The sequence below is a fragment of the Aptenodytes patagonicus genome, chromosome 9 (assembly GCF_965638725.1).
Source record: "Aptenodytes patagonicus chromosome 9, bAptPat1.pri.cur, whole genome shotgun sequence".
Lineage (NCBI taxonomy): Eukaryota > Metazoa > Chordata > Aves > Sphenisciformes > Spheniscidae > Aptenodytes > Aptenodytes patagonicus.
The window spans coordinates 3058993-3126712 of NC_134957.1; the positions used below are offsets into that span (position 1 = coordinate 3058993).

Genomic DNA, 67720 nt, shown 5'->3' on the forward strand with positions numbered 1-67720 from the left:
GTATGTTTTGATTTTCAGACGTGCTGGCACTGCTTGGATTTAGATCTCTAAAGAGATGTACATGCGTGTTTAAATGTTTGAAAATGTTGCCCAGTACCTTCAAATGGAATGTGGAAACAAGAAAAGCTGAAATTCCCACCCCTAATGGATATCCATGTGTACAATAAAGGTTTCAGATTACCTCTCCTGCAAAAAACCAGACCAATAGCAGATAAAATCCTACCATCTTCGGAGGCTGCGATTAAGTTCACCCTTTAGTCATACTTTGCTGTGAATACAGCAGGAGGTAAACTGCATTTCATAACATCGCAAGAGAGACTTAACTTTCCTCTCCTACTGAAGAGGGGCTTTCTTTCAACAAATGTGTTTGAATCGGTAACTTGCCTGCTCAATCGAATCCCAGTTTCGGTTTTGAATGCCTTTTTCTGCATCATTCAAGTACAGTTTTTTTGATGATTGCTAATACAGTAAAATACTAACCTGTACCGATGACAGAGAAGTAAAAAAACTGTAATGGAGCAATGTCTTAGAGCTGGTACGTACGATAGCAGATACAAAAGGTTCTTTCATTCTGTGAATAACTCCCACACAGCAATTAATGGAAAAAGATGACTATTTCAATGTACAGTAGCTACAGCCAGCCTACTTGAAATTAGACAGATCACCTTCAGTTCCTTGGCTTTCTGGGAGAAACATTAGCATTAAGAACATGCAAACAAGTTTCACCTCATACCCACTTGTTTGTAACTTGAAATTGCTTTCAATGAGAAAGAAATTTAATATAAAATACAGTTCGATATGTTGGATCCTTGAACTATCATTCTCTGCTTGTATTCTTTATTTTCATTAGTTAAACTCTTTGTTCCACAATCTGCTGCTGAATATAGGTTTTCCCTGCTTTGCAATGAGAAGCAGGACATGCTCTGCCATAGTGCTGCGTGCTAAAGCCGTGCCTGACTCCCCTTGCACCCCTAACCTGGCTGCTTCACACCCCAGGAGGGTCCTGTGAGGGTAAGGAAGGAGGCTGCGGAGGTCTTCGGAGGAACTGGAGCTTTAGTCCTCCCCTGAGTCCCTTTTACACCAGTTTGTCCCTGCCATGATATGGGTAAGTCTAGGTGGATGGATAGTCTGGCCCTGTTTCCTTCTCTACCACCCTTTGATCCTCACTGTCCTCCTTTGTGCAGTAATTCTTTCTGCATACACTATAGGTAATGGGCTTAAATTTAGACTAGACATTAGGTAACAATTTCTAATTTTAAGGAATAAGTGGTCTAGAGTGCACATGGAATTGCCATCATTGCAGGTCTTAAAAAACACTCATAGTGATAAGACAAATATCTGCCAGAATTGGTATAAGTAAAGTTGATTTTGCCTTAGGGCAAAGGAAAGACTGGAACACCTGTTGAAAGTCCTCCCAACTCGATTTTCTTTTACTCTAATTTAAAATAAAAAGGCAGCAAAAGAGGATCAATATGAGAACAACATGAGACTGGCCTTGACTCCTGTGTACCGTAATTGTTCTATTTCATTCCTGATAAAAGACGAAATGTATCTTGATTTTCTAAAGTTTTTGCTAAATGCCCTCATAGCATTATTAAATGAATAGGAGCAGCAAAGATTTGGATAAAAGCTGGACAAGCAGTGAGAAAAGTGCTGGAATACGTAAGACTTCTCAGGCTGCTGAGAAATGGCTGGAAATGCCATTTCTTGGGCAGATCCGTCAGCGTGTTTCCTGCTTTGGAGGTGTAACAGTGGGAAGAAGAGCAAGCTGCGCGGCGTGGAGCGATGTCAGTTCTCCATTCTTGCTATTGATTTTTTTTTTTTTTTCCTATTTGAGAGGCAAAATCTGGAAGTAAAATTTTAAAAACCTGTCAACTTGCTTATGTGAAATGCAAAGCGCTATTTGTTCTGGGAAGGCGGTTAGCTCGCTTCCACTCTCCATGATATGCCTAATGGCTTTTCCAGCTAAACAGTGTATCATTTATGTTTCAAGCGTGGCATTGTTTAGGTTGTCAGCCGGAATGAAGATGTGTAATTTTCTTTGGGCTGAAATAATATCTTCCGCGCCGGCACCATTACGTTTGCTCTTCTCCACCGTATCTACGCTGACATTCTGTCACAGAATCGTGCGTTCATGGTTTTCACAGGGAGAGGACATGCACAAAGACAAATCTAATAAAAAATTGCTATGCGCTTGTGATTCACATCCTAATAATTTTAAGTGATGGGAACAGCTTCCGCAGCTCTGGCTTGAACGTGACCTGCGGGGCAGCGCTGCGTTGCCCGTACAAACGCACCCTCCGCCCCGCGGTTTTGACTGTCTCAGTTGACTCTGCTCGCTCTCTGAGAAAGCAGCCAGCCAAAAGCTCCTTCGATTTCTAAGTCATTCTCATTTACTCCTAGACCGCTTATTTTTAGTGATACATACACCGGGAAATGCGTGCTCTATTTTAAACCAATGAAAGAAGGATTTCTGAAAGTACATTTATCTATGAAGACAATTACTTGATGTCAGATCACAGTGGGTTGTTAACAATAGGTTAGACGATGCAAAAGAAATAAAAAATGATAGTAAAATCACTGCAGCAGCTGTGGTGACTCGGGCAAAACCCTCCCCACTCCCATCGTGCTATTTAGACCGGCACAAAACTCCACCACCCTTGGTACCAACTAAGTCTGGATGCAGATCCACGGTCTAGGCAGCTCACTCAGGGGTCCCTGGAGGCTTTTTATGTCTCCGCATGGACTAGTGGCTAAAGCTGCCTCTAGCTCAATGTATGTAGATCACTTTGATAACCACGTGATAGAAAATATTACATTGGATGACAGTTAAAGGTCAGTACAGCTTGTTTAAGTTTTCTTCTGACAACTTCTGTATCTACAGTAGTGGTTAGCAATATAGGCATATATTAACAGCCAAGATGTAGAATTCTTTCTAAATTTAGCAGGCAGTTATTATTGGGACAACGAAAGAACTGTCATTATGGGAAACGATTTGAGATTAAAAATCAAAACACTGGGAAGATAATTACCTATTGTGTAAGATGATTGTTAAGTCTTAATGCACAATACTCTGTGCTTTTAAGGTATCAGAAAGTATTTAGCATGTAATGGCACTCTAATGGTTCTAAATTAAATGTATCATTGAGAGTTTCAAGGATGCCCAAAAGAATTATGCTTGCTTTATTATTTCATTGCCTGATTGCTTCTGTAACGGAAGAAATTCAAGGATACATTCCAGTGTTTATTTTTCTCTCTTTTCTGAGAAATGACACCAGTATTTCACCGGCCATTCCCACACTGAAACTGGCTGAGGAAACTCTTGGAAAAGGAGGCTGGAAGGGAAAACAAGAAAAAATGGAGAAACAAGATAAAAGGTATTTGGAGCCACTGATTAATGGGAGCATTTGAGATCCCGTCACAGGCGGACTGAGCCCTACTAACTCCACTGAATAGTCTGCATTTAGACATTGTAACAAAACCAGGAGCTGTTTTCTTAGACTTTAACCAAGAAGATACCCGTCTTGTTGCTGTATCACTGAATGCTGCTCCTGACAGCGCATCCGAACTGACTTTCCATCTCACCTTTGTAACACCGAGGGCTGGGACGGCATTATTTTTGCTCCTAGACATGCTGGTAAGTCTTGTGGTATTTGAAAGTGTAACTAGATAGCTCATCTTCAGTTCCAGAAAACAGGGACGCAGTTCCAATCAAACATTGCTGCAGGATTTGATGCCCTGAGCGCACAGCTCCCTCTGCCCTTGGTGTAGAATCAGCTCCACACAGGTGACAGGGAGATACACCCAGTAATAACCCAGTGTATTTTTCTCCTAAACGGTTAGTCTTCAACAATGAATAGTTACACTCTGCTATGAACGTGACACAGCCAAGTAAATTGTCACTCAAGTGTCCTAAAAAGATATTTTCCTTTTTAATAGCTCAGTAGTTGTTTTGTCTCCAAGTGCTGAGGACACTGGGGAATGGTCAAAAATCAAAATACAGGATAGAGAAGATGTTCCCATTTAGTGGTGAAAATCATCAGACTGACAGACACTGAAACCAAGCTCTTGTGCTCACAAGTGAAGAAATCCAGCATGGGCAGTGCCTTACGCAACTTCCCTCCCCACTGCCCGACACTGGCAGCTCCGAACTGGGTGCCTGGCGAGATGGGGAGGTGATGTTCTCTCTGCTTAGGGAGGGACTCAGATGTAGTGCACGGAAATGACTCATTCCCGTTCTTGCAGTAGGACAGAGAACTGGAAACAGCCCCAGGTGTGTCAGTAATTTGCTCTAAACATGGACCGCCGTCTCTGACATCGATGCTCACTCTGGGTGCGCATACAGGCTTTCCCATTTAATACTTGCCTGGCTGAACACTAGAAAATGGATTGGGAACAGTCACACAAGTCATACAGCCCATCAAATGACTGTCAGATAAAAACTTCATCTTACTATTGATGCGAGTTATGATACTCTTTGTCCCCTCATCTTGCCATTATTTGTCATGCTATTGGCAATTTCAATTTAAAGAGAAAACACTGAAGCTGCAACACAGATGCAAGTCAGAAATAAGGCAATTACGCGTGCCCATCCCTGAGAGACTGCTGTCTCTACAGCAGGGGCTCCTCTTCCCAAAACAAAGGTGGCAAAGCCAGTTCGTAAAACACTAGGAAGAAAAAGATATTTCAGCTAACATAATTCTAGTTATAACTGCAGAACCTAGCTTGTAAGCTCGAGTTGTTAAAGGGCGCCAGGTTAGGACTTCTTGATGGAGGAGCAAAAAGCCTTCCTTCACCTTTATGTCAAAAGAAGACGACCTAAAAGAAAAGCTATTGAGATTTGCTGGAAGGGAACGATTTACGTTGATAGGGGCAGACTGCTAGACTTCAAATCAGTTTTCTGCCTCCAGGGAGGAGTGAGAGGAATGTGCCTGTGGTGACCCAACGGCAGAGTCCTGCTCTGTGCCGAAGAGCCTGGGCACGCGGACAGCACTCAGGCTCATGTGTAGGAGGGATCTTAATCTGAGAAAAGCCTTTTATAAGAGAGGATGCCACAACAGAGTCTACCAAAATTCAGGACCAGGATAGACAAGCTGTTCGGTATCTCTCTGCCGTTAACACCCGAAGAACATAAACGTCAGTTCGCTCAGCGGAGAGACAGAGAGATACATCAGCCAGCAATAAACAGATGGCGAAATTGCTAGGAGAGGCAATTAAAGCAAGGGTCGAAAATTAGTTTGAGACATAAAAGAAGAATTAAGACAACTAAACAGTTCTATGCAGAAATGATACAAATAATGACCTAAGAAAGTGAGTTACAATCATCCTAAAAAAAAACAAGCCAGCTAATATAGCTGTAGTTCACTGTGTATCAGTTTTGTGTTCCTAGCACTCTAGCTACAAAGGATTTTGGCGTATTTGTATAAATAAATATCAACTTTGCATGACCAATGTATACTAAAATAGTAAAAATGCACTACGCAAAATAACTACAATTTTGGAAAATCAGTTTCTTTAATGGGAGTTAAGATTTTGGCTGTTTTCTCCATATTTTGGCTTGGTGCAGAGCAAATGGTTCTGAAAGAGATTTTTCTGAGTGGGTGACACTACGCAGCACATGGAAATGACTGAAGTCAGCAGTCACACTGCATTAAAACAGAAAATTTGCATTAAAAATACAGCTAAATGATATACTCTTGAGTATTTTATTTGGGTTTTTTTTTCAGCATGGAGTTCAAAAGGAAGATTCATTTTCTGCAAATGTTTTGTGTGTTTTCTGGTATTTTAAACAATAGCCAGAATTACCCAAATTGCTTTTCTCTTCACCAGAAGACAGAGCTCTAAAATAATGCCTTAGAGTTGTTTACTATTTGGAATAATGAAGCCATTCTCTTCCTTTTCTGCTGGATTTGCACAACTGAAAGCTATCAGAATCTGTGTTAAAAACGTGGTGTGTTTTCTCCTGCCCGGTTTCTACCAGTGACACCAATGAAGGGCACACAAAACTGATGAACAGAAACACTGAAATTCTACCATCATAAACAAATTGCGCATTTGATGTTTACGATCTGTCCTTCAGCCTTCTTGAATTTCCTTGGGTCTAGAGAATGTTATTTTGTGTGCTTTTTCAAGATAATATTTTTCGTCTCCTAATGATCAACCAAGACAGTATCTTACGCTCTATAAGGAGAGAACCTGGCCGACTAGCTGAAACCTGCAGTAATACAAGGACAGTAGGAAGAATTGTAGGAAACGAAGGAGTTTCCTTCTGCCAGATTCCCCCAAGGAGGCAGAAAGCTGGGAAAAATACAATCTCTCAGTAGAAAGAGAAAACCAAGTAGAATTTAATGTTGCTGTGAGCTGGGTTAGACAAATACACTGTGGCCTATTAGAGAGAGAGCAGGAAAAATGCGTCTGTTTCCAGGTAATGCGAGCTTCTAAAGTGTGAAGCATCAGACTGAGCATTCAGGTTCAGATATATGAATTCAGGTCCAGTTTGGAATAAACAGCACATGAAGTACCAGGAGTCAACAGAATTTTAAGCCCTTGCTGCTTTCCAGGGTTGCTTTCATCTGTGGCACATGTTGGTGTCCTCAAGAGGTTTAAATATGGGTTGGGAGGTCTGTCACCTTTCCCTTCATACCTGAATCATCCCCCAAACCAACTGCTGGGAGCATCTCATGGCTCAGAAGTCTCCAGTCCTCTGGATCATCTCTTACACAGAGGGATATCAGTTCAGGTCTTCTATCCTGCCGTACAAAATGATCGAGTGACAGAATAAACCGAGCCTCAGATTTCACATTGTCAGCCCTAATCTCTCGGATGGCTCTGAAAGCTCTGGGACTGTAAGAGGTTGGGATCTAGGCTGCTAGCTGAACTTCGGTGCATCAACCAACCTCTAGTGCAATTCAAGGCAAGTAACAAGTTTCTTTCAGCTAAATTCCAGTTTCAGCTAAACACCTGACGTTTCATTCAGATGCCGCCCTTGAGTATTCAACACTTGGTGGAGAGCAATTAGTTCCCAATGTTTGGTGATGCCTTACCTCTCCTGTACAGGAAATCTAAACATTTTATGTAACTACCTGACATTAAGATGTCACAATCTGCTACAGTTGCCGAACTCTATATTAGCTATAATGCACAGTACAACGCCAGTGTGGGTGGACAACATAATCGGGCATCCTCAAAGGCACCTAAATCTGTGAGCAACCTACATACTGTGCCTGCATAAAAGGATATATTATGGCTGATCGTGACAAGAACTCTTCTAAAAGCACTTTCAAAAAACGTAATTGGGATTTTTAACCCATGCATCCTTTTTGTATCAGTGACTCCTTCTTCCACCTGGCCACAGCACTGGTCTTCCATCTGATCTACCATCTACCATCTGGTCTATCACCACCTGATACCTATGGCATAGTTGTGTTTGCAAGGATTGGGATTGGGAGAGGGACAATTAGACTTTTCATGCGTAGTACTTAGAGGAGTTTTTCTGAGTAAATGAAACAACCTTGATTTTGTGTGTCTGTGTGTGTGCAGGTAAAGATAAAGGGACTTGGCTATAAGACTGCTTTTGTGATTTGAGCAGGGTACCTTCTCCACTCGAACGTCACAGCTGAAGAACAATCTGGAGGCAAAAATACTCCAGCTACTGATCTCCATTTTCAAGGCATAAAGCTCAGTCCTTTGATATCTTTTCCACTTCCACTATTTAATTAGTGGAATTAATTAGCCAAGATTTCAATTAGAAATTAGATCGTGGCTTTCTTAATTTCAGGAGATTTAACTCCATAGGTCACATTCCTTGTACCTTAGTTTACATTAAAGTTAATCAGGAGTTCATCACAGAGCAAAGTTAAAGATTTGTCTGTTGACTAATCTAAAGATAAGAAAACTCATAGTTCTGACATGTTTGATTGAGATAGCATCATGAAAAGTTATTTTTCTCCCAGAAGATCTGAATTATCAGTTGTACCATCCAAAGCAAATAAATACATGGATTATTGCAAGATAATGGGCTTCCGTACAGCAACAATCTATAAGCCTGTTCGAACTTCAGCGTAAATTGTGGTTTTGATGGCAATGGGACTGCTTCAAGGGACAAACCCAAGCTTTGATGCAAGTGTTAGTAGGATTATGGCCATAAATTTCGATTTTATATTGCCTTTTGGAAGGTCACTGCATTTCTGTGATAGAAAGACTAATCAGAGGATAGACAAGCACAGGCTGTCTCTGTGGCTTTTACAGCAAATGCTATCTATATTCTGAGATATTTTATCTGCCGTTAAGGCATACTGTAGAGTTTTGTGTTAAATTAGCATATTCTATGCTTATCTGTACTGTTGAGAAAACTGTTCCAGGTTTTCATTTTATTTCCTTTTTAGAATATTTTGAAAAAATATTAACAAACATTTGCTAGGTAATATGCAAACCCTAATGCTACAGGAATTACAATACAATATTTACTTGGCAGATACCTCCAAGAAAAAAACCATCATTTCAGCTATTATCTTTAAAGAAACCCCTTTTCTCTTTTTTCCTCCTCCCTCTCTGCTCCACTAGCTGAAAAGCCAATAAAAAAATTCTCCACCTCCTACACAGTTCAGAACAAGATCCGTGTGCATTTCTCCTAGGCATGTTTTGAGACCCAGAAGGGGATGAAAGTAGTTAATGTGCAACGGGAATCTTAATTTCAGAGACACATCTGTACCTTTCTATTGACCTTGCTGATATGCTGCAAGCTAAATATTAAACCATTTTTTGATCAATTTAAGTTCAGCCTGGGGAGAAGAAACGGTTAAAGAAATGTCTCAAGTATACTTGCATCCAGCTAATCAGACTTTGTGCGCATCTACAAATGGTACAGAACTGAAATCAATCATTGATAATGAAACCACAAACGAAAAGTGGACCGAAGACTCCTTTCCAGGATTAGAAATACTGTGCACAATTTATGTTACATATGCTGTGATCATTTCAGTGGGTCTCCTTGGAAATGCTATACTCATCAAAGTCTTTTTCAAGATTAAATCAATGCAGACGGTTCCAAACATCTTCATCACCAGCCTGGCATTTGGAGACCTACTGCTTTTATTAACTTGCGTGCCTGTAGATGCAACACGTTACATTGTGGATACCTGGCTCTTCGGAAGAATTGGGTGCAAGCTGCTGTCTTTTATCCAGTTAACCTCAGTTGGAGTATCAGTGTTTACCCTGACTGTTCTCAGTGCTGACAGGTGGGTCTGATGTGACTGATTTGCCAGGAGATACCGCAGGTGTGGTTAGAAATGAATAAAAGAGCAGAAATGATCATTTTGCACAATATTAAATGGCACATTGTAATAGACTAAAAAAAAAACCCCAACCAACCACTCTCCCGTCTAATTTTAAAATGTGTGTTAGAAAAATTGGAGTAGTTCTTTTTAATGGGGTGAAGTGAGAAAGACTCTTTAAGTCTTTTGACCTTTTATTCGCTTGATGTACAGTACAGGGGTTTTTTATCAGTTGCCCAGAAAAGGGAAATTGCTTAAGGCAGGGAAAAGACAGTATATTGGTGCTATCTAGTGGTGCACTAAAGTAGTCAGGGAAGATGAAAAAGAAAACTGTGAAAAAGACTGAGTGGAAATCCTTTGTCCTATGCACTCAGTGAGGCTCTAAAATCCTAGAACGTAAAAGATTGGCATGTGGGGTAAAAAGCCGAAAGAAAACACAGAACAGACTGGGGGACAAATGACTGACTCATGATTTGATGGTTACTGCAATACTATCGTAATTTTCAGCTTGGTAAGTGCTTAGTGTGACATGACACAATTTGACTATTTCCTCTTAGAGTTCTTCTATCTTTTCCAGAAATACTTTAGCCCAGAGGTCCTGCAATTAAACTCAGGTTCTGACGACAGCACTGTCAGCAGGGATCAGTGCTCCCATCTGACTGCTGTCAGGAGTTGCTGAACGATCAGTTTTCCAGGCACCTCTTTCCCAAACGAACAAAACCAAGATGAGATTTCAGTTCAATCAGCCTGAGCATGTCAAGGAGCAGAAAAACCCAAAATGAATTTTAGTATTAAGAGAGAAAAAGATTTTCATCTTGTATGCCAGCAATTGTGGATTGTATGTAAGAGCAAGTAGTTCATGCGTCCAGAATTTAAGCAATGCTACTGCTACTGTACTCCAGAAAAAATCAGCCAACACAGGAACGGCCACACGGGGTCAGATCCAGGGTCCATGTAGGCCAATAACAGCCTCCAGCAGTGGTAGTATAAGGACAAGAAAAGACACATAGGAAGAATAAAAACCACTATCCAACACTACACTTATACCCTAAGCCTTCAGATGACCTCCTGAGCAGATGTGGCTTCTGTCTATTTAATAACCTCAATGGATTTCTCTTCCAGATCCTTGTTCAGCCTCTTGAACTTGTTTAGCAATGACTTTTACTGCCTGTTCCGTAAACAACAACTTTTTTTTGCTTTGCGCATGGCTTCATTTGATGGCCCTGGCTCTTGTGCCAGAAGAGAGAGTGATTCCTATCCATCTCTCCAGGCTATTCATGTGATATTCCATCCTTAGTATGCTTTTTTTTTTTTTAGTTAGGACGTGCAGAGCAGCACATGGTGTTCAAGAGTTGCATGAACCAGAAGTACAGATAATTGCACAATAGCCTCTTTTGCTCTCCATTGTTTTCCTAATAATTCCTAACATTTTGCTTTTTTGTTGTTTTTTTAGGGTTTGGTGTGGGTTTTTTACTACTGCTGAATATTAAGCTGGTGTTTTCACTGAACTATCTATCATAGCTCCAAGGTCTTGGTCCTTTACGACGTCAATTCAGAATCCAACATGGACTAGCTGACCTTTAAAGGTCCCTTCCAACCCCAACTGTTCTATGATTCTATGATTTAGACACTTGCTTCTGTATTTAATTCTGCATGGTAGCTGTTAGGTAAATACTCCATGCTACATTTTCACAAGGTAACTATATGGTAAACTTACTGAGAAAGCTCAGAACATCAGTCATGTGCGCAATGCCAGACTATCATGTTCCAGTATGCTAGAAGAGCTCGAAGTCAGTAAAAATGGTATTTGTTTGATAAATAGCAGTCCAGCTTGCAGTTTTCTATTTAAATTTGCCTAGAGGAGAAAAAGACCAGATCTCAGGTTGTGCAAAATGGTGTAACTAAGCTGTCTTATCCTCCGGATCCTTTTTCACTGCCTTTCCTTTCATGCCAGTCTTGTGCCCCCCTGGAGGGGTCTCTTCTTTCTGCATCATCAAGAGTCCCTGATACTTTGGGAGCAGGGTATATTGTTTCCTGTGCTTCATCCACCTTCGTGACAGTTGGTCTTTTTTCCATGTCCCATTTCCACACAGATTTTCACGCATCTATAGATTTACCCAGATTTTTCTCGTATGTCTGACTCAGTCCACATGCTGCAGAATCACCGCCATGAATCAACAGCAGTGTTAGCTCCTGGTTTGTAAATATGAATGAATACTGGAGCGTTATTTTGAGTCAGATCACTGCACTCAGCTGGGATCTTAAGAACATGGAAGAAAGGAGGGGTGTACATGCTTGGTTTCATGTAGTTATAAAATAGTTAACCTGTTTCATACCGTTACCGGTTTTGCATACTAATTCCCTCATTTACCTTTCTAGGCAGCGCCATAAAAATAGGAGAGATGATTGCCCTTACTGATCCTAATCCAAACAGTAGAAGTCATCTTTACTTAGGAAGGCTTTAATGACAAGTCCTGCCAGCCAATTCAATAAAATACATGCTTAAAATTAACTTTTACATTTCCATCTTAATTACAAAAAGCTAGTATCCGTTTTCATTCCCAAGATGATTCTACCACCCTTAGTTTAGCGAGAACAGAGACGGCTTTATCCTCAGGAAGTCTGCATTGCCAGTGCTTGCATTATTTCTGTATTTGTTCTGACAATGATGTTGGTTGGTTTTAGGTACAGAGCCATCGTTAAACCCTTGGAACTGCAGACTTCGGATGCGCTCCTGAAGACCTGCTGTAAAGCTGGCTGTGTTTGGATCGTCTCCATGATATTTGCTATCCCAGAGGCTGTTTTTTCAGATTTGTATTCTTTCAGCAATCCTGAGAAAAATGTAACTTTTGAGGCATGTGCCCCCTATCCTGTATCTGAGAAGATCCTGCAGGAAGCTCACTCCCTCGTTTGCTTCTTAGTGTTCTATATTGTACCCTTAGCTGTCATTTCTGTCTACTATTTTCTTATTGCCAGAACTTTATATAAAAGTACATCCAACATGCCAGCAGAAGAACATGGTCATGCCCGTAAGCAGGTAAGCTGTGATCAAGCACTACAGTGTCCAATTTTCCAAAACCTATCATGCTGATTAAGTCTGAATTCTTGAGTGCAAAACCTTTACCTGATAATAGAGTCAAAGGCTCCATAAACTCAGCCCATTATCGGCAATCCAAATTCAGCTACGCACTTAAGCACATGCTCGCGACTCATTAACTTAATTGTGAGTGTGCATGCTTTCCTAAAGAGGGATGGGGTTTGTTTTGCTTTATTATGACCCTGTTAAACTCAGGAGTTAAAACGTTGAATTGAAACACTGAGACCTCATCCACGTGAGTTGACACATTAACTACTGTACTTTTAAATCCTAGTCTAGATGAGATTGCCACGTGATTTGTAATGGAAAGGGAATGTGCTCTGCACTGGAATTACTTTGTTAAAAAAATCATGAAATAGATTTATTTTTCTGTTGATTTCTTGGGGTTTTTTTTTCCATTTTGCTTTTTTGGTCACTAATGCATTTAGACTTTTAGACCCCTTTGAAAATCAGCACCAACTACATAAACGTGTTCCTCATTGCTATTAATACCAGATATGCATTATTTTCTCGTAGATTGAATCCCGCAAGAGAGTTGCCAAAACAGTGCTGGTGCTTGTTGCTTTGTTTGCCTTTTGCTGGCTGCCTAACCACATCCTCTACCTATACCGCTCTTTTACATACCATGCTTCTGTAGATGCTTCCACCTTTCATCTGATAGCTACTATTTTTTCCCGTGCCTTGGCCTTCAGCAATTCCTGCGTCAATCCTTTTGCTCTTTATTGGCTGAGTAAAAGTTTCCGGCAACATTTTAAAAAGCAAGTCTCGTGCTGCAAGGCAAAATTTCGTACGAAGCCTCCCAGTGCTACCCACAGTAACACACCTACCAGAGCCCTGTCAGTCACAGGCAGCACGCACGGCTCAGAAATCAGTGTTACACTGCTCACAGATTATAGTATCACAAAAGAAGAGGAAAGCGTTTAGTCCATCTGGGATGAAGGAGGACAGAAACTGAGCCTTTGCAATCAAGTCGCTACTACTGGGATCCCGGAAAGAGGTGCCATGCCTTGCCCTGTCTGTGAAAGCGTTTTCTTCAGGAGTTCCTCATTTTTTTTCAAATATACAATAAAGAAATCAAACTGTGTGGGAGAAGAAGCTGCAACGGCTGAACTTTCCAGCGTAAGCTCAAAGGGATTGTTCATGTTCCCAAGCACAAACACGGATCCCTAGCTGGAATTCCTGGGCTGGGCAGGACAGGAGTCAGCGGAGTTGGAGTGAGAATTGGCTCTGAGGATGGTTTTGTTCTTGGTGACTTGTTCTTTGACTTGTGACTGAGAGCTCCCTCTGTCAAGTACTTGCATCTACAGCAAGCAAGCAAAACCACGTATTTTCACAACATGATCAACCAGGCAGATTTTTGATTTCTTTCTTTTCTTGTCCCGAATGTTAAAAATTGGTAAACACATCAGAAAGCATGCTAAAAGGAAAGAAAGCTAAGGTTTGTAGTACAGTGTAGTGAAAAAAGAAAAAGCATTATGGGCCAGATCCACACTAGCCTTTGCTCTGTCAGTGACTTTGAAACTCTGGGTAAGAGCTGACTGGCTGTGTAAAAAGATGCCCTTCTCAGTTCCTAAGGAAGTCAAGGGAACCAGCAGGCGATCATCTCTCTTAAAAAGCTATAATGATCTTTAACCACACTTGTAAAATTCTTTGCCATCTATAGGTAAAACATCCCAACAGTGCAGAGTTCTCTACTGTTATAGTGATTTAACATCAAGAAATTGGGGTGGATCTGTATTAGAGCTCTAGTTTGGATTTACAGTGCACTTTTGAAGGGAACTGCTCAGACATCCCCTCCTGCCTTAATTTGCTCTGTCTCCCAGAGTGGTCTTGAGTGCACGACCTGGATTTCTCTCAGATGAAACTGTGCGTCCAGTCCACGGAACCAGACTAGAGCGAGTTTGAAGTAAAGCCCCCAAAAGTGTATGGCATGGGGGGGTCAGACTCACCATTTACCCCCGCAGATCCACTCCTGCTGCAGTGTACGTGGTCATATCCAAGTGGTCTGCACATTTTCGAGCATGCTGGGAGAGCCGGATTTTTCTATTGTACTAATTTCTATTCTTCAAGTTATTGAAGTAGTATCCCTTTATAATAATTAGGATAGATGGTCTTTATGAGATAGGCCTTCTAATCTCAAATCCACTGATTTTATGACTCTGCACGCAGAGGCAAGTCAGTGACAGCCTATCATGGGCAGCCTGTGCATCCCTAAAAAGCTCAGCAGCACTGCTGGCAGGGACTGCCTTTCCATCAGGAAATGCAGAAGGCAAGTCTTCCTACCCCATGTTACAAAAATGTTGAACAATACTTATTTTTATGAATTTTGTGAACCAAAACTTTGTTCTGTGGGAGTTGGTGATAGAAAACACAATAGACTTCCCATTGCTTAAACTAAGGGACTTCTATCTCAAAAAAGAATTTGTGCATTGAAGTGTAGAAGAGAGATTGCAACATATGAACTAAACGAAATAGTGCTGGCAGTCACAGGAGTTTCAATTTTAACTATCCCTTGAAGACATAACACCCCTCCAGCTGCACAGAGCCCCTAACAACACGTGGTTGGAAACCCATCCATCCATGCACCATTATTTGAGTTCATTATAAGATGAGAAAATCTATTTGCAGCCTCTCTCTGTTGACCGCCCTAATCAGAATAATAAAACCAAACTATAAATCCCAAGGGCATTGGAATACAACTTCTGTTGTCATCTTAAACCAGTTTAATGACAGTCCATTTTAATCCCATCAGGCCTGGCCTTATTTTACCACACTCTTCATGGTACAAGCTGCAAGGCTATAAGCACTAATTTTCAAATGGATTCTCCCTTTTATTGTACCAATTGTACACCAGGATAGCACCACTGAAATAAATGGAAATATAACAGCACAGAGATACAATTTATGGCAACGCAGTCTCCAGACACCTTATTTTACTCTCTTTGTCTTAATGTAACACATTCCCTGGTAGTGAGCTGTGTACAAATAGAACAAACATATTGCACCGATATTTTCCCCTTCTCTTTTTTCTTAATGGAGCTGCAGGGTGAGACTGAAATAAGTAAATAAGCCTACACATTTACGAGCCTGCTTTTATCATCCTGGATCTTACTACAGGGAATTCTAAACAAAAGAAAAATCAATGAACATTACCGTTCCTTACATCATTCTTTATTCTAGCTTATTAAAGCCTTTGGAAAACAAATCTGCCACATGTTTCTGGACTTCACTGTCTGTCTCTGTTGGAGACCAAGTTTCCCACTGCAAAATCCTTGGCTACACCTCACAGAGGTTCACTCTTGAACACCACAGTTTCCTAATTCACCATTTTCCTTGCTTTGCATGCAGCTCCTTTTTGCTTGTGTAACTACTCCTCTAACTGGATGGTCTATCTATTGCTAATGTATCCTGTTACAAAATTGACGTTTTTGCTATATGTTGCACATGTTTTGGTTAAAGACTGGCAATATTTCAAGCCATAATTTAACTATTCTGTATACTTTATGCTTTTATAATTCTGTACTTTCAAATCTTCATGACGTTGTATTGGAGTGATATATTGGTCAACATTTATTTTTATCTAAACAATCTGGTATTATTCATTCCATCTATTCCCCCAATATAATTATCCATAACATGTCTCCACGTTACCATAATTGGAATTAGGGGAAAAGGGTTGTTTCCTTTGCAATCTTTTCTCACTGTTCCAAAAACCAGTTCTTTCACCCCCAGTAATACAAGTGTAATTCTATAAGAGCATATGGGAATAATTCTATTTACAAAAATATTGAGTGCTATTTAGCAAAGAACTGGCATGAATAATTAGGATTTTACTATTTATATCCACAGTGAAAGAATAGGTAGAAAAAAGGCACAAAATACTGAAAGGCAAGACTCCATCAAAGGTCTTGTTCATGTGGAGTCTTATTGAGTAAGTAAATACGATTTCTAGGATGTACCTTTTTTATAGTTTGTTTTGTGAATGAGATGTACACATTAACAGCTTTAATACATAGAAATGGAACAATTAATGTTCGCATTAGCAACAGGTTTAGTATCAGTACCCTAATTTGTGCGGTCACTACGAGATGCTGGTTTAGTTTAAAAAACCAAAAATTGCACAAAAATGAACAAAACCATGTCAAAACATGGATATAGTGTAACAGACCACACCTCCAGCAAATGGCACTGAATATTAAAGTCAGTTATGAAATTATAGCCATTTTAAAGCTCACCCTCCTGTTTTCATAGAAAGTATTGTTTTATTTTACATAGTTAAATATGGGCTGCCCGCTGACACTCATGTGCTTCTGCGAAGAATATTACAATTAAAGAATAAGCTAAAGTTACACACAGCTACAGCACTTACACATTTCAATCAGTGGTACCTGTAATTAAAAAAAAAACAACCCAGGCTCTAATCAGCGTTTAGTTATGGGCTCTGCCACAGATGGTGCCCTCAGTGCAAGGTGAACAGTTCTGTGGCATTTCCTTTGTCAGCATAGGAAAAGGTATTGAATTTTTAGCACATCTGGATCTGGTCCTGTCATTTTTCGCACCGTGAAGACTCCTCTTCGCTCTCACTGGTCTCTCTAACAGCTACAGGCTCCAGCCCCATGGAAAGCCCAAAGAGGAGTAACCTCTCTGTGCTTAATCACTAGTTACTGCCTCCTTGATTTAACATAACAAAGCATCTTAAGAAAAGAGTGTTAACTCCTTACCTAGTTAAGTATTAGCTAGTGAATTGCTGGTTCCCCTCTATTACAAAACCAAGATTTTGGTACTGTTAGTAGATGGTATCTCTAGACCAACAATCAGCTCTGATGAACCAAGATTGCCTTTTATCACACAGAATAGTCAGACACAGATACAAAATCATCATGCTAATGCCTCCTTTTAATATTTACTTTGAGACATTTTGTCAGGATTTACAACGCCATTCCTTGGCAGCTCAGACTGATCCGAGCTGTGTAACACTCGAGCTCTTTGCACCATACCCAGAACACGCGGCTTGCAGCAGCAGTGCTTGTGCAGCCATGAATTATATCGTTTCAAGGATGTGATTGAGAGGAAAGCTATCTTGACGCCCAAAAATGATGAGTTTCCAGCCGAATCAGCTCCCTGAGCTGGCTCACTGTGCTGTCTTTACTGGAGGAAGAGAACAGACGGCGGCGACACGGTCAGAAGCTGTGCCGCAGTAGCTGCCATCACGCATGCTGTTATCTGCGGAAAGTGTGAGGGAATTTGAGGTAGTTTGTCCTCATAACTACATTAAAGTGTGCAGATCAGATTTACCAGGCACTAACCCTGCTGCACACAAGCACGCTCTCGCTTCCATCGGACCGAGATTAAATTTGGATCTCCTACTCCCCAGGACAGTGCCCCAGTGACTTGCTGCAGGCAGATCTGCACACTAGGGAAATCTGTACTGTGTGGGCACAGACGTTGCATTTGCTCAGGTTATGAATGTAAAAAACTCTGCCAAAATCAAATAAGCAGTTTAAGACTTAAATTGTATCGCTCTTACAATGTTTAAGGCTATGAATATCTTACTTCCAAACATATATCCAATTCCAATTTTTATAAGTAAGCACAGTTTATGTTAAGCCTCTCATGCTCCTCACCGAAATCCAATACCTATTTGAGAGCTAATACAAATGTCTCTTAAGCTGTCAGTTTATAAGTGATCACAAAACAATCTTTGGACGACTATTGTAATAGCCCTGCCAAGAGAAAATTCTTGACGTGTGAAAGATGTCATTAACTAGACTGGATGTTCCTTGTGTAACAGCCAAAGGTTACTCGAAGTCTATATTTATATCCTCAGCAATTTCACCTGACGGCCTGTTGACCCGCCAGTTCGCTCATGTCCGTCTCTCCCTACAGAGCTTCACAAGCTCAGGATTGTGTCTTTGATTTTATTATCATTCCGGTCCGTATGACAGTAAAGATATATTTTTTCCTGGAATACTCATTTCCAGAAAACTTCTGTACTGAATATAATTTTCATTTCTGAGTGGAAGGATTGCTTTGCCACTGGCAACCAGCCACTGCCAGCTTCGATGGGGCTGTTCAGCTAAATTTTCATTTAAAACACGTGCACTGTTTTAATACCTGGGTTTTATAGCTCCAGGTTAAATTTTGAAAAACAAAACCTAAACAGTGTGCTGCTTCATCCTCTAAATAAAGATACTTTTAAATACATACTCTAGCAATTAAATTTGGTTTTGATGCATGCTATCTGGATTACACTGTGAAAACCACTAGGTGGCACTGAATGAAAGTCTTTTAAAAGAACCGATTCGAATGAGAAAATTTTATTTAAAATATTTAAGTATCGACAGACAGAGTACTACACTGATCAATAACTAATTGTAGACTTTATTAACGCAAACCAATTCAAAATTTTGAAGACAGGCCTCATCCCTTGCATTGTACCACCGTACCAACCCTCTTGGAAGGGAGTGCAACAGCCGTAGCTGGACGCCCTCAGCCTGTCACATCCCTGCTCTGTGGAAAGCAGATACTTGTGCCAGCCGGGTAGAGCCGAGCAGCGGCTCCTTCTCCCCAGGAGGCTTAGTTGGTCAAACCATTTGCACCAGCCGCCTGCGCCGAGGGAGGAGCAAGAGCCAATGTGATGTTTTGACATTTAGCATGCCATTTAAGCGTTATCTACCTTTTTGCTTTTGTCTTTGCCTTTAGTAGGATATGAAAACCGACTTTCGGTCTCAGTGACAAGATGACGGCCAGCTGGCTGCACAGCACCTCAGCTGACAGCATCAACCAGACTGTTCCGTCTTGTCCAAGGCACAATAGGGAAAAGTATTGCAGGAGGAAGTACTTTCAGTGCTTCGTGCCCCTTAGCGGGCTTTTATTTTATCATGTAAGTAAAACGTCAACAGTCCCCACGCAAGGCCCATCTAGGCACGGCTCCCCACCCACAGCAGGCCCAGAAGGGTCTTCAAGCCCAGGGCCTCAGGGCCAGCCACCCTCATGCCGAGGCCCTGCCTGTGGTGAAACAGAGCTGCAGCCTAAGGGAAAAGAGCGCGGCCGGCCCGGAGCAGCGAGGAGGCCGATCGCCTTCGGCCCGGCCCGGCCCGGGCGGCGGCGCGCAGCCGACCTGCACCATCGCCGCAGGCCTCGGCCCGCCCAGAGGCGGGAAAGGAAGCCCCGCCCCCCGCCGCGCGCCCCCGCGGGCCCCAGCGCCCAGCCCCCTCCAGGAAAGGCCCCCTCCCTCCCTCCCTCCTCCCCCCCTCCCTCCTCCCCCCTCCCCGTTGGCTCCGCCGCCCTCCACGTGATCAGCCAGCCCGCGGCTCAGTGGCTGCGGCGTGGATGGGGGCGGGAGAGAGAGAAAAAAAAAACCCCGTACGCGGGCGGGGGGCGACTTCCGCTCCTGCGCGCTGCGGGCCTCTGGGACGGTCACCGGCCGCGTGAGGCGGAGAGGGTCCGCGCGCGCCCGCCGCTCCCGGCCGCGCGTGCCCGCGCGCTCCCCGGCCCCGCCGCCGAGAGGGGCGGGGCGAGCGGGCGCCTCAGGCGGCGGCGGCGGCGGCGCGGGTGCCTAGGCCCGGCGCGGGCGTCCCCCCCCCCCCCACCCCACCCTCCGCCGAGGCCCGTCGAACGGGCCAGGATGAGCGGCGAGGACGGGAACGAGGAGTTCTACCGGCAGCTGCAGCTCCAGCAGCAGTACGAGGCCGAGCCCGGGGGCGAGGGCGAGTCCGACCCCTTCACCTACGTGGACCCGGCCGATGGGGCCGCCTACGAGTGGGACCGGGAGAAGAAGGCCTGGTTCCCCAAGGTGGGTGCGGGGGGAGCCTCAGCGCTACCTGCGGGCGGCCGGCCGGGCCCGCTCGGTCCCCCTCCCCCCTTCCCCTTGTGAGGAGCGGCCTACTCGCCTGGCCCCGGCCCTCTGGGGGGGACCCTCGCGGGGCGCCGCTCCCTCCGCCCGCACACCGCCGTGGGGCCGCTCTTTCCCCGTGGCATGCCGAAGCTTCCCCGGGGAAGGGCGAGAAAGAAGGAACAGCTGATGTTGGGCCTCTTCAGCACGGAGAGAGTGTGGATTGTCTTGTCTCACTTGTCTGGATTCAGCCAAGTAGATGTCTGCTGCGAAGCCTCTGTAGCACTGAAACACTCTTTTTTTTCCAGGCAAAGCCACGGCAGCTGGCCTTGTCTCCGCCTGTAACCTAACCGGCTGCTTTCTGCTCTTCTGTTGTGAAGAGCTGTAGGTTGGCTTTTCTCCTTGGCTGTGAATCTGTAGAATTGCTCGGGCCTGGCATGAAGTCATGGTTATATTTGTGGATCTTAACGAATCGGTACTGCCTTTGGCATGTTTAGGGTTTTTTATCACAGTAGCTGTGGTGATCTTTGTCTTAATGTTGGCAGTGAAGAAGTGAACTAGTCTGTTAAGAGGTCTAGGTGAAAATGGACTGTTATATCCCTCTTCTATTATTATCTGAAAGCAATGCGTGTATAAAGTTGTCTTGTTCCCTCTCCTTAGATCTTGGAAATGCACATGAAAATTAAGTGTATTTAGCTTAGAGGCATTGCACAGAATGGAAACACGATACAGGTTTTCCTCTTGGGTTTTTTTTATTAAATATTTTAAGTATAAAAAATGAACTTGCTATAACAACGTGGTTCTTCAAGGTGAGAGGGGACACAGATTTAATGTGTTGAGCCAATCTACTGATCTGCAAGTGAAACAGTAGTTTTGTTACTGTATAACAATAGATGAGGGCAATCAATTTACAAATATTAAGACACTTTATAGCATATACTTCATAAACATAATGCGCCAGTTCTTATTTGTGACTCTGAATATATTGCAATTCAGAGAATCTGAGTGAGAATGAAGCCTGTAGTGCCAAGTTTATATGTGTGTAAACCTAGTAAGGTGTCCGTGTAGCAGATGGCTTACGGAGGGGTAAAGACATGTGAGAAATCCAGACTCGCAAAGTGGAGCAGTGGAGAGCTGAGTATCCCTGGCTCCCTGTGGAGTGCTATAGCCGGTAGGCACGGTAACTTTTAAAAGGGTTCTCTTTTTTTTTAAATTTCTTTTTTTATTTATCTCTTCTTCTCAGGAGCATTGGTCTTTCCTAAATGCCTTTCTTACCTCAAATTTCCATCTTGGAGAGGAGATAACATTAAGGGTTGGACAGATTATATAGGAACAGCAAGGTTCATTAGTAAATAGGATGTATAGTAGAAGCTGGTAAAGAGTCATTGTGAAGCACTATGTGATAGGTCACCAAGCTAGTTATCATAGAATCTCAGGTTACTTCATTTTGCTGATGATTATTCAATAGCATATTTTATCAAAATGGATTTGAGACCGCAGGAGCCAGAAGTTGTAGTTCTTTCTCTACTCCATTAGCAGTCATAAAATTCCTTATCTCTGTTCTCTGACAAAAGATTAAAATATTCTGACTGGCCTAAGTAATCATCATCTACCGACTGGTATTGCAGTGCTACTCTACTTTGGGAATAGAGTATCTGCTGAGCTTCTACTAAAGCATGTTTCAAAGCAGTGCAAGAAGTTAATGATATTAACTGTCAACATTCCTCAGAAAAATTTGGAGACAGTCAAGTATTTAATAAAAGTGATTGCAACTTTCTGCGTTATTTAACGATTTTTCATTCAGTGGTACTATATTGATGGATACCAACTTCTTACAGTCCTTCACAGACATAGCACAAAATCGCATGTTGAATTCATCTGCCTTCCTTCATCACTTGCTGTGAAAAAACAGATGTTGGATGTCTTCTGTAAGCATAGGGTATCTGTTCTTTATTTGGTTAATTTATTCCTTTCTGTTTCAGCGTGGCCAGTAGTTAATTACATGCTAGCATGTCCTGTAGTATTGTATTTCTTTTCTTATAAGCTTAATTGCCCCAAACTGTACAACTGTGTGGGTGTGGAGGTAGAACTGATCTCTTTCTGTGATGTTCTCCACCAGAACTGTAGTGAAGCCCCAAGTGAGAAATTCTGTGAGTGCTTGTCTTCCATGCAGGCATGGTATGACATAAGTTCCAATAAAAGCCTTTATACTTGTAAAAACGCATTTTAAAATGAAGTAGTTGCAATGGTATATATGGTAGGATGATAGCATATTATGGTAAAAAACCCCCTTTGTTATTGACTGGCAAAATTTGATGGTCCGTGGTAGGTAATTTGCTAAGAATAAACTTAGCTTTACAGGAGAATGCGGTTCCCCCTGAAGTTGAAACATAATACTGCTGCAGGAAGGTGGCTAGTTGTTGCAGGTTTAATCATGAATGTATCTGTAGGTTCTCTGATGAAAATGAATAATATTGTTCACCAGAAAGTTTAGAAGCTTAATTCTCTGGATTTAATCAACTGCGAAACTAAGGATTTGCTAAGATTGCTAGTGTCAAATATAACAAACCTTATTAGAACACAGAGTATTCTTTTCTTCACTAAAGGCGGTTGTACTCTTCCTTTCTCTTGACATTATGTTATGTTATGTCTGTAAGAGCAGCTGCTTACATTCCTGATCAAGGTGCGTTGCAAATCTTGTTTAGTGTAGGAGCTATTTCATGCTAAATTTTTAAGTTATATGGGGCTCCACAGCATCTTGTGTTATTCATGACAAGCCTACTACTGTCAATTCTGCATTTTTTATTTGTCATAATAAAAGCTTAGAGGTGAAACATCAAGCTTCAAATGACTACGGAAGATAAGAGATTGCATTGTTATCATTGACGCTTACTGCTGCCTGTTATGCCACTCTCTTACAGTAGCTTAATGACATCAACCTTTGTTCCCTTTTGAATACAGATGAAGCAAGTGCAGCACGGGTCAGAGTCAGATAAAATTTTCAAAGGTTAAGGCTCAGCTTTGGGGATAAATAATTTCAGAGTGTGTAACTGCAGAAAGTACTTCATAGTGCAGTGATGCTAATAAAATCAGCTATGACGTATTATCTCTTTGCATGTTATTGCTAGTGGCTAGTATTAAAACTTACCTGGCTGGAAATACTGGGGGTAATTTGTAGGGTTTTTTTGTTTTGGTCTCTAAGAGATAGACATTAGCCAACCTTATGTTCTATCCAAATATAGTCTCTCTCTAGAAAAGAGCAAGGTAATTATTTCTCTGTTAGCAGGATATAGAGTATACGGCCTTGTAAACAGTGTGTTAAGATATGTCTCTGTCTAAGTGCAATATTTATTGTCTATCAACAAAATATGTCATCCCTGAAAATGTTGATGCTTACAAATGTCAGTCATTCCATCATCTGTGGATAAGTTGTTGGCTTACCTTCAGTGTCACTTTATCTCTTCAACATGGTCAGGAGCACTTGGCTTCTGTCCTTCAGGCAAATCCAATTTATGTTGAAAGCAGAAAGCTTTGCTTGGAAAAAGGCAGAACTTGTGAAATATTTGTTTTAAAACTTCATGTGCTGTATGGAATTGGTATGTTAGTCTAGTTCGGGTAGTGCCTGAACTGATTGTTTTTGTTGTGCGTATGGCTTTACAAAGATGATTTAAAAACAGTTTTGAAATACTGTTATTTTCTATGTTGCCGGATTAGAAAATGGCCATCATTGATGCACTAACATTAAAACACTTACAAACCTGAATTTGTAGTTCTTTGAAACTTTGGATTAATTTTCCTAATTTCTTTTTAGATAACAGAAGATTTCCTGGCAACGTATCACGCCAACTATGGCTTCCATGCAGATGATACAGACAGTTCATCTGCTTCTGGCACAGCAGCTGAAAGTAAGCAACCAGTAAGTTCTAAGACATCAGGAACACAACCATCAGCAAATGAGAAAGGACCACGACAAACAGAGCCAAAACAAAAAGCAGAAAAACGGAAGCTTGAGCCAGGTAAGTGACAAAGGGTTTCCCTCTGTGTAGGCTGCAACCTGTATAGTACTGAGTAGAAACTGGCGATTGTTCAGTGTTACCATGTACAGCAAAGATATAGGTCATTCTGAAAATTTCCAGAATGACTTTAAAATTGTATGGTACTCCGTAGGTATCCTCCTAAGTCCATCTACAGGGTGGGGAAAAAGGCAAATTAAGGCGTGTCCAGAGCTTTTCCTGTGGGCAAGCAAAAATTCTTAGAAATCTGATGGCATGTGAACATTAGTGTATGCTCCCTTGTTTAATATATTGGCATAACTGAATTAAAACTCTGTTTTTAGGATGGTTTCATGTTGAAGAAGACAGAAACACAAACGTTTATGTGACTGGTAAGTAATAGCATTTATTTATCTACTTTGAGCTAAAGATGGTGAAAGAGACTTGTATATGTCTCACTGACTTCTAATATTACCTATTTGGTCTGCCACTTGCAAGCTACTTAATGTTATGTTCCTGACTGCATAATGTCTTTGTGACCTTTAAATTGCAGATGCAGGAAAGTAATATAAGGGACATACTCCATGCTTTTATCTTCTAAATGTGATATTCTGTGAGCTGTGTCAGCCAAGTCACTAATTTTTTTTTAAGTAAGGTACAGCCAAGAAAAACAATTTCTGCAAGCTCCTAAGGAATAGGATAATGAGAACAAGTTTATAAGAAGATAGCGCATTGACTATACACATCAATTAATCTTTAATTTTTATTTTATTTTATAAACACATATTAAATTATTAGATAAGGAGGAAACAGTAAGTACAAAAAAAAAAGCTGGGAATAGAATGAGCAAGTAACAGGGAAGCTCAAATGAAACTGTGCATTTACTATGGTATTTCTCTACCTGTTTTGGATGTCGGGGTGCTATCTTTAGGTGCATACAGAAAGGTACATTTGGTAGTTCTGAGCAGTCACAGAAACGCACACACTTGAATTCTCAAAAATCTTGATCCCGACCAAACTAGTGTGGAACAGTGACGTAATTTTCTCCTCCATTTTGTTTTTTTTTTTCTTTTTCTTGTCCTCAATTCAAAGTTCAGGCTTTAAAAACTCCGTACATTACCAGTTGCTTTTTTGTTGAATTTGTGGCTGGAGAAAATAGTCGTCTGTTTATAGTTTGGGCTTTTTTTTTGTCTTCTATCCCTAGAGGTGCAGTGGAACTTAAAACTCGGGCAGGGTAGTTACATTCGCATAGGCCATTGTGTCCACTGCAATGTCGGTATCATGTATAGCACTAAGGCTCTAGGTCTGCATATTAGGGAGCGCAAAGATGTTGCTCTTTGTTACACCTATTAAAAAGTAAAAGGATTTTAAAAATATTGGTATGAAGTAATGTTTAGAAGGTAATACCAAAAATATTGGTCCCAAGGGCAGTGGTTTCTTACAGTGTATGTAAAATTTCGTCCTTAAGTTTGATACCTTTCATTTAAAGAAACACTGTGGAGGTTTTGTTCTGATGAGGTTTTAAAGAAAAAAAAAAAAATTAAACATACTCAAGCCTTCTGTTTTAATTTATTTTACAGGTTTACCTCCAGACATTACAAAAGATGAATTTATACAAGTCATGTCAAAATGTGGTATCATTATGAGAGATCCTCAGACAGAAGAACACAAAATCAAACTGTACAAAGATAAGGAGGGAAATCTTAAAGGAGATGGCCTCTGTTGCTATCTAAAGGTCAGTGGTGCACTGAAATGCAGTTTTCCTTCCCGTTGAAGATACTTGTGGCCACTGTTTCAGAATCATATTCAGAAGATTCTTGAAATACCTGAATTATAACTTAAAACTTAGGTGTCTGTTTTAAAGATTTATTCCAGAACCGCCCACTTATCTGCTTATGCACCTCATTTGTTTCCTCTTAGCCACCCCCACCCTCCCCCGATAATGTCCATAATACCTGCTGAACATGTCTCTACATGTTCCTGTCTTGGGTGCCAGTGATTATGGGGTGAAATGGGGGACTCTTCACCTTTTACTTTGAAAATATGCCACTGGGTGGCCAAGAGTACAGAAGTAACGAGTCAGGAAGGAGCATACTGTAGTCCTGTATTTACAGCTTTTAGTTGAGAGCTGGTTAGGTTCAGGACTGTTCTTGCATTCTGTATTAACCTATAAAAGTTTAGGCTGCAGTACTGTTTCCTTCATGTGTTTCACTTGTGAACCATTTGGAAAGTTAGTGCTTGCAGGTGCAATCTGCTTTGATTCTGCAGGAAGTACCAGGCAAGTACTAAATCAACTGCCTTGTAGTCTATGCTAGTTTTGAAATTTTAGTAGTTAGGGCTGTTTAGTGCACAAGTATAAAGACAGTCTGCCTGTCTTTATAAGGAAAAGTCCTTTCCTAAAGGACTTCTAGGAAAACTTTAAAAATTACTTCAGAGCCTCAACATCTGCTGATCTTGGAAGAGTGATACAAGCCTTATAGAAAATCAGCCCCCTGAATTTTTTTTGGTTTTGCTTTTAAGTTCATCAGCATGATTGACCATTGCAGATTAGTTTTTGTGACATATTTGAATGAAATGTATGCAGTTCCTTTTGGGAGCATTAATCTGCTGTAACAGTGGTAAAGAAATACTTGGTTTTGATAAAGAAAGCATTGCCAACTGTGTGTCAAGAGACTTGGAAGAGCTATGGCATTACAGTTTTCAGTGACAGGGAACTGATTCTTAGCACAATATTCTTAATTAAATGTTATTTGAATAATTTGATGTGCCATGTGCTTTAAAGCTTGTGTTCTGTTTTATCTTCAAATAGAGAGAATCAGTTCAACTTGCATTGAGACTTCTGGATGAGGCAGAAATTAGAGGCTATAAATTGCACGTTGAAGTTGCAAAGTTTCAACTGAAGGGGGAGTATGATGCAAGCAAAAAGAAGAAGAAATGTAAAGACTACAGGAAGAAGTTGTCTCAACAGCAGAAGTTTGTATTTTTTATTTCAGTAAAACATTGCTTGATTTCTAAGTGCTATTAGTAAAGCACTGCTTTCTTTCAAATGCAATGCTAAGAGTTATGCAAAAATTGAAGTCTTCTCTGACAGCAAAATAGCTTAAATAATACACATTTGGAGGGGAGGAACTCCGAAATTAAATGTTGATATAATGAACTTCTTCGTGATTGACACTAACATAATACATAGGGAACCAAGGTCCTTTCAGTTATAGAAGAAAATATTTCAACTCTGGGGAGATAAAAGACTTTTTTCTCTCAGTGTGTGAGTGTGCAAGTCCTGTCACCATATCTAGGCTTACTTTTTTAAGGTAATAACACTCTGGCTGTTCACATATTATTTGTACCATACTTTACTCGTTGCAAAGGGCAAGAGATGCTAGCTTCCGTAGGAGCAAATACTAAAATATCTCTGTAGATTCCCCCAGACCTCTCTCTCCGGTATAAGATACGTGGTTTTCTTAATTGTATCTAGATTCGTTGCTTTTGTACCTAGATTCGTTGCTTTTGTCACTTAAAAATTGTTTTTCTGCCTTTTGGAACCAAGAAGATGCGGATTAAAGAAGAAAAAAGTTTAAGTATATAGGACTTTTAATATTTTAATGAAAGCAGCATTCCATTAAACATTTTAAATAGTAATGCGAAAGTATTTTGCCATAGTTAAAGGGAACAAAGTCTACTTGACATCTTATCAATTAAAAATAAAAGCAGCTTGAAATGTATCTGCCTCAGAGATACATTGCCAATTCTTGCTATAAGAAGTCTCCAGTGCGGAGGGAGAAGTATGAAAATAATGAACTTGCATTTGACAGCAGTTTGTGTGAATAAACTGACTTCAGTTGGTGTTCCTTTTGAGTTGAAGAACATAATTTACTTGCAACTACCTTCATTGGAAATCCAAATTTTCTTCAGCCGAAGTAGCAGATACAAGAAGGAACTTAAATGAGATTTTTTTCCCCCCCAAATATAAGATTCTGAGATTTAGAAGTGTAAGTGAATGTGTCCTTTTTTTGTAATAGGATATAAAGTAGACATTTCTACCAGAAGTAACATTTTTTGTGAGAAGGTAAAGTCATAGAACAGGTGCCCTGAGTTACACTGCTAGTTTGTGGCAGTGGCTCTGTACACTGTGGAACAAGACACATCTTGCAGCGATGTCTGTGTAAGACTCAAGGTGTTCTTGCATGTTTGTTTAAATAAAAGCAGTTAAATTTTACCAAAGGGAATAGCGGATCTCCTTTTTTACAAAACAAGTTAGGAAAAAATGGTAAAATACTGACATTTTTATTATACTTGGCAGCAGCTGATTCCTGTGTCTGACCTGATATTAGGAAGGAACTAAAACTTGAAGATTATTTTTTTCAGTGTTTAAGAAAATGCTTTGATTTTTAAAATAATTTATATTCCCTCTATGAGCATTTAAGTACCTTAAAACTTCAACTGCTTTGTAGAAGAAGTGGTAAAACTGGGTGATTATTGCATTTTTTAGAAGAGTAACTTAACTCTTTGTGTCAAAATACATGTTTTAGTTGATGTATTGCAAGAAATGCCAAATTAATGATTTTTTTTCAACAAATACTTGTAGAAACTGAAGAGAGCCGCAACAATATCTTCTTACTGTTGCTTCATTTCATTAGACAGCTGGATTGGAGGCCTGAGAAGAAAGATGGCGCAACTCGAATGCGACATGAACGCATCATTATTATCAGGAATATGTTTCACCCAAAGGACTTTGAGGTAGGAAGATGCAGTTTGCTACTGTAAATTGTGCTCTTATAATTAACGTTGTCTGAACTTTCTGCCATAGGAATTTTAGCAAAATTCTAAGCAGATGAGAACAAAATTAAATTCACTGTTTGGGCAGGGTTTTTTCCTGTGCCAAGCATCTGCTTAAAATTCATTCACCTATTTCCAAAAAGCAAGACAAAGATGTTCATGTATATTTTTTAAATAGGCCTTTTTCACTGTGTGTATCCTGACAATATTCCTTTTTGGGATGGAAAGAGGAGTAGACAGTAACGGTGTTAGAATGGAGAAGCCTTATTAATTAGTAGCATTTATTAAATTCAAATAAGGGCTGTCTGCCAACTCCCAAGTGGCTTTGAAAATGCAGCATAACAACACTTTAATTTATGAACTTCTGATAGACTGGCAGATGCGTTCTGTTGGTGATTGGGCAAAAATAAAGCTGAGAGAAGTAAGTGCTTCTGTTCAGTTTAACCTGTGTGATTGCATTGCAGGAGGATCCCTTAGTGCTAAATGAGATCAGAGAAGATCTGCGGACAGAGTGTGAAAAGTTTGGTCAAGTAAAGAAGGTTCTCATATTTGATGTAGGTATTTTTTACAAGTTGTGTAGGCAGAATTGATGTAATGTGTAAATGTGCAAAACATTTAGGATTCTTTAAGTATGAGTGGAGCATTTATTTGCTTTTTTGTGTTTATTTCATGGAAACTTGACCTGATCTTCCACTATTTTAAAATTAGCTGTTTTGGAAATTAATTTATAAGCACCTATGTACTTCAGCCTATGTGAAGGCAAACTCTAACTCTTCCCAGTAACTTGGATACATGTCACAAGTTTTGACAGTTTATAAATACATTTATTTGTAGCTAAACTAGCTGAAATGTTTGTTTGTTTTATGTGTTCAAAAAGTCTGTTCTGTGTACCAATAGAAGGAAATGTGTAAACTTGCAAATTGAGTTTTTCAAACATGATTATGTATGATCAGGATAGAGCTATATCCTGATGGATTTTGAAAGACAATCTAAAATATGTTGGAATAAATACACTATTCAGAAAACTATTAAATGAAAGTTGTCTCTCCTTACAGCGACACCCTGATGGCGTGGCTTCTGTGTCATTTAAAGAAGCAACAGAAGCTGATCTGTGCAAGCTAACTCTAAATGGAAGGTGGTTTGGTGGACGTCAGCTTAGTGCTGAAACATGGGATGGTGTAACGGATTATCAGGTAGCCTTTCATGGTCCTATTTCATCGAATATTTCTTCCAAACTGTAAATCTGTTTTAATTTGAGAAGTGCTTTGTGTTCTCATCCTCATACCCTTCCCCTGCCCCATCTTGCTTCTCCTCAAAAACTGCTAGGATGTCTCCAAAAAAATCATCCTTAATTATTCAATTTAGTGAAAATTTGAAGGACATGTTTGATGTTAAAAATTGTGTGTTGGAGATGTAAACTTAGAAGATTAGTCAGGGGGTGTACAGATCATTAGTTCACAGTCAACAGGGCCTATTGCAGTCTTGAGGTATTACTGCAATATAAATGTTCGTATAATTTTATCTGTGTAAATACTCATTTTTACAAGTATGACTTTGAAATTATGTGTATAAACATATCTTTAATAGGTGGAGGAGACTGCGAGAGAAAGGGAAGAAAGGCTCAAGGTGTGGGGATCATTTTTAGAGGATCCTGATGCAAAGGAGCAGCAAACTACATCTGATTCAGATTCCGCAACAAGTAGTGTTAAACTGCCTGAAGGCAGACAAGCTTCAAAAGTTAATGACACATCTAAGGAGGATGTAAATGATGAAGCCCATAAGAGGGAGAATAATGGTGAGGGCATTAACGAAGATGGTGCTCCATCTACAGACAGCAGCCTTGCAGGCAGTGATGTTGAAGCAGATACATAACATCCTTAATGCTTTACGAAAGCATGGTTTTTAGGGTGATGTTTGAGTTTATCCCTTTCTTCAGGGTGACTGCAGACAATGTTCATATGAATATATGCCTATTAAAATGTCATCAGCTGTGTGCTTTGAAGTTTTCATTAAAAGCAGTATTTAATGAGGTTCTAAAAGTTTGTATTAATTGGCTGTTCAGGTAAAGTAACTCAAGTTGCCAAGAATGCAGTAAAGCTCATCAGGCTTCTTTTGTTCTAACTATGCTTGTCAGTGTTTCATTATGTAAGTGTGAAATATGTTCCAACCCTTAAGTTTATGTAACTATATGTAACTTAAGTAACGCAAAGCTATTACAAGATTTGTGGATTTTACTGTTAATTTTCCTGTACCCCTTGGAACTTGGTATCTCATCCGTAAAAATGATTCCTGTCCTGAGTACTTTGGATCATTTTATGGAACAGATGCTGTGATACTTAAAGGGTGAATGCATTGGATATGTTGCTATGCATTAAGTAGCAAATGATAAGAGTAGTACCAAGTTGCAAACTTAAAGGAAGTGAAAAACAAACAAGGTTGCCATAGCCAATGTAAGGTAAACTGCGTGAAGATAGATTATTAAATCACAGCATTCAGTAAATTATTTTTTTCTTCCCCTGCTTAGATCTTCTGTTGAGGCTGGAATTACATCAAGGAGACTAGAAATGCATGAGCACACACATTCTAGGCCGTAATGAAATAAGGCTGATCTTTAAACTCTCATGGTCTGTATGCAAAATAGGCTTTTGAATGATGAGTTGGCTTTGTTTAGTTTTTGCTTTAATAGAGTAAAGGTTTTCGTTTGACTTTGTTAGATGATGAGTGTGAGTTCCCTTCAACATTTTAGTTTAGCCTTACATACTCTTCAAAATGGGGAGGATCTCCTATATTTCATAAAATTTAAAGGCTTTTGGCAACTTGAACTACAGTTTGTTGTGCAAAAGTTAGAATACTTGAAAATATGCTTTCAAATAATATTCTTTTATGTGGAAAAAGCAAATGCTAGCCCTCTTAGAAATATTTTCCAAAAGCAAGGATTTAGAAGACATTCTAACTTTAGATATCTTAGTAAGTGGCAGGCTTTCAAAAATAACTTTGGGGGAGCCGTTTTGGGCATAGTAATTCTTAATTTAGAATCCCATTATTTTGATACCTAAGGATAGAAGAATACAGATTTAGGCACTAAACATTTAAAATATTGGTGCTAAATTCATAGCACGCTGTTCAGATGGGTGGTTACTAGTAAGGAGGATCTTTTGAATTTTTTTAATTCATATTGGATTGCAAGAAACCATAGATGGTAATTATTATATTTCCATCCTGAAGTATTCAGAATACTCTGAAAATTGGTATTTTCAAACTTCGTGCTCTGAGATTACCATCTATATTTTTTCCAGAAGTCTATATGGTACTAAGTTTGTTTTGTTTTTTTTTAATATGTAATCAATATGTATGGGTAGCTATGCCAACCAGAGCATCTAAGTTAACACTTGCCACTGTGGTTATAAATCTTATCTTTTTGTGACAAAATAATCTGGTCTCGCAACAGAGATGATAGTTGAATTCAGGGTTTAAAAGTCTGGGGGCTCATTATAAGCTGGCATGACAAATTTCCAATTTTGAGTTGCATTATAAAGAGCAGCTGTAACTCTTGCCAGCTAAGACAGACCATTTTCTCATCTTTACGAGTGTGCAAATTGCATGTTTCAGCAAAACAGGTGTTGGAACAGTTCAGGGAATCTGAAATACTGCCTGGTGCGTAGCTGCACGTAGTGGCATATTCAGGTTACATCTCTGGGTTGTGTTGGTTCTGCCTTCATTATTTTTATTGGCAGTAAGCACCACAGACCTTTGAGGGCTGAAGGTTTTGGCATATGAAGAGTGTAATTTAATGTGGTGGGTATTGCTTTCAGTGCTCCTGTTTTTTTTTTTTCTTCCAGCTTCTAGACTCCAGGCTTTAGATCTGTTAAGACTATTGTGTTTTGTTAGCCTTTTTTTTTTTTTTAAGAGAGCCTAGTCATATAACACTCTACACAGTTAAATCACCTGTTTTACAGTGGAATTGCAACTGATACAGGGAAACTATTGACAAATGTATAAATATTGTACAGTTCTATGAAGCCTTATCATGGTATCAGATAAAAAATAAGGTTAGTGTTAGTGTTTGAAAAAAGACTTTGAAAAATAAAGAATCATTATATGTGCAGTAACCTTCCTCTCTCCAATTGATGTACAAATTTGATTGGCTTGCTTCAGAAGTCAAACGTGATGTTAGTCTTTTCACCTTTTCCTCTAGACTTCACGCTGAAGTACAGCACGGGCAAAGACTGAGACCAAATGCTTTACTGGCTTTCCTATTAACTAGGATTCCTAAGAAAATAAAAGCTGTTTTTCCATGCAAATACGTTGTTCTGAAGTGCGGCATTACACTCAAACTGGTGTTTTCCTTTTGTCTACCTCTGTTATTCCCCAGTGAAATGTAAAAATATATTTTTATAAACTATTCATTGAGCTATTGAGGCATTTAATAGTCTGTGGAGAGGTTAATGCAGCTGTGACTTTCTTTTCAGCAGATTTTCATTGAGACCAAATTCTTTTGATGTTTTCCTTTCTTAAGTGATGCCGATTTTTATAAATTAAACATAAATTAAAATTTTTCACAAAAGTTAAAATTACTATTTTGACGCATGATTATGAAAATCTTGTAGTACAGAGCAGTAATGTTTAATATCAAATTTTAATGAATCTGAAGCTGAACGAGCTGAGTTGCTTTTTAAACTTGCATTTTTTTTCTGACTGAGCAGCATCATAAATGAATTGGTAAGAAGTTAAAACCCCGATGTAACTTTCACTATATTTGTTCTTTAATTAAAAGTGCTTTCTAATGACTTGTCTTGCTCATTAGAAATGACAAAATCAAAATTTTTGCTCAGTTTCTAATTTTTCTTAGGTTCCGTTCCAGCGTTCCACTATACTGCGTGTTCCTTCATACCTAGGCTTTTGGTGAGAGGTTCGTTTTAAGAAAAACTGTCTCCTTCCCTCCATATATTATGAAAACAATAACTAGCAGCAGGTTGAAACAACTTGTGGATAATCATTGTTGCTTAGTTTTGACCTAGAGAAGTAGCTGTTTCTACTCATTTGCACAGCGTAACAAAACGGATGTGAAGCCACTTAAATATAACAGCGGGGAAAGAGTATTAACTGATACTTCAGCATACTTCAGCATAGATAATCACTTTCTTAACCATGCAATACAAAATCAGTTGCTTAGCTTCAAGATATATTGGTAGTTTGCTTTACAATCAAATGCTGTTTAGTGGTTTGCTGGCAAGGTAATTGTACGGAGTTGCAAGTATTCATCAGAGATGACATGGTTTGAGGAGCATGGCCAAGGTAGCCATCTGGAAACAAAAAGCCCCAAAAGAAAAGGCACATAAGTTGTAGCAGGTTCTCGAATGTTCATATGCAGCTGTAAAGAGAGAATTAGTTTCATTTTGCATCAAAATGTTTATCTGTTTCTCCTGCTGACTTTTTTAATTACTTTTTTTAATTGAATTTCAGTCCCTCGTACAACTTACATTTTGTATAAGGATTGCAATTCACTTAAAATCATTAGTATGTTAAATGCAGTGCATTTTAGCTAAAACATGTCCTAGACATTATTCAGTTAAGGTTAATCTATTTACAATTACAAATACTTAGCTTAATTTGCTTAAGAAAACTTAAAGGTATTGGATGCTTCATAGAAACCCAAACTTGCCTTTAAATTTTCCAGTAAAATCGATATCCATACCCTGAATTCTTGAACTGTATAACCTAATGAAATTCTTTAAAAAACAAAACAAACAAACCACCTATAGATTTTAATTGGATTTTAAATTCTTATTTTTATTTCTGAATTTGAGGAAATATACTGCAGTATGATAAATGAATTATGTAAGTTGTGTACTTGTGTTGATTTGACTTGTGTGTACTTTAGTGCTCATTATACAAGGCTTGAAGTCTTACTGTCAGGATACTCTGAAAGTTCTGTAAAATATTTATAGAATTATGAAATCTTTTGCAGCGAATTGTTTTTTGCTCATTCTGTATTATGAAAGTATATTGTTAGATTAAACTTTTCAGTAAGTTGACTTGGAATTTTTCTGACAGGTTATTTTCTTTCGATAAGTTAAATTGACCGTTTATCTCTTAGAAAAGCAACATTAAAAAAAAATCATATTTTAATAATTTCGAGACCTGTGACAGCATCTGAGAATCCCTTGATTTGTCTTCAATTTTGTTTCTTAAAGGGGTTGTGTTTTATACTACCTTTTTAATAAACAAACTCGTGAACAAAACAAGTCTTTTCTGATTAGTTTTGAGATAATGTATCTGTCTTACTTGTTTCCTCAGTAAAAGGTACCATAGCATTTGGTGCACAGTGACTTTAATTTATAAAGCGTATGTGTTAACGTGCCAGAGCTTTCCAACTGGAGTCCAGTATACGTGTCGCTAGAACTGTAAGTGTTCACAGTGGGACATGGTATTTGTTCGCTCTTTATGGGTTTTGTCTCAGACTTCACTCTGGCTCGGTGTGTTAGTGGACCTTGCATGAAGATAAAAGGAGCAGGAGGAATGGCTGCAGGCACCATAGCTACAATTGAGATTGGGAGGGGGTGTGTGGTTTCTTAAGGACAAGCAGAATTTCAATTTTTATTCTCAGAAATGATTTTTTAATTTTTTTTTTGGTTGTTCAAAGCTTAACATTTTGAATGCTTAAAAAGCACTGGAAGTCAGTTGTTTCAATTCCTATACTACAAAGGAACAGGGATGATAATCCCATTTTTACCCAGTAGTTCTTTGGGGTGTTCACCTAGGAGCTTTAAACGGATGCCATCTAACAACCTTAGAGTGCTCTAACTGCCAACCTAAGAGGAAATTCTTGAGTGAGGTCTTGAAAAGCTTTAGCAGAAGAAATCTCTGCTGTATGAAACAGTTAAGCAAAGGGGAGCAAAGAAAGAGGGACTGAGATGTTGAGGGCACTTGCCCTGCTGATAGGCTGGAATCCAGTCTGTCTCAAGAAAATGTGTTTATGCAAAGAGTGTGTCAATAGAAGACTAAGCACCATCCTGGGAAATCTCACAGCCTGGTAGTTAAGTTGTTCTGGGAGATGGCAGAGGGCGGATTCACACGTATTTAGGCAGAGGGAATTGGATTGTGCTCTCCTACTTTCTGGGTGAGTAAACAAACTGTTAAGCTACTGCATAAAAGACATAACGTCACCAGTTTGACTCTAGTTCCCCAGTGCATTTTTCCAGCTGACACTGGCAAATTTGACCCTGATTCAGCATTTCTGGAATGGCTGCAATTTGGTAATTTTGGTAAACTTACTACAAAACCCCCCAAGCTACCTGTTTCTTGCTACAGCCCTTACAGAACAAGAATGATATTTTTGTTTTCTGAAGATTTTCTATAGTCATTTAAACAGGTCCAGCAAAGGAGAGAGAGAAAACTGGTTACCCAGCGTATCTGGGATGGAGACAGGTGATCTTTCCTTTCTTGCAGATGTTTGTAGTTACACACTTAATGCTGAATGTGCTATAACCTGGCATAGGAGAGTCCTTTCTGACCCTGACCAAGTTTGGTTCTCTGCCACAACTTGTTTATCATCTTACTCAAAAGTCTTCTGAAGTCCAGACGCTGTCTTCTTTATTGTGTACACATTGTCATAAAAAAAAAACACCAACCCTACTTACAATCCTATTTTCCTCATTCCTGAAACCTCCTAACCCGGTTGACTTGTTGGAGTGCATTTCATGCATTCTTAGCAGATAGGCTGAAGGAAACGCCTAGTTCACTCGCAGCTAGAGGCTAGAAAGCATGTAGGGAGTTCATGAACGTTGCTTGTCTCCTCCTGCGGTCACTGCAGAGCGCACATAGCCTGCCGGGGGAAGGATCCCAAACTGCTGGACACAGCATGACCGTCCCATGTCTGGAAAATCTTACTGGCGTGACACCGCTCGTGGCAGTGAGTTAAGGTAGGAGAATTCAATTCCATGATAATTTCAACGTATGTTCACTGACTTTCTCAAATGTTCCCTTATTTGAAAGATACTTGATGAAAGAGAATGCCTGCTTGTTAAATTATTGCTTAATACTTGGGAAGTGGAAATGGTTTTTTTATTTATTTTTAAAACTGGTTTGGGCTGCATGAACTAGAGAACAGAGAGTTCCCTGTCTGATGCTACAGTGATGGAAAACTAATAGTACTAGCAAGGGTGGGGAATGTGGAAAATACTGTAAAGCATTGTCACTTGTGGTGAGCAGTCAACAACCATGTCTCTTAAGCCTGTGTGAACCGTGTATCCTTGTCCACCTGAAGGACAAGTAACCTGGACAATTACTTGCACTATTTTGCCATAATTAACCCATTCTGAGAGTGGTGTGAGGCGAGCTGAGGCCGTTTCATCCTGAGCTCCACTTTTTTACTATATTTTGACAGCAGTTTGTGGCAGACACAAGTCGGAAGGATTTCTGCCTTTTTTTGCAGACTTCCTGCTGGAAGACGGAAGAATGGGAAGTTCAGGTAATAAAGAGCACAGTGCACCAAATCTAAGTCCTGGCTCTTGGGACATTAGATTCCTCATGTGCATATGATCACTGAGAGGACTGAGATACAACTTAGGTTATATCCAGCCTTCTTAAGACAACTTGTTGGAAAGCACAAGAGGTTTTTAAGGGAAATGAGAAAAAAACAGATAAATGACCATTCTTTTTTTAAAAAAAAAGTATTGTTTTTCTAGCATTGTAATTACTGTGGTCACAATTCACACGAGCGTAACAGCTGCTACACACCAATCAACGGTGCTAAAAGAGCTTGCAATTAATGTCACGAGCAAGTTAAGCATGTTAATAAAGTGGTACAAAGACGCAATGGCACTGAGCGGGGAACAGGAAAAATAGACCTCTGGGCCAGAGCTAATGCTTTTTAAATTGTATGTTGGTGTGTAGTGGTGGAGCAGTGTAGGAAGAGCTGGTTTGCTGCTTGCTGTCGAGATGGCCTGATGTAGTCCTTTCTCAGGCCCCATGGTTGCTGACGATTTTGCCAAGCTTTTACCGCTTGGGTTGGAATTTTCCATAGCAAGTGTTGGCCTCCAGCTGAGCAGCCAGAAAGTTTCTTAACCTAAACAGTGGGTTGCTTTCTGAAGCAAGACTGGGAAAAAATAATGTCTCTTCCTGTGCTTGAAGTTCTGCCAGTTATTTGTCAGGGTTGTGCTAGTTCCTGCTCCCCTCAGGTGCCTTGGGAAGGTGGTTGTGAATCGGGAGGAAGGCTTTTTCAGTTTAAGTTTCTGCGTTTGGGAAAGTTTGGTCAGTTTTGAAGTTCTGAAAGGCGGTCTTCTGAATCAGATGCCTGTTACAGAGTATCCCCTTGCATTTCCTAACTGGTGACCTACCTGTATGTGTCCCACCCCCACCACTGTGTTCAGGTTTGGAGCTGGGGAAAGGATGCAGGAGAGGGCAAAGCAATAGAAATCTTAAAATGAGGTCTGAGAAACTCTTGAGTTTGAACACAATTTGGTAGTTGATGACAGAGGATTCGGGCTAGCTGAGCAAGGGATCATGAAGGGGGAGAACTGAACAGAGAATATGGGGGGAGGTAGAGGTAACAAGCAAAAGTAGATAGAGAAGCAAATGATAAACATGGACAAGAAGTTTGTAGATGAAGGCTTAAGCATAAAAAGGGGAATGGATTATGGCTGGAGAACCTTAATCCTCATATTTCTTAATGTCTGAATACTTGGTTTTGCAGCCTGAACAGTCTTTTCATGTGTAAGAAACACAGAGACCATTTGGAGGCAGCCTTCGCAGATACTTCAGAATACCCATCGAGACACAGATGAGTGCAATGTTTATTAGGAAGCTTCTGAGGACTGGGGGGGTTATGATTAGAAAAGAAATCAGATAAATGTATCAGAATAGGTTAAGCAACACTGCGTATTGCAGGGTTAGTTGGATGGAAACACAAATCTAATGATTCATTAGGTTTTGCGTGATACAACTGGCTATTGGCTGAAGGTTTCCCTGGTCTCTGAAAAATAACAGCCACCTTTTTGCTTCCAAGGTAAACCAATTATGCTATGCGGTGTGATGAGCTGACAATGAAACTGGAAAATTGAATAGAAAGAGCAGGCACTTCTCACTGTATTCATACCATGAGCATTACTAAATATGATTTTGATTACAGCAGAATGCATGAGCTCTGGTTGTAGAACTAGCTCCCCTGCGGCCAGAAACTGCACAAATGCATAAAAACGATGCTTCTCCAGGGCAAGCAGTGACGTTCATTGTCCTACTCTTACCATATCTGGCAGCAGAGATTCTTAAGGAGAACAAAAAGGAGTCTTACAGTCTTCTGTTGACTTCCTGCAAACTATTTTAGAGTAATTCCTGCCTTAAATCCGTAACTTCTGGTTGAGCTACAGTGTGTGTTTTAGCAGTCTTGCTACCAAAGTTTTAAGCAACTGGCAGACCCACCAAGTCCCTAGGTAAGTTGTTTCAAACAAACAAGGTTTTTTGTTTGCTTTTTTTACTTGAATTTGCCATAATTTGAATTGCTAGTAATTTAATCTGAATGTCTTTTTCTAACAGGTGAAGCAACTAGTTACTCTTGAAAGTCTTTTCCTTGTGCGGGTGTGTGCTGACAGTGATCAAGGTACTTCGAACCTTACCTTATCTAAAGTTATTATTATTTTAAGCTCCAATTAGTATTTTTTCTTTTTTTTTTTTCCATTTTGTCAATATGTTTTTTGAACAATGCAAAAACCAGAATTGGACAAAGCATTTTGGTAAGTTCACCCTGAGCTTCATCCAGGGCTAATGCCACCTCTCTATTGTCTGAATTATTTGTCTAAGTGCCTCAGTTCTTTCAGCACACTTCCATCCTCAGGGTGCGTTTGCACAGTGCTGGGTCCTAAGCCCAGGGTTATAAAGACGGATGAAGGCAGGGGTGAGAAATGACAGCTGGTGGATAGATATGCCCATTTCATTCTTCAATAGAGCCGATGCTATGGCATTGACAGGTAACTCATACAAGGTTGGTATCTGTCAGGCCTTCTGCATCTCTGAGCCATTCACTGCTTTCAAGATGCAGTATCCCTTACTAAGGTTGCATATTATACAGTTATATCAAACTTAGAGCTCACCAGCAAAAGATACTGCATTGAACGAGTTAAAGACTAATTGGATTCAATTTGGCTGATTGGGAAAAATGCACTCCCATCACAATTCTGAAAAATGTAGTACATATTTATTGAAAGGTTCCTCCTTTTGTTTTATACAAAGTATTTCGTATTAGAAGTATATAATAAGGAAATCGGTAAAGAAAAGGTGTGTGGAAGAAGTAGAAACCCAGATAAAGAATCTAATCTTACTAGTAACAGTTCTTCTGGCCCTACCATTTTCAGGAAGAAGGTGGGCTCGCCACTGACTGTGCACTTTAGGTTGAATAGTATTTCTTCGACTGGTCTGTGTGTTTTGGTTTTTTTTTTTCTTTTTTTTTTGTCAGGGGCTGTTGGTTATTGAAAATGGAAGAAACAAGGAAGCTCTCTCCAAAGCCATGTAAAAGCAAAGAACCTGTGAAAACAGAATGGGGGTCTCAGAGTGTTGTATTTACGTATTTCCAAGGGGATATTAACAGCGTGGTAGATGAGCATTTTTCTAGAGCTCTAAGCAATGCCAAGAACCCACAAGACCTGAGCACAAAGCACAAGGGCGAGACTGTTGTCCTGAAGAACGGTGAGCCGCTTTCCATGCGTGAGCATGGTATTAGGTGGGGGTGACTAGCTTTCACTAAGGAATTTAAGATGCAGCGTGCTTAAATTTGGAACTGCGCACAAACATAAAGTGAGAAAATCATGCTTGCAAAAGCCCTGGATTATGTAGCTCGGACTTCCTGGGTAAATCCCTATGCTTGCTGGGGTGCTTCCCAAGCTCTCCGTGGGCCTGTTGGCAGGACTGGGTTCTTGTTCTCCAGCCAAGAGTCTCCATCACTGTCAGATGCATTTAGTGCATTATGACTTAATTTGTTGTCTGCAGAAATATATTAGTCTAAGCTTGCAATTGTTAAAAACCTGCCTATGCTAGTGGCCTGAAGAAAACACATGTAATATTTATTTGAAAGTATTGGTGGTGGTGGCGGCTTAGTCTGCTTTTAGTATGAATATGTGGTTGATTTTGAAGATAAGCAGCACTAAATTGAATATATATTTCTGTAAAAATGAATATGCAATCTGGTAGTGTTCCCTTAGTCCATTGGAATTTGCCTTGGAAAAAAGTAAGAATTGATGAGACTTCAGATGCTTTCTTTCTCTTTTTAAGTAGATAGCATGTCTCCCCATCAGTGGAATTTCTCTTCACATTGCTCCAAACCATATCCATCATCTTCTGCAACAAGCATGTCAAATACGGGTCTGAATTTTTCTGCTGCTGGTAAGGCAGGCCAATACCAGCCCTCAGCTCTGCGGAGTCATCCAACTCAACCTGCAGATTTATGGCCCTTCCCTTCGATTGGGACTCCCAGTCTTACCAGTTCGGTCTATCATCATGCCTTGCCTGACCTGCACGTGGTAGATGAACCGATCTCTGACAGGAAATACGGTTCTCTTCTTGGTCTTCTGCAACAGGAAAGGTGCCTAACATCCATGCAAGAATGTACCATGAAGCAACACTCAAGTTCTGCTTGTATGACTGGACCTGCTGGGTTACAAAATATAAGTCAAAGTTCAGCTCCTGGGGGAGGTAAGGAAATACTATCACTTTATTCTTTGATGGCATCTTATGTAAAGAGACAAAATAATACAGTCTGTTCCTAAGGTTCTCAAATTGGACCCATCTTCAGCCCAGCTCATAGAAATTTTTTTCAATAGATAACCCATGATGTGTACTGTTGTACTTGGGATTGATTAGCTATGTAGTATGGCTTAATCAAAAAAAATATGCATTGCCCACTTGCACAATATATTACCTTCTGGCTTACATTAGGGAGATATTTTAAGTGAATATAAACATTATTCACAGTGCTATCAGGATCTCTACCTTATAGGTAGCAGGTACGGTGTGTACCAGATGCTCCTGTATTATGACCAGAAAGGGGTGGCCAGGTAAGAGCCCTGAGCAGCCTACCTTACTGCGTAGGGCGTTGATGATATTCTGAATACAGGATGTGAAACTGCAGCCCTTACCGGCCAGGCTGGGGATTTCTCTCCCTCCCCAGTCTCTCTCTGTAGCTGGAAGGACTAGGGTAAAGGGGCTGGCGGGCTGACCTTGCCTTGTCTCCTGGCTAATTGCTGCCTGCCACGAAGCACTGCTGCCCTGCGTGTCAAAGGCTGCCATTGCTCTCTGCAGTAGATTTCCCAGAGCTAATGCAATTCGTGCAGGAGCGATGATTGTTGCTTATTTATTATTAACAGTTAGTAGGAATCCCGATCCTATGTACTGCCAGCACACGGAATAAAGATGGCTGGTGACTGAAGTCTATTTCCCGGGAGCTTATGTCCCCACAGCATCTAGGACTGCTGGGTAAAATTGCTCCCTTGTGAGTAATTTCAGCCTTTGAGAAGCTCCCTGGGATCAGAGAGCCCTGGTGCCCTGTTAGGGTACGCCTGCATTGCTGCTCCTGGGCGTTACCCGGATAGTCAGCTTGGCACTGGTCTCCAAGAAAAAGGGTTGTGAAATTGTTTAGGGAGTCTGCTGGAACTAACGCCAGTGCCTCCTACCTGGTGCTTCTAGATAAAAAGGACCAGGCATGTGAAGAAGCGATCCCGAGTCTTAGGTTTTGAAAAATACAGCTGTGAAATACCTAATGGTTACCCAGTTCCTAATCTGCATCAGCAGGAATTTGGCAGAACATGGGCTAAAACTACTGTTTATATCTGCAGGCAGTCTTATCCACAGTTCCTCTTTTGAGGCTACACTGAAGCTATGTTGTTATGAGGACCCCAACTGTAGGTGTTTTGCTAATGTATTCCTGCTAGAGTGTCTAATGCCTGTCTGTGTCTGTGCATGGAAAAGGGAGAGTGTATATGTCTTCAGCTGGAGTACAAACTTTCTGCTCGTGGTACACAGATAGATTTAGCTGAGACTATGTATGTGTTGCACAGGCACGCACCCTAGACTTTTTGCAGCTAGTAAATGACAGTCTAATTACTTTAAAGACACCGGTCTGGACTTCTAGGATTTAATTTAAGAACAAGGTTAGGTGCCCTCTTCCCCCAAGGGGGCAATGTAAGCCTATCGAGGCTTGGGAGCCCAAGGAACTGACTCCTCCAAAAAAGGAGATGTTTCATGAAATTAGTCTTGGGATCAAAAAAGGGAAGCAGTGCTAGCAACACTGGACTTTCTTTTTTTCAAAATTTCAGGAAGAAAATGAGTGGGGAAAAATTGAAAAGGAAATTAAACATCTTGGTGTTCCCCAACTATCGCCAGTTAAAGCCTTTTCTTTCAGGATGTTTACAGGGCCTTTCTGAATATTCGGGGAGCCTCAAAACGCCACATGTATAATGCCATACGTGTGCTTATCAAGCAACCCAAAAAACAGATAAGAAATGGCTGGCCCATGTGCATAAGGAGTCTTTGGCAAGTCCCTAGGATGTGTGCATCTAGTCTGGCTGTGGGAGTCCCTGTTTCTTGGCTCTATCTGTTAAATATACTTCTCGTTGCGCTGTGTCATGTTTAAGAACAGCTGATATTTATATTTATGGAAGTGTATGTTGCTGTGCCAGACAGCACAGAGCTCCCCAGCACCTGTGCTATAGGCTGGGCTGCAAAAGCACAAGGTTTCTTTGGGAACTACTGTCTACTTTTAGCTCTATGTTGAATCTCTGCTCATCTCCAGGATTTTATTTTTTTTAAGAGAGGAAAGCAAGCTCTTACCAAGGCTCAGAAAACCCCGGTGTAAGCCATGCCGCTGCAGGTGAGTAATGAAACCAGCAGGTTTGGAACAAATCAGTGCTCACCTATGAAGGATAGCTGCCTTGCATATGCATGCAGAATTAAAGATGCTTCCTTGCTTGCTTCCGGACTGTATTTTAAAATCTTGTTTTCCCCTAGATAAACACATCACCTCCCGTAACTACGTTAACAGAGAATCTTGTTTTTCCCCTAGATAAACACATCACCTCCCGTAACTACGTTAACAGAGAAGAGGGAAAACATTCTATTAAAATGAGATATGTGATTTTCTAACTCCATCTACCTTAGTTTTTGTGGTTTATACCATCAGCCTGCCACTGCACAACGCCTACTGTGCACTGGCTGTCCAAATTCCAGATCCCAGAAAGATAGGACACCCCTTGCTTTGTATCTCAAGCACCTGGCTTCAGGCTGAGGTCCCTGTTGGACCTGTGTGCTAGCATTACTTCTGTTTTCACCAACAAACCCACCATGCTGCTAGGAAGGTTGTTCTGAGAAATTTTTCCCAAAGCATGCAGGCTTCCATACTTCTATTAGTCTCTTGAGACTCTGTCATACCCCGATGTTGGTTCTTCGATGTGCAATATTTTGGGGATACTTTGGATGGGTCATTCTGGTTATTCTAGTAAAGGCCCTCTTGCATCAGAGAAGACCCAAAGGTGCAATTTTGTTTGCACAGCATCCTAAGAGATTGCATGGACTATGCTGTTTGACTGTCCTGATACTGCTGTGTCTTTCAGGTATTCAGATTCAGGACAGAAGACAAGATTTGTACTTTTAGCAACTGGTTGTTTCTACTTTATTCTGAAAGAGGAAGTTCTTGCTGTGAACTTTTATTATTTGCAACTGTGAATCAAGAAGAAACGAACTGCAGCTATTCTGTGCTTTTTCTCTCAGTTGGAAGAATACATGTGCTATTTACTATGTGGGGAATGAAAAATCATCTTTTTCTATTCAGTAAATAACTTCTAATAGTGGTAGTATTAAACCTGACAGTATGTTTGTTGTGAAGAAATATTGTCTACTTAAGGCTTTTCATGTAGCCCTCTCCGAAAGGACTCTTAGCACTTTTTAATCTTTCTGTGCTTTTTCATTTACCATCTCTTAATAAGAAGCACAATTCTTACCAATGCAGTTGATAACTGATAACTGCAGTGCTGCACCTTCGTGTCTTGATTTGATATCTCCATATTGTTTAAAACAGTCCTAGACCATGGGCAAGAGACTTCAAGGCAACCACAGGTCAGCAAAGCACGTTATCGTATTAATGTTTTGGAAGTACAGTAATTTGTGACCATACTTGCAATTCACAGGGGCATTCTTCAGAAACTATATAATATGCATATGCCCGAAGGCTCTGTTTTGCCCTCTCATAATGTATGATCATTCTCTAGAAAACAGTTAATTAACATTAGCTCTGGGAGGAAATCTGGGTCCTCACTGGGTGCAATTAAAATACCGCTGAGCAAAAAGCTGGAGGTGGGAATGGTCTATTTTCCCCAGGCTCTCTGCAGGTGTAAAAGGTTCTTTTTCTAAATAAACCCTGTGTGGTTGAATTTTAAATTATTGAGCTTCAAGGGCTCTATCACCAGAACAAGCAAAAACCCCTCCATTTGCGGTAACTGCATTCCACTGACCTCAGAACGGCTGAACGGGGGGTAGTCTCGATGCTCCTCCGTGCAGCAGAAGTGGCAGCCATGAACTGTGCATTTATCCTGCACGTTCAGTTCCCCACCTTGCTTTACCACTCGCCCTTGGCAAACACGTTTGCTGAAGCTACTGTGAGTAAAACCTCATGTGACTGATGTTTAGGTTTGTGTATGTAATCCCTGCAGTAAGAGAGACTGCTTAGCCTTTATTGTAAATCCTAGGGATAAAAAAGATTTGGGTTTATTTTTTCCTTCTTCATTAGCTATACATTAATTTAATATAAAGGAGGATGAATTAACTTTATGTGACAGCTCTATGCAGTTGCTTAAGGAAAGTTGACGTTTGAGATCCTAGAGCTTGTGGTTTATAGGACAAATCCTTAGCTGGTGTGTTTGTGGCTCTGTTTACACCAGGTATCTGCACTGCCACTGGTCTACTTCAGTTATAACACCTTGTGTAATTTTTTAAAATAATTTGAGTTCATCAACTTCAGATGTTTATGATACTGATTTAAAAAGAAAAATTTTAAAAATCCCAGTTTGTATCATCCAAACTTGCTTTAGCATATACATGAGCTAGACCAACCTGAGATCACATACAAGAGGAACCATTTTAACTAAATTAATAAAAGGTACACCAACATGCTGTCTTCCTATAGATAAGCACTGAAAAATCACTTGGTTTTAATATTTCTACAAAATTGCCTTTCTTCTCTTAAGTTTAGGGATACCTCTCCAATTAGTTGTCATGGTTTAACCTCAGTTGGCAACTGAGCGCCACACAGCTGCTCACTCAGTCGCGCCCCCCCCCCCCCCCCCGTGCCCCGGTGGGATGGGGGAGAGAATTGGAAGAGTAGAAGTGAGAAAACTCACGGCTTGAGATAAAAACAGTTTAATAATTGAAATAAAATAATAATAACAATAATAATAATATACAAAGCAAGTGATGCACAATGCGATTGCTCACCACCCGCCAACTGATGCCCAGCCAGTCCCCCAGCAGCGGCCCCCCCCGGCCAGCTTTCCCCCAGTTTCTGTACTGAGCATGACGGCACATGGTGTGGAATGTCCCTTTGGCCAGTTTGGGGCAGCTGTCCTGGCTGTGCCCCCTCCCGGCTTCTTGTGCCCCTCCAGCCTGCTCAGCTGGTAGAGCATGGGGAGCTGAAAAGTCCTTGACTAGTGTAAGCACTACTGAGCAACAACTAAAACATCGGTGTGTTATCAACATTGTTCTCCTCCTAAATCCAAAACACAGCACTGTACCAGCTACTGGGAAGGAAATTAACTCTATCCCAGCCGAAACCAGGACATTAGTTTTCTTTTGTCATCCACAAACCACTTAATTCTCTGATTTTTAAGGCTACATGGTAATATAATCTGACTTCCTCTATGGGCCGAAGCAAAGATTTCCAAGCTGTACTCCGTACATCTGTCTTGCTAGTGCATGTTGTAATTCCAGTGAAGTTACTGCTTCAAAATACTGAAAAATTATTTTTGTCTCCCTCTGCCATACCCCCTAAAAGAAAATGCTTAAATAATTTAGCTCTAAGGTCTGAAAAGACATATAACAGTATATCTAAATGCTCTTAAAATGTAGTGCTTCTTGGAACAGTTTGGTCCTGTGCATGTCACAGCTGGGTATATTCAAGGTGATTTATAAAGCCCGTGTTTCTGCTGAATCAACCAAGTGGGGTTGGACAGTATGGGGGGGAAAAAAACCCTTGTTTTTAAATGCATGTCACTTATTGCAAGGACACAAGGCATCACTGATTCTGCCTTGGCATGGGAACACTTTGAGCCATTGCTGGAAGGTTTGGCAATGCCGCGTCCTCGCCATCTGGCTGTGCGGCAGACCTGGGGAAGGGGAGCAAGTGCCCGGGCAGCCCCAGGGCCGGTGTCTTATCCCGGATCCCCCTCGTCAGCGCTATGAGCCGTGGTGCCGGGCTCTGCACCGGGCACGCGGGTGCTTGCTCTCCTCCCCGGCTGTTAGAAGAATGATGACCTTGGGGTAGAGGGCTGGGGGACAGAGGCTCTGCTGCTCTGGTGTTTTGTCTTACATCACCACAGCAACATGCACCAGAGCGTGCCTGGGTTTGTAGGCATCTTACTTTTCTTCTGCAATAAACGTAGTTAACCCATCAGTGCAATTTGCCTTTAATGATTTAGTATGAACAGGGGTTTGAACATTTCACAGCAGTTCCCTACATTAGGTAGGCTTTTATATATACATGTATATTTCATATATATATATAAAAAATATATATAGACACATATATATTCCTCTACAATATTGTTTGTCCGGAGTGGAGTGTTTCTTGCTTTTCCGCTCAGGCTTGTGCTGCGTTCCCGATGCTGCCACGCTGCCGTCATGCTCCGATGATGGCGTCTTCATTCCCATTCAGTACGTGTGCTCTTTTGCTCGGAAGGACTTGGCAGACGGCACGCTGCATTCAGCAGCTGCCATCTGGTGCTTCCCACGGTTATTTTCGGTTCCTCCTCTGAATGCAGCAGTCACGGTGGTGACAGGAGGAGAAGGGATGCGGGATGTACCCATTTCAACAGCTTCTGACTCCCCGAACGCTAGCGCACCTCTGCAGAGACCGCTCCAAAGGACAGAAGGACAAATGTGGGCAGGGTGTTACATTTTCTGGTAATTTACTGACCCTGTGGGAAATATATTTGCTTTCATTTGGGTACCATTTCTAAAGCTCTAATCGAGGAATAACTTCTTTGCGCAGATGGTTTTTCTCCTATCTTTTTCTGATGAGCAGATGAGATGCAAACTATGTGCTCTGTGAGCCCTGTTCAGAGATAAATGCAGAGAAAAATACTCAAGTGTTTGACGTGCCTACCCTGTGAGGAGTCTGGGGCCTTTTTTAATAAGCTGCAGGAACTGTTGTACATTTTTTTTTCACTGTGCATGTCCCAGGACACAGACATTTTCTTCCGTGTGTCTCGTGTTTGCAGGTGCCTTGCTCTGCCTTCTTGTGCGGGATGGCCCTGGTCCAGCTCCTCCTCTGATGGTCAGATAAACCTTGTGGGTGGCTGGGAGCAGCGTAGCTGGCTTAGCTGCTCCACCCCATTTTTAGTCACTCATTAGCAGTGTTAAAAATAGTTCTGGACTGCAATGACAAACAAGAAAGACTCTTTTGCTATTAAAGAAAAACCTAAAGGTTAAAAAAAAAAGGGCAGGAATGCTACTGGGTAACTTGGCCACAGTTTATATGGCCTCTTCTGGGCATTCATTGCCTCTCTTCCCCATCAGCCTAGCTTTTTACTTGAAGTCAGCCTAGTTCCAAAATGTCCCAGAAATGTGACAGAGATGTGGCAGCACGTTTGCATTTGTTATTCCTAATTTTGGATGAGCAGCTGAAAGAAACACAAATTCTCCTGTGTGCACTTGGGCTGGAGGTGGCAGCGCTTTGCTGAGGAGCTGGGCTGTCTCCGGGGTCACCACGAGAGGGCTGGCAGTCCCAGCCCAGGGGACCACCATCTCGCGGTGATGCTAACAGCGACGTCACCCGGGAAAATGGTCATAGCTGGTGGCCCTCACCCTGGAGCTGATATCCCTCATCCCTTTCAGAGAAGGAAACCCAAGCTGCTGTTGCTTTCATTTTTGTTCAGGCATCAATTAATTTGCCCCATCACAGGTGAGAAAGGGACACCTCATGTACCCACATGGCACGTAGCCTTTGGTAAACACTTGCTCATCACTGGAATTTTTGACCATCTTGTGGTTTTTAAGCCTCTTTTCTGGCAGGCTCTGCCAAGCAGGAAAGTCCTGCTCCTAGTGAGGGGCTCAGAGTCATACGGCAGGGCTGAGATCTGGCCAGAGCATGTCAGCACTGGTGAATTTGTAGTTGTCTGAACTAAAGGTGTGATCTGTGCCCTGCGCAATGCTGCGAAGGTCAGGAAATAGGAGTGATGTTTGCAAGTGTCCAAAATCCTTTTTCTTTTTTTCTTTTTCCTTTTTTTTTTTTTTTTAAAGAAGAATAGTCTCAAAAGTGGTTCATGGGGGAAAGTTCTCAAAGCATTGAAGAAAGCAAGCAGTGTGGGGGAAGAGAACAGTGAATTCATGGCATCCTTCCCCCCAGCATGGAGAGCAGAAGCACAGGTAGGAAAGAGCTTGCAGTCTGACCAGAGAGGCTTTCACCTTCACTCGTGAATGTGACAGCTCCTCGTTCCTCGGTGGGTGAGCTCCCAAATCCCCCCAGGAAAACGGCAGCCAAACTGAGCCAAGACCTTTCTATCCCTTTCTGAAGGACTGGCTCTGCTTGCTTCATTTCCAGGCAGCCCGGAGAGCCTCACAGGCTGCCAGCCCTGCGTGAGGAGCCTGGCAGGCTGGTGCTGCCGCCTGCAGCTGCCCCAGCCAGAGTTGCGATGAGGAGTACCAGAGCCAAACCTGCCCGCCCCGTCAGTGCCACTGCTCAGAGAGCACAGCGCTCTGCCAGCCTTTTCCAAAGCTGGTGTCAGTAAAAATGCCCCCTTTTTTTTTGTGTGTGTGTTTGGGGTTTTTTTTCCCCTCGGGCAGGTTTATGACTAAGTGACCATGTGGCCTTGGTACAGATGAAGGCAAACCCGAAATAACTGGAGGAGGCAATTTCCTGGGAAGGGTAAAAGCGTTGTTGTACTGCAATCTATGAACCAGCCCCGTTTTCCTCTACTGTCCGGTTTAAAAACACTGCATGTTTTAGGCTCAGGGCTCTAATCCACTCATCTGCTGATCCACTGAGACCTTGGTACTCCCCTCCGAGTTATCATTACACTTGGAGGATTTCAGCAGAAAACTGGTGCAAATCGGTGGTTTTGGTGCCTCGGTTGCTGGGAGGAGGATGCTCTCCTCGTTTCAGTATCACACACAGTGTCAGAGGGCTGCGTGTTACCGCACTGGCAATGTTGCTGCGCAAGCAACTCGGCTGTGGTTGCATCATCCAGATCACAATTTCTTTGCTGAGGGGGTGCAAAGGTGGCTGAGGGGTGGGAAGTCAGCGGCTGGGCTGCAGCACAGGGCTGTGGACCAGCTCGGAGGGTGCTTTCGGGTGGTGGGAGCCGTAACAGAGCTGGCTGACCCAAACTGGCTGTGAGCCAACTCAAATGTGGTGTTCCCCAAAACATGGTCCAGCAAGTGTCCAGGAGTCCAGGAAGGCTGGACATTCTTCAAGAAGGAAAACTTAAAGGCGCAGGAGCAGGCCATCCCCATGTGCTGAAAGACAAGCCGGGGAGGAAGACCGGCCTGGCTGAACAGAGAGCTTTGGCTGGAACTCAGGAAAAAAAGGAGAGTTTATGACCTTTGGAAGAAGGGGCAGGCAACTCAGGAGGACTACAGGGATACCGTGAGGTTATGCAGGGAGGAAAATTAGAAGGGTCAAAGCCCAACTAGAACATAATATGGCTACTGCCGTAAAAGACAATAAAAAATGTTTCTATAAATACATTAGCAACAAAAGGAGGGCTAATGAGAATCTCCACCCTTTATTGGATGTGGGGGGAAACACAGTGACAAAGGATGAGGAAAAGGCTGAGGTACTTAATGCCTTCTTTGCCTCAGTCTTTAATAGTAAGACCAGTTGTTCTCCAGGTACCCAGCCCCCTGAGCTGGAAGACAGGGATGGGGAGCAGAATGTAGACCCCATAATCCAAGGGGAAATGGTTAGCGACCTGCTACACCACTTAGACACACACAGGTCTATGGGCCAGATGGGATTCACCCAAGGGTACTGAGGGAGCTGGCAGAAGTGCTCACCAAGCCACTTTCAATCCTTTATCAGCAGTCCTGGCTAACCGGGGAGGTCCCGGTTGACTGGAAGTTAGCAAATGTGACACCCACCTACAGGAAGGGCCAGAAGGAGGATCCGGGGAACTACAGGTCTGTCAGTCTGACCTCAGTGCCAGGGAAGGTTATGGAGCAGATCATCTTGAGTGCCATCATGCAGCATGTGTAAGACAACCAGGTGATCAGGCCCAGTCAGCATGGGTTTATGAAAGGCAGGTCCTGCTTGACTAACCTGATCTCCTTCTATGACAAGGTGACCCGCCTAGTGGATGAGGGAAAGGCTGTGGATGTGGTCTACCTGGACTGCAGTAAAGCCTTTGACACCGTTTCCCACAGCATTCTTCTGGAGAAACTGGCTGCTCATGGCTTGGACGGGCGTATTCTTCGCTGGGTTAAGAAAACTGGCTGGACGGCCGGGCCCAGAGAGTTGTGGTGAATGGAGTTAAATCCAGTTGGCGGCTGGTCACAAGTGGTGTTCCCCAGGGCTCAGTTTTGGGGCCAGTTCTGTTTAATATCTTTATCAATGATCTGGACGAGGGGATCGAGTGCACCCTCAGTAAGTTTGCAGACGACACCAAGTTGGGCGGGAACGTTGATCTGCTCGAGGGTAGGAAGGCTCTGCAGAGGGACCTGGACAGGCTGGATCGATGGGCCCAGACCAACTGTATGAGGTTCAACAAGGCCAAGTGCCGGGTCCTGCACTTCGGCCACAACAACCCCATGCAGCGCTACAGGCTTGGGGAAGAGTGGCTGGAAAGCTGCCTGGCAGAAAAGGACCTGGGGGTGTTGGTTGACAGCCGGCTGAACATGAGCCAGCAGTGTGCCCAGGTGGCCAAGAAGGCCAATGGCATCCTGGCCTGTATCAGCAATAGTGTGGCCAGCAGGAGGAGGGAAGTGATCGTGCCCCTGTACTCGGCCCTGGTGAGGCCGCACCTCGAATACTGTGTTCAGTTTTGGGCCCCTCACTACCAGAAGGACGTTGAGGTGCTGGAGCGTGTCCAGAGAAGGGCAACGAGGCTGATGAAGGGTCTGGAGAACAAGTCTGATGAGGAGCGGCTGAGGGAACTGGGGTTGTTTAGCCTGGAGAAAAGGAGGCTGAGGGGAGACCTCATCGCTCTCTACAACTACCTGACAGGAGGTTGTAGCGAGGTGGGGGTCGGTCTCTTCTCCCAAGTAACTAGTGATAGGACAAGAGCAAATGGCCTCAAGTTGTGCCAGGGGAGGTTTAGATTGGACATGAGGAAAAATTTCTTCACTGAAAGGGTTGTCAAGCATTGGAACAGGCTGCCCAGGGAAGTGGTTGAATCACCATCCCTGGAGGTATTTAAAAGACGTGTAGATGAGGTGCTTAGGGACATGGTTTAGTGGTGGACTTGGCAGTGCTAGGTTAACGGTTGGACTTGATGATCTTAAAGGTCTTTCCAACCTAAACGATTCCATGATTCTAAGAGTCCCCCAGGTCCCCTCTGAGCCACCATGAACCCGGCTGATCCCATGAGCTTGTCAGCACCCACGCTGCTGGTTCACGCTGTCCCCGCAGCCTGGTTCCTTGGCGGGGGTTAAGCTGGGTGCAGCACTTCCCGTGAGCAAGGCTGGCCCTGCAAAGCCCTCGCACCTCGGAAAGCTGGCTGCTTCCCCAACCTCCATCCTCAACTCTGTGTCCCCATCTCCCCCCATTGCCCTAGCCTGGGCTTTGCAGGCTCTGGGTTTGAGCCTGAGCAGAACAATTTGCGTTTTCCTCATCTCTCTTTCTCCACCTGGCAGATGCTAAGTACAGCACAGGGCTATATAAATATTATCAAGCAGTATTTCATACTGAAATACAACAGTATTTCATCTCCTGCTTACTACCTTTCCACCTGAGATAGGGATAAAGTCACAGGTCTCTCCCACAATTAAAATAAAGTTTCTACACTCAGCATTATGACTCACTCACATTAGCTCCTAATACTGTATATTTACCAAAGAGAAGTGTCACTGTAGGTAAATCCCTCTGCCAAATGAAAAAACAAATTGAGCGGATGGAAGGAAACTGAATGTACCGAACACCCAAAGCGCATCTCTGGTAACTGAGCACAGCCTAAGATATTCCTGTACTGGCTGCCTGTCGCACGCTGTCTCCCCATGCCTGGACGGCTGTGAGTGACTCCACTGGCAGCAGAGAAGCACCCCCGCACACATGGGCTTCATCTGTTACCCCGTGTTTGTAGGCTCAGACATGACCCAAGTCTTGCAGATAACACTGAATGATGCGGTCAAGGGACAACACTTTGTTTTGGTCTTGCAGAAGATCAACCCTTTCTTGATCTTTAAAGTTCCCATGAAAGCCTTGAAAGTCTGTTCGTCTCAAAGCTTCGTGGACCCCATCCAGCTACTGGCCTCACAGAGCAGCCCCCATGTCTGGCTGGGTCTGGTTGTGGCTCTGGAAACCAGGACCTCTAGGTTTGTGTAGGTTGTAGAGCAGTATGGGCTAATGCAGAAAAGCCAGGTTCTCCGGAGGGCAGGGAGGAATGATATTACTTCTTGTGAACTACCAAAATATCATCAAGTCTCAAGTGTGTGCCAGATAAATGATATTTAACAGAAGTTGCCACGTGCAGCTCACCAGCGTGAAGAACGTTGTGTGCAATCTGGGTACTGTACTCAAATCACTCCAGAGAAAAACACAAGGGCTAATTAAAAATGATGGGCAATTAGAAAAGTCCTCCAGCTGGACTTTTCAATGCATAAAGGAGTTTTTTTAAGGTAGAATAAGTAGATTTTAAGGAAAATCTCCTGGCTTTAGTCAAGCTGTCACAAAACTAAGACATTTGAGACACGTGATACTATCACAGTTCCACCTGCCAGACATTGTTTGTTGGTGCTGGATACGTTTTAAGAAAAGATTAGCATTGAAATACTCCTTTTGCCCTGCCTAAGGTTGCACCAATAACTGCTGATTGTAAGTGTGCAAAGAGCAGCCAGGCATTATTTTGCTCGTGATTCATAGAGATACTTTGCTAGAACAACAGCATCAAGGACTGCGCCATGTTAGGGCTTTGCAGCTCCCGAGGTCTCTGTGTAGCACGAAGGTGAGTGATTTACTCTGAGTAAAAGGGCTGGGGCAGGAGGGGCAGGGGGTGTTTCCACTCTGCTCCACGCAGGATCTAAGCACCCTCTTGTTGACCTCTACATTTGCTGACAGAGCATGAAACGATTGCCCAACACCTGCCCTGGGCGATTTGGACGGTTTTTCTGGGTTTGTCCAAATATGTAGGACCAGGATCACAGTTGCACTGTTTGTCCCGTTTCTTGCTAAAAAAATATTACAGGGGATTCAGTTTATTAGATGCATTTAAGGCATAAATTCCATACGCATTATCTGCAAGATGGTGTATTGAACAAAGCTGGTCAGCATGTGACTAATGCCTGCCCACACATGGGCAGGGCTGGAGGATAAGCCGGGTCTGATGAGGAGGCTTCTAGGTCTGTCATTCAAAACACGCTGTTACGGACCTCTTGTCTCACAGGAACACCTGTGGGACGGTGTGATGATGGGGAAGATCAGGAGGCAAAGCAACACTGGAGCTCACAGCCACGGGCAGGCAGTGAGTTGAGGGATGCACCACGCATCATCATCCCACAAGGCATCCCTGTGCAGCATCCTCCCAGCACAGGCGCAAGCGGTGACCCGCCTCCCTGCATAGAAACCCATTGTGTGCCCACAGCCTGCGTAGTGGTATCCCAAAAAGTAGTTTGGTTTTTTTTTTTATTTTTCCTTGCTTACACAGGAAAGCGGCCTGGAAATACTGGTGAGAAATGACAGTTTGGGAAGCAGGTCTGGCACTATCCCGCAGGGTGCTGGCACTGGCCAGGCTGCAGCAGGCTGCCAGGCTGGTCTTATCATAGGCAGATTTCCCACACTGGCAGGCTGCAGGGCACAAACCAACTGTATGACAGTGACTAATGAGAATTGCTGCCCGTCTCCATGCAGAAACGCTTGGGAAGGGAGGGGTTTCAGGGAAATAAAAGCATTCTCTATCGCTCCTTCTTGCCTGGGAAAAATGTTTTCTGTGGCTTTGCAAACTGGGGAGCGCGGGAACCTAGAGCAGGTTTACTCCCCTGTACGTATCCATCCCCCTCGTCTCTCATGTACATAGCTGCAGCATGCACGGAAATTCGCTTTAATGCAGACTGAAAACCCCAGGATCTTCTGGCCTGATTCCGGCTTTTATGCTTATGAAGACAGATACACACTTCCTCGCATGCAGCAGTGCATCACGAGTTTAAGCGGTGGCAGTCCTGCCCGTGCCTCCAACTTTGTTTATGTCAATAAGAGCAGGAATGTTGCACATCTCTGCAGGCACAACCAAAGGAAAAAATTAGTGCATCTAGTCAATCTGGCTCAGTCTGAGCGGTTCTGGGATTGTGTTCTGAATCTTTTTTAGCAATCTTGAAAGGAAGGAGAGAAATCTGTAATTAAATCAATACATATGTAAACGAGCATCTGCCACAGAACCAGTTTAACTTCTTTGTGTTAAACATGTATTTCTGTTGATGTGTTATTTGTGACATATTCTTTGTATATAAGGGTGTTATTAAATTGGACTTTGGCTTGACTTAAGCAATTAAATGAGTTAAATCATTCTATGCATTTGCAGGATTTTTTAAGCTGTTATGTTGGCTCTTGATGTGTGTTCTTGAGACTGCCTCTCAGCTGACAGCTACTTTTATGATTTATGATTATTCAGAAGTAGGTTTGGGTAAATCGTGCAGCTGATAAACTGTCAGTGTTCAGGTTTTCACTGACCAAATGTGGTTGGATGTGAAACCAAGAGCCCTTCTCGCAAGACTGCGTTTGGATTTGGTTTGCTTCTGTACTTCTCTAACAGCCCTTCTGAAACCTCAGCCAAAACGATGGCTTCAGTAACTTCAGTCTAATTCTTTGGTGGCTCTAAACTCAATTAGCTCTATTTCAGTCATCTGGCATATAGTAAAAATACTGAGCGCCTGAAGTCTTTATGGCATGAAAGAAGATATTGTTATTTTCCATGTAGGAAATGAGTCTGGTCTTGCATTTCCTGAGCACTCAGTGCTGACATTTACTCCCTGGATAAACAAGATCCATTATTCTTTGTTTCTTTTCAGGGCCTGGTTCAGAGCTTAGACCTCCCTAAATCTCTCTTCAAAAAAATAAATATATTCCTAGCTGCTCTCTTTGAAAAAACCATCATATTGGTGATTTTGCTGTCTGTGATCACTCGTTCTATAGGGACACTCCACCGTGTGCAGGGCTTGTGCATCGGACTTGGGGACTGCTGGCGTGTGGGTGGCAGGGTCAGAGGATGAGCATCTCTTCTTCCTGAGGTGTATACTCGTTTCTTCCTAAATTGGGAAATCCAGCTGTGTCGGTATGGCTCAGTCAGGAAGGACACTTGGTCTGGCCTCGGTAGATGGATATTTTTGGCTGCAGCAGGTTTTCACCATGTGTGCATAGCCCCCTGCGTCTTTGGATTATGCAAATGCTGCGTGTGTCCCTTCCCTTTTGCAGGGTATTTCTCTTCTCTCCTGCCTTGCGTTGCTTCCACCGCTGCAGCGGAAGGAGAGTGGGAGCAGTCCAAACAGCAAGGGTCACCTCTGGCTGCTTTTGCATCTTATAGCACTTTGAGATTATTAGTGCTATTAGTGGTACTTTGCATGCCTGAGGATATGCAATGTGTTTGCACCTATGCAATTAAGTTTGCCACACATTTGTAGGTGGATTCATTGTGCTGCCGGTGATTGCGATGGATATGTGGTGCAGCTCCTGGGTGACAAAGGTCATGTCATGATGCTAGTATGGTAATTCCAGGAGGCTCCATCAGGACAAAGATAATCTGCTGTGTAGATGCCCAGAATGAAAAGATGCTCACTGATCCCAAAGACTTTAACATTTATCATGCTCTGCTGCTGCTGACGAACTTTGAACATTGGCTGTATAGACAGCAAAAGACACAAGAATAAGAAATGGATTGAAACAAGAAGATATTTGGAAAAGCCACCTGCAATGCCCAGTGGAAGAGGGATAATGCAAAGCTCATGCATGCTCCAGGCACGGTGCTTTGCATATGCCTTAGTCCTCAAAAGGAGGCAGTAACAGACTGCATGCAAGCCAGCTCTTCTTCCAAAGGTCCTGGCTCCCACAGCTACCGCTGCTTCCCGGGGAGCCTCGCTGTGTCCCAGAGCTGCTGTCAAACAGCACAGTGTGGGAAGCAAACTTCCCACCAGGTTTAGCTTGAAGAAGTGCATAAAATGAGTGAATTCCCACTGCTAAGGAATGAAAACTGTAGAGCAGCTTGGCAAGGATCAGACAGACAGGTGAAACACAGGAGAACAAGTGTTTCTGTTGCAGCATGTAACCAAACTGTGGTGCTCCCAGCTCAGGGATGCCCTGGGGGACAGCAGTACACACAGGTCTTTCCAAATGCAGCTCTCTGGATGCAACCCCCAGTTTAGGAGTTACAAACAAACTTTGATTGGCACAAGGTGGGTCCTTAGTTTCCTTGATTATCAGCTACTCTTGGAGGGGGGCACTGGATCTTTGATCTTAATGTAGGATGGCTTTTATGCCTGGTGTCTCCTGAGCTCCAGCTGGGCTGGGCTGGCACTGTAACCCAGCCCTCAACGCTTGTGATGAAGTGTGCTGAGCATCAGGCAACCCCACCCCGCATCCTCTAACGCCGTGTGGGATCCAAAACTGCCGTAGGCCAGTGTGCTGCCAATCCAGGTGAGACTTTCTGCCCTGCCACCGCCGAACCTTGTAGCGACACAGCAATTCAGGAGTCACTTCTGCTGAGTGCTTCCTTTGCCTTAATCACGTCCCAGAGCTGCTGAGTGTTGGGGACTGGTGTTCACCAAGCCTGTATGCTGGGCTGATATATGAACCGCTCAAGGGCTCTTCATTAATTTTGTATATTAATATCCCCAGGACAACTATGTAATTTCAAGAGCGTTTCATTTTCCATGCAGAGCTCTGGCCTTTTTCCTACCTGAGGCATAATTTTATGAATGACTCGCTGGCGCCTTGCCACCCAGCAGGAGCCACCACGTTGCAAAGAATTGTAGCAGCAGCTGTTAGAGAAGAAAATTCCTCCTCTTTCTGGGAAGGAGAAAGTTGTCCCATCCCATGAACACTGGTTATCCACAGGCTGTGAGGAGGACGAGGGAGCAGAGGCTGCAGATGCCCCATGATCCTCCAGACCATGTTGCTGCTCCTGTGCCATGTAACAAGCGGTGGGCACGTCCTCACCTGTGCAAAGGGGTTGTAAATTGTGGTTCCTCTTGAGTCCTTATACGCATCTGGAGAGGGATTTCTCAGGGTTTTTGGAAATCTGCTCAGAGGAAGGAATTGGTCACTGCAGCGCTCTTTGGTCTTATCCCTCTTCTGACCTGGAAAAGTGTCCCTGCATCAAGGTGGGCACCGTGTCCAGAGCTGGTGTGGTTCCACGATGTGTGCGCCCAGTGGGGTTTTGGCTCGTACACCTCAGTGTACACACAGCCTTGGCCTTGACCATCCCGTACAGGTAGAGATGGTTTCAGCTTCAGATCCCATGGCATGGCCAAGACAGATCACACATCAGTGTGTCCGGGTGGGCTCCCACACTCCGTTCTTCAGAGAGAGTACTGCAACTTGCTTCTTACCTCGACTTAACTTCAGTGAGGTTTTTAATAAAAGCAGCTAGTTATTTTAGGAGGTTTGTAGAAGAAGGAACATCACATAGGCATTGTGGTAGTGTCTGTGGTTACCCGCCTTCTCCTCTGCTGGATGCCATGTGTGATAGTGCCTTTGGCCATGACCAAAGAGAACCTGGAGAACCTGGTCTGGATTTTGGCGCAGACAGTGTTTGACAGCTCCTGAAATGGGCTAAAAGGACATAGTTGGGTCTAAGAGATGCCCATTGTCTACTGTTAATCAGATAAGGCCTTTCCATATGGTTCTTTGCAGGCACCGTGAACTTCAAGCTCCATCCTCCTGGGAGATGCCTGTCCATCCTTGCCATGCAGGGAGGAAAACTTGCTTTACATCTTCTCCCTTTGAGCTCAGGTATGTGAGGGAAGGTGATATGAGAGCTCTGGGTTTGTACGGAAACACTTGCAGGATTATTTGAAGACCGGAGCTCATTCTTAGAGACCTGAATCATGTGCTTCTACCCTCTAGGACAAGCTCAGTGGTTTTTCTGGCAAGAGCAGACCAAGAGGTCATTTCCACCACTAAACTCTTCTGAGGCTGTTTTCAGCAGCAGCTGGTGCTCAGAAAATGAACCTGGTAAACATTAGAAGAAGATTGTGTAATTGCCTGGTTTTGTGGTTCGTTACAGTTTTGCATGGGTGGGCACTGTGGTGTGAACCTACTTTCAGTTCCATTGATGTTCTTACCTTGCAAAACTAAAGAAAAAGACCTGAGTCCCCTTTTCAAAGATCCTGATGACCGCCCCAGAGGCTGCACGCTCTGCTATTATTTCACACACCGCAGGAGGGAATCGGGGGAAATTTGCCTTCCTGCACCAAATCCAGGCTGTCGCTTAGAAACTGTCTCTGGATCATGTGGCACTGCCACAGACCTTCACAATCCGGGGGGCCGGTTAGTAGAGTCGGGAGGTGTGTGCGTGTGGCAGCGCTGAGACTCAATATTGCACTACGTAATTATTAGCTGTAGTGATTCAACTCAGTTCTTTGAGAATCAGGGTGAATTCACTGGTCAGGAAGCCAGGAAGGGCAGTGATGCTCCTCAGGAACTGCATTGCAGGGTGGGAAGTGAATGGGGCTGTGGGAGGGCTGGGACCTTGTGGTGGGTTGACCTTTGCTGGCTGCTAGATGCCCACCCAGCCGCTCTCTCACTCCCCCTCCTCAACAAGACAAGGCGAGAAGATAAGACGAAAAAGCTCATGGGTCGAGATAAGGACAGGCAGATCACTCACCAGTTACCACCACAGGCAAAACACGCTCAACTTGGGGAAAAAAGGGATTTGCTAATCCTGCAGCCTCACCTCAAAATACAATCCACTCTGAAATAATATTGCTCTGAAGATTAGAGCTCGCATGGTGATTTTTTTCTATATCCACTGAATATATTTGGCTGTTTCCATCTCTGGATGGAACTCTTCCCAGCAACAGAGATGCCTCATTTCATCAGTGATGAAATTGAGACCAGCTGACTTAGCTAAGGCATCACAAGCAAACGGACACAGGCAGCAAGAGAAAGCCAGGGTCCTGCCTTCCAGATCTCTCCACCTATATGCCCAGGTGGCAAAGGCCAACAGGATCCACATCACGGCCGGCTCCTGGCCTGCGGCAGGGCGTGGGGAGGCTGATGCTGAAGGAACCGTCTAGGGTGTGCTCTGGGTTTGCTTTCCTTTCTCTCAGACCACTTAGCCCTGTTTCCAGTACGGTTCCCCCAACTTACTGTCACTGGGCTGACAACACTCAATACTTACGCGGGTAGATTTTCTTGTGGCGAAGAAAAACGGTGATAATTTCTTGACAGCTGCACGTTCTTCTTTCCCTCCCTGAATATTGGGGGGGAACGGTCCTTTTTTCTGTCCTTATGGTTAGTGCCATTTGGGTGTTTTCCTTGAACAGGGTCTTGGGGTTTTTTCTTTCACTGTATTTTGCAGCAAGTGGCCATTTCAGCGTGCAAGCCTCTCTGATTGCATCATGTCTGTGTCATAGTTCCCTTCAGGTGTGCAGGGGTTTTTTAGGCCAAAGGTTTTCCACTTTAAAATAAATGTTGCTTTTCTGCTAAAAGGGAATTACAACTTCTGGGTTTTGGTGAATCACTGAAGCAAGAGAGGAGAAGTGTGTCCCCCAGCCTGGGCTTATGAGGAGCTACTCTGGAAAGAAAAAGGTGTACCCTGAGCAGCATTTGGGTGTCCCCAGGCCAGCTTTCATCAGCTGACACGGTGGCAAGGTTGGGATGTGCTGCCTGGGACTCTGGCTGAGCCTGGGCATCAGCAGGGGAGTTGAAATCCTATGGCTCTGCAATTTGATGTCGGGATCTGTCCCCTGAACCCATAAACAGCACCCACCCGTGAGGCATGTAGCTCTGGGTCTGATTTATTATGCATGAGATATGTTTGGGGGAGTCTTTTCCAGATGAAGCTTATTCCTCTGGTGTGACTTGATCCTGAGCGACCTGCATGTGGATAATCATCTTAATTCTAGTTTTTTAGCCCCATCCCCTCCTAAATCAGAGTGCTGATTTAGAACAAGCCACGTTTTTCTGTAGCTCTACAGGAACTTTGTCCACATCTTATGGGAAACCTCTGGGAAGGATGAAGAGAGCTGACACACTCAGTGCGCTTCCCAGGTGGTTTCCAGCCACCAGCCCCTCGCAGCCCAAGCGTGGTGGGACAGGAGCCGGAGCAGAGCTCCCACATCACGAAACAGCCATGCAAGAGGAGCCAGGGGCAGGTGTGGGGCTCCCAGCACTGCAGCAGTTCTGCGGGAGCTGCCTGGGTGTGCGCCTGGCCCCTGTGGTAAATGTGAGATGAGCTGAGGTCTCTCAGCCCTCTGCAAACAGGCTGCAGGCTGCAAGCTCCGAGAAGCGCGGTGCACCTGCCGGTAAGAGTGACTTGTACCTAGAAACTGCAGCAGATTTGCTCCCAGCATCAGCAGGACGCAGGGCCCAGGGCTGCGGCATCTTCTGCCATCACGTTCCTGGAAGGATGGGAGATGTCCTGCTTGCATGTTGGGGCTGTGATCCACCCGGGCTGGAGCCACTTCTTGGAAATGCCTCTCCTCTGGGCTGAAAAGGGCAGAGGGGAATGCTGAAGCTGGCATATCCAATGCCATATCATCACCAGGCACTATGTGGGGCCACGTTTATTGACCTCATTACTCATTTTCAAGTGTGCAGCACCCTTTGCAGAAAGCATGCTTAGCACAGACGGCTCAGCAGGGTGTTTGGAGACCTGCATCTCTCCGGGCAGTGACCAAAAAAAATTCAAAGCAGGTCTTCCTGGTGACAAGTGTGTCTGGCTGTGATGGAAATGGTGTGCCAGTGAGCAGGAGAGCTCGAGCTGCAACGCAGCCTTTTGCCGCTGGTACCTGTGTTGAAAAGGAAATATCTCCCTTGGGAAAATAAAATATTGGTGGAACAGCTCATCTACACAGCAACCATGGTTTTAGCTTTCTCACTGTTTAGAAAGATAAACATCTTAAAGACCCTCATGCCGATGCTTCTGGTAGCACCATCCTGCTGCAGTACTGCCATGGGAAGTCTCCATCCTCCATCTGGTACACCCTCAGAGCACTGCAGGGAGAGGCAGTCCCCAGCCTCCGAGATGCAAGCTTGACATTTGTTAGCGTGCCGCCACCATTTTCTTCTGCAGAAGCCCCCTGGGCTGCTGGGACCGCTGGTGTGGAGGTGGGAGTCTGGGGCGGAGGCTGTGGTGCTCCCAGCAGCACGGTGCACTGACCCACCAGCCACCCCTGGCTGTAGAGGTCCTGCATACGCGGTGCACGCTGGGACTCCGCTGCGGAGGAAAGCAAAAGAGAAAATGAATTTCTGGTGTGTTTAAACACTCCCATTTATCACACACAGCTGCCTCTGCACTGTTTAGGCATGAACTTAGTAAGGCGCAAGCTGGGGCTGGGGTGCCAGTGATATCCTTGTCCTTATGGCCAGGTGTCTCCCCTGATTTCTGCGGCCAAAGCTCCTTTGCTTTGCAGCGCTGGAAAGAGGGAGCAGCCCCAGTGGCCAGGATTCAGTCCAGGAGGTACCTTCCCATGCTGGCAGGATGGTTTCCATAGCACCAGGGATGTCTTTCTTCTATTTCCACTTCTGCATGTGTTGTTTCCTTTTAAATTTACTAGCGAGGCGATGCTGAGCTGATCTTGATGCTCAGGTTTCTGTGCACAGGCGGTGGTTCCTACAAAAGGGGTGCCATCCACCCCTGCCCAGGGGTTGTCCATGCCACTGTGGTGGTCGGTGAAACCAGCCACGTGGGGTCAAGAGCTCAGCCTGGACCCGGGCTTTGCACCGCCTCTGGTCACGGCGTCGGGGCTGCCAGGCTGGCTTGGGGCTGTCATTTGCTCTTCCCCACTGTGGCTGCCAGGGCTTTGGCTGAGCACATGCTAAGCAGACCTGGGCTCTGCGCTGGCCCTGCTCCCATGGACTGTGGGGAAAGCGGAGGTGGCCAGACCTCGAGGAGACACACGCCAGCCACAGGGGACTGCTTCCTCGGCCGTGCAAAGGAAAACCTGCAGCTGAGGTCTGTTCAGACAGAGAAATTCCTGAAATATCAGTGCTTTATGGAAGTTGGACTTGCTCTTTTCTTTAAGCAGGTCTTGTCCCTGGCCTGAACACTAAGAACATTGTTATGTTGGCAGCAGCTTTTGCAGCTTTAGTTTGCTGTTCTCCCCACAAAGCCCTTTGCTCTGCAGCCTGAGGACTAGCCTGAGCTGTGCCCACATCCTCGGCGCACAGGGCAGGCGAGGCTTCATGCGTGCTTGGTTGCAGGGCTCCTCGCTGGCATCGCCTGCGGCATCACGTCCCAGCACGGAGGCCCTTCATTTTTAGCAACAACTTTCCAGGTGGCTGTGTGCGGCAGGGATGGAGGGATGGATGGGGCAGGGAGGAGAGCCAGAGAAGTCAGTAGATGGCAGAGTTGTTTTAGCATCCGCTCTCTGCCCTGTCTCTTGCAGGCTCACAGGGATTTTATGATGGATTTGTTATCAAGATGATACCCCAAAGCTTGGGCCATTGCAGCCTGGCCTAGGAGCAGGCTGTGGCTGTGGCTGCTGCAAACCAGCTGGTTGGGGCAAGCATTCACACCATCGTGCTGCAGCAGCAGCAGGGCTGGCACCGTGCAGGGAGAGGGCTTTTTGCGACGCCTACGTGCCTGGCTCAGAGCACCACGGCTTACGGCGCCCAGACGAAAGGGCTGTGGGTTACCATTGCAGTATCTATTGCATGTCATTGAAGGCGACGCTGCTCTGCCTTTGCATCGCTTTGCAAGAGATTCAAGATTGGTTTTGCTGCCTCCGACCGTGTGTGCATCGTCTTGGTTGGGCTCTCAGACTGAGTGTTACTAGAGAGCATGTCTGCATGTGGATTTCCAGCCGAGCACAGATCCCTCCTGCCCCCAAGCTCTGCCTTCTCCATTGGGATGGTTAGTCCCAGGCAGGGGCTGATGATTTTCTCCCCAAAGCCCTCAGGTTGGAGCAGTGCTCCTTGTCTGCCCCTCACCCCTTTGGCTGCCCACCCTTCCTGTCTGATCACCTGCCATCGCCAGCAGCGTCACTCTCTCTTGCTCACCTTGAGGCTGTGCATGACCCCAAGGGGATCCCAGTGATCCTGAGGGATGAGCACAGCCTCCCAGGGGACTCAAAGGTCAACAGAGGGAGAGGGGAGAAATGACAGTGAAGGCTGAAAGGGGATGCAGTGAAGAGCCACGGAGGTGATTCTTGTAGTGGTGAAGAAAGCCCTATGATGAGAGCCTTATGGAGGTTGATGTGTGTAAGGTTTTGAAAAAGATGAATAATTTGTATTCATATTGCCTTGGCAGGGGGATTGTGGTTTAATGCAGGAGAGAAAGACAGAAGATTAAATTAGTGGCTGCCAAATCAACCCTGGAAGATTGCCTATCTCTTGATAATTTCCAATCAGGATCCAGATGATTTGCTGCAAGATGTGTTGGTGCCACGCAGCCCCAGTGGGATAACCAGGCACAGTTAGCCCGGGGCTCAGCCAGCGCGAGGGCTCACTGCAAACCTCCAGCTACGGAGGGAAAGGCTGTGCAGGACCACAGCTGATCCGGGTTGCGTCTCACCCACCTCCCATGACAGAATCCACCCAAAATCCTCGGGGTCCCATTCATCCCAGCACTGCACGTGGCATCCCCTCCTGAACATTGGTCAAGAGCTGTGAAACCCTCCTTAGGGCACAATGCAAACCCTGACCTATTTGCGTTCCCACCGCAGGGCGGTGGGAACCGAGGGCTGGGTGGCTCTGCTGCAGCAAAGCTGGGTTTGGCCCCGTGGAGCCCAGCAAGTGCTTGGAGCCGGCTGCAGCGGCAGCTGCCAGGGGCTCAGCCCCACAGGGTGGGGAGAAATGGCAGCATCCCCCCTCTCCTCCTGAGGCTTTTGTTTTGTTTGCAAGTTCCACACGGATGCAGAAGACTCGGTCCCGGCTGCCTTTCGGTCCCGTCTCGATGGGGCGGGCGGGGGAGGAAGGGGCGATGCAAAGGCGATGCCGGGACCCTCCCCACCCACCCCATCGCACCGTACCGTGGGAGGCAGCTGCTGGTGTTGGCAGCCCCGCAGCCTCCCGTGGGTTTTGCTTTTCCCCACTCCTACCCTCTCCTTTCGCAACATGAAAGGGCAGAGCCTCGCCGGAGCGTTTCACTGTGGCTTTGATGGTCGCAGGCCCCCGCACCCCGTGCCGGGGAGAGCTGCTTTCAGCACTTGGCCAAGTGCGGGGACACACACGGGATGCTCCCGCTCTCTTCCGCTGTGACTCAGGCAGCAGGGGCTTGTTTGGCAGGACTGGGGCCATGGGGCTCCCCGTGCCAGGCTCTATTTTTAGGAAGCCAGGAGAAGTAGGTGCAGCTGTCACAGCAAGAAGTTTCTAGTGCGATTTGTGGTTTCACAGCTTTGGTAAGGCTCAGCATCAGCACTTTAGAGTCCAGGTGCTCTCCATGGCTCAGCACAGCAAGCCTGCCATTGCCGCCCAGATGTGCAGCCCAGATGTGGCACGAGAGCCACATGCCCTTCGGGGCCCTCCACCCTCTGTGGGGTCACTGGGGCCTACTTCTCTACCTTGCCTGCTCTTCACCCACCTCGATCCCCTTGGGAAAGGCCGGCTTGGGGTGCGTCCGTGGGCGGTACAGGAGCGCAGGGAGGTGAGGAGGGATGAAGGGAAGGGGGCACGGGGGACGATGGCCCTCAGAGCAGGGCGCCTCAGAGGGACAGCAGCACCCCAGTGCCATCCACTGCAGCTCTTTCCCATTGCTCGTTGCCGCTCTTCAGGGTGGCAGAGAAGGGGCAGATGTCCCCTCGCATCTCTGGGGAAAATGCAGTGGAGATGGTGCTCCACACCCTGCTCTGATCTACCTGCTGGGCAGCGGAAGCCTGGGACAGCTCATGTTCATGTCAGTTGGAGCCTGGGACTTTTGCTGACCTCCGCACAGGTGCCTCCATGGCTGAGGGCCACGGCAAGTGATGGGGCTGCAACCTGCCATTACCACCACAGGGGATACAACTACCATCTTCTGCTCTTTTTTTTTTTCACAGAGAGACGTAACCGTCACAAGTATTGATGCCTCCTCCTATCCCTGAGGCTGCTTCTTGCTGCTCTGGACTCCAAGAGCTTTCTCTCATTCATACCAAGGTAAAAAATGGACAGAAACAGCAACGCAACCTTTCCTTCTCTGGATGCTGGTGATGTTTTCTGTGGTGGTCTGGCTATATCTGTTCCCTCTTCCTCTCCAGTGACAGGGTTGTCCTGGAGACACGAGAGCTCAGAGGATGCAGGAGAGGGAAAAACCTAAAGAAGCGACAAAGCAAATGGTGGAAAAGCTCAAATTTCCCTTCTGCCCGTGGCCCTGTGCTGAAGGGACTAATTTAGGTTTCTTTCATAGGTTCCCTCCTGCATCCCTCCCACAGCATCGCAGGCAAACTCCTTTGGTGACTCAGAATAAAAATCTTTTTGAATGTATTGTCCTTAGTACTGCACAGCACCCAGCTTTTGTTAATTGTCAAGAGCATGTGGGGTGAGCAGCACATTTTAAAGAGCTAGTCACAAAACCGCAGCAGGCACCCAAAAAAAAAAAAAAGAAATCACTCTCTTCTCATCAGCTTTCACCTTGCTGCCTTCAGAAATGCTCCCAGCCTTTGACAGATCACCAGGGCAGGCAACCGGATATTTTCTCGGCAAACAAAACTCTGAGCGCTGAGTACAAGTGGAGACAATTTGCTGATCAGCGGAAATACCTCAATTAGGTCAATAGGAATGCAAGCGATGGATCACATTTTCCCATTGTCTCACCCGGGGGTTATTTGGCTGGAGGAACCGTGCCAGTTTGGGTTCGCAAGCTGATGGTTATGGTTATGTTCAGAGGGTTTGGGGGGTGAAAGAAAACCCTGTTGGTTTCTTGGTGGTGGGCTCATCACCAGGTGAAGGTGTGACTTCGCCTTCCCTGGGGTTATCCCATGCAGGCAGACTCTTCCCTCAGGTGTTGGGTCCTCTCTCTGTTGCCCATTGTCCCTCTGGACCATGACTCTCTTTCCCCAAGGCTGTGTCCCCTCTCTGCTATGCTCTCCCATGTTCCTACAGCAGCCAAGCGGTCAAGGATGTGCAACCGTGATGCTACCTGGCCCTGGCATGGGATAACATGGATTTTGAGGATTTTGAGTCTTTCTCCCCATCCCTACCATCCGTGTGAAGCAGTGAGGCAGCAACAGAGCAAGTCCCCAGGGGCCACTGACACAGCACAGCCTGCGGCAGCTTTGTCCT

General features: G+C 43.7%; 3 protein-coding genes across 8 annotated transcripts; all 3 read left to right on the forward strand.

The window, feature by feature from the left end:
• The first annotated feature begins 8633 nt into the window (after positions 1 to 8633).
• BRS3 (bombesin receptor subtype 3) lies at positions 8634 to 15903 on the forward strand. The gene is made up of 3 exons (XM_076346944.1): positions 8634 to 9236; positions 11958 to 12309; positions 12886 to 15903. Exons 1-3 carry the CDS (start codon positions 8806 to 8808, stop codon positions 13291 to 13293), a joined length of 1191 nt encoding a protein of 396 aa, XP_076203059.1. The 5' UTR covers positions 8634 to 8805; the 3' UTR covers positions 13294 to 15903.
• Positions 15904 to 19980: 4077 nt separating this feature from the next.
• On the forward strand, positions 19981 to 35013 carry HTATSF1 (HIV-1 Tat specific factor 1). The gene is made up of 9 exons (XM_076346945.1): positions 19981 to 20164; positions 24015 to 24219; positions 24540 to 24587; positions 25776 to 25930; positions 27005 to 27168; positions 28833 to 28932; positions 29436 to 29525; positions 30027 to 30164; positions 30559 to 35013. The coding sequence occupies exons 1-9, from the start codon at positions 19997 to 19999 to the stop codon at positions 30841 to 30843; spliced, it is 1353 nt and encodes a 450-aa protein (XP_076203060.1). The 5' UTR covers positions 19981 to 19996; the 3' UTR covers positions 30844 to 35013.
• Positions 35014 to 36724: 1711 nt separating this feature from the next.
• VGLL1 (vestigial like family member 1) lies at positions 36725 to 45387 on the forward strand. Of its 6 annotated transcripts, none has more exons than XM_076346949.1 (6): positions 36725 to 36893; positions 39505 to 39568; positions 40421 to 40650; positions 41233 to 41652; positions 43766 to 43825; positions 44565 to 44676. In XM_076346949.1, exons 3-6 carry the CDS (start codon positions 40440 to 40442, stop codon positions 44603 to 44605), a joined length of 732 nt encoding a protein of 243 aa, XP_076203064.1. In that variant the 5' UTR covers positions 36725 to 36893; positions 39505 to 39568; positions 40421 to 40439; the 3' UTR covers positions 44606 to 44676. The 6 variants fall into 6 exon arrangements, with proteins under 6 accessions (XP_076203064.1, XP_076203065.1, XP_076203066.1 ...); XM_076346950.1 differs by lacking the exon at positions 36725 to 36893 and adding an exon at positions 39360 to 39401; XM_076346951.1 differs by lacking the exons at positions 36725 to 36893; positions 39505 to 39568 and adding an exon at positions 39615 to 39701 and having other exon boundaries at positions 41538 to 41652; positions 43748 to 43825; positions 44565 to 45387.
• The last annotated feature ends 22333 nt before the right edge of the window (positions 45388 to 67720 follow it).

Bases quoted from the DNA above. Each gene is read 5' to 3' on its own strand.
- BRS3 (XM_076346944.1), top strand. From the start codon at position 8,806: ATGTCTCAAGTATACTTGCATCCAGCTAATCAGACTTTGTGCGCATCT. The intron at 9,237-11,957 runs GTGGGTCTGATG...GGTTGGTTTTAG, and splicing joins ACTGTTCTCAGTGCTGACAG to GTACAGAGCCATCGTTAAAC. The intron at 12,310-12,885 runs GTAAGCTGTGAT...ATTTTCTCGTAG, and splicing joins ATGGTCATGCCCGTAAGCAG to ATTGAATCCCGCAAGAGAGT.
- HTATSF1 (XM_076346945.1), top strand. From the start codon at position 19,997: ATGAGCGGCGAGGACGGGAACGAGGAGTTCTACCGGCAGCTGCAGCTC. The intron at 28,933-29,435 runs GTAGGAAGATGC...ATTGCATTGCAG, and splicing joins TTCACCCAAAGGACTTTGAG to GAGGATCCCTTAGTGCTAAA. The intron at 29,526-30,026 runs GTAGGTATTTTT...CTCTCCTTACAG, and splicing joins AGAAGGTTCTCATATTTGAT to CGACACCCTGATGGCGTGGC.
- VGLL1 (XM_076346946.1), top strand. From the start codon at position 39,670: ATGCAAAAACCAGAATTGGACAAAGCATTTTG. The intron at 40,651-41,232 runs GTGAGCCGCTTT...TCTCTTTTTAAG, and splicing joins GACTGTTGTCCTGAAGAACG to TAGATAGCATGTCTCCCCAT. The intron at 41,653-43,765 runs GTAAGGAAATAC...ATTTTTTTTAAG, and splicing joins AAGTTCAGCTCCTGGGGGAG to AGAGGAAAGCAAGCTCTTAC.